The sequence below is a fragment of the Enhydra lutris genome, unplaced genomic scaffold, assembly GCF_002288905.1.
Source record: "Enhydra lutris kenyoni isolate GAN:26980312 unplaced genomic scaffold, ASM228890v2 scaffoldscaffold3, whole genome shotgun sequence".
Taxonomy (NCBI): Eukaryota; Metazoa; Chordata; class Mammalia; order Carnivora; family Mustelidae; genus Enhydra; species Enhydra lutris.
Window position 1 is genome coordinate 77,754,386 of NW_019154087.1, and position 69,556 is coordinate 77,823,941.

At 36.6% G+C, this 69,556-nt stretch overlaps 1 protein-coding gene across 3 annotated transcripts; it reads left to right on the forward strand.

Moving 5' to 3' along the window:
• The first annotated feature begins 36,472 nt into the window (after window positions 1–36,472).
• On the forward strand, window positions 36,473–60,671 carry LOC111154512 (stimulator of chondrogenesis 1). Of its 3 annotated transcripts, none has more exons than XM_022514176.1 (3): window positions 36,473–36,599; window positions 57,957–58,212; window positions 60,344–60,671. In XM_022514176.1, exons 2-3 carry the CDS (start codon window positions 57,971–57,973, stop codon window positions 60,396–60,398), a joined length of 297 nt encoding a protein of 98 aa, XP_022369884.1. In that variant the 5' UTR covers window positions 36,473–36,599; window positions 57,957–57,970; the 3' UTR covers window positions 60,399–60,671. The 3 variants fall into 3 exon arrangements, with proteins under 3 accessions (XP_022369884.1, XP_022369875.1, XP_022369866.1); XM_022514167.1 differs by lacking the exon at window positions 36,473–36,599 and adding an exon at window positions 55,897–55,960; XM_022514158.1 differs by lacking the exon at window positions 36,473–36,599 and adding an exon at window positions 56,667–56,925.
• Window positions 60,672–69,556: the final 8,885 nt, after the last annotated feature.

The following is a 69,556-nucleotide window of genomic DNA, read 5'->3' on the forward strand; positions in this document are numbered from 1 at the left end:
TGAATATTGCCACAAACCGCAGTCCCCTTTGAAGGTGACATACAAAGGGTTGTTCCTATCTCCCATTTATATTCTCTTGCCTTAAAGAACACCACAACCTTCACCTCCTAAATTCACTGGTTTTCTCTTGCTTCTCTTTTATTTGGTTCTCACTCTTTCCACCCTTTTGGAATTAGTCTGCTTTCCAAACCTGACTTCAGCTGGAATACAAATTTGAACTTCCCTTTGCTCACTGGCCTGGAGTTGAAGGCTAGCAGCTGTGCCCCTTCCCAGTGAGCCTTGCTCATGGAGACCCAGCACACGTAAGAAGGAATATTTTGGAAAATAACATGGAGTCCCCTCTTACCCATAAGCAGAACTCTGGTCTGGGTTATTTCATAAGTAAAATATCCTGCAAAAGAACACACAAATTAACCCCTTGATAGGCCAGAAAAAATTACCCTTAGTAAATATCTTAGTAGTGTTTGTTTCTTCTCCTTAATAGTTTTAAATTTTTGTAATCTATTTCTGAAGTTTTTAGGGTCTAAGAAATTGATTATGATTACTGTTAATGATTCTGGATTGCTTCTTCATGTTCCTTGTAATTTAGAACTGTGAGTTCGTGTTTGGTGGCACTTTATCTAGAGGAATCCTGAGCAGTGTTGGAAATATGTCTTTTTAGAGAAGACTTTTAGTTATTTTTATTGAGAGCATGGGCATTGTTATTAGCCTGAGGTTGTTTTTATTTGTTAGAGAATGTAGGCCTTTCAGAAGGTGTAAATTCAAACCTCAAATTTGAGTGAGGGGAGCCTAAGGTTTTCAGATTTTTCTTCATAGTCTCAGGATTTTCCTTCCTTTCCCCCTTCCCCATTAGATCAGGCTAACCAAAAGAATTTGCTTTAAACCTCCCTTTGGGAGAAGCTAAACATTTTCAGTTCTCTTTCACAGATAAGTCTCGTCATTCAAGTGTTCTTTACAGTCTTTGATCCAAATTTCTGCCCTTCATAGACCCAAAAATGTGTCTCCTGTACTTTCATAGCCATTAAAACTCAAACACATTATTAACAAGACTGGTAAAGGGGCACCTGGGTGGCTCAGTGGGTTAAAGCCTCTGCCTTCAGCTTGGTTATGGTCTCGGGGTCCTAGGATAGAGTCCTGCTTCCCCTTCTGTCTGTGCCTGCCTCTCTGCCTGCTTGTGATCTCTCTCTCTCAAAATAAATAAATGGAATCCTAAAAAAAAAAAAAGAAAAAAAAGAGAGACTGGTAAAAAAATAAATCCAGAACAGTCAAGAAGAAGTCATTTCTGAAAACGGATTTGCTTAGTAACCACTTTTGAACCCTTGTAGACTTATATCTTCTTAGGCAAAATGAAAAGATTTGTGCAGTTATCTGCTAGCCTCTATCAACAGAAACAATCAATATGGAGAGTGCAGCACCCCTTTCTGAACACCTCTCACAAATATTGTTCCTAAGTTTTCTGGTACTCTCCAAAACAAAACAGATATAATGAATGCTTCCTTATGAGAAAGGTTCTTTGGAATCAGCTTTGAGAAAGAAGAAAGAAAGACAGAAAGGGAAGGAAGGAAGGAAGGAAGGAAGGAAGGGAGATTCTTTTCCTTTTTTTAAAAGATTTTATTCATTTATTTGACAGAGAGAGATCACAAGTAGACAGAGAAACAGGCAGAGAGAGAGAGAGGAAATCAGGCACCCCGATGAGCAGAGAGCCTGATGCAGGACTTGATCCCAGGACCCTGGGATCATGACCTGAGCTGAAGGCAGTGGCTTAACCCACTGAGCCACCCAGGTGCCCAGGAGGGGAGATTCTTATCCGCAAAGAAATCTATGCTCTTCCTGGGAAAATCAGGATTTAGACCTTAAATCTAAGATTTAAAACTCTCTCCATTTTCAATTTTTCTTTGGCTTGACTTAAATGGAAATATTTGAGTGGGAAAATTATAAGACCATGTCTTTATAACTCTAAAATTAACTTCCAAATTGATCAATTTAATCAAACTCAACCATCCATTAAATATATATATATACATATACACACACACACACACACACACACATACACACACTGAGTAAGATTATTTAGAAAAGAATTATTTTGAAAAATTGCCTAGGGTAATGCAAATCTCATATGCTGGATAAAATATCCATAAGCCCTTATGAATTTGAAAACTATTAACAATTCAATTGCTGTCATAATTTTACAGATCTTCTTAGGAATGGTATTACTTAGCCTTTCTTGGGCATCTATTTTACTGATTACCAATACAGAGAGTATTTGGATCTAGCCTAAATTCTTCCTTCTGCAAATCAAACATATTTCCTCTTGTTCTACTCTTAATGGAGACCAGATTCTTACATAATAACCCTTCATCTTCTTGAAGACTCACCCTCTCAGCCATGCATTCCACTGCATTGTCTTAGTTACCCAGCCGCCATGGAGGATATCCTGAAGGGAAAAGTTCAAGATCAAACGAGATGACTCTCCTCATGAAAGAGCAAATACAATTTTTTCCTTTCTAGTTTTATTAACAGTGAAAATTTCTCTTCAAATAACACTCTAAAACCAAACGTGCACAGAAAATATATCACCTTTAAATCCCACAGAGGCTGGAAAATGTTACTATAGTAAACATTTTCCAACTACCGCTGTTTGTAGAAAAATTATAGTCTGTGTTTTTCTGTCATCAGAATGTGGCAGATTCTCTAATGACTCTGTTTGCTCTACAAACACAATAATTCAGACTGTTTCTGGCACAAATTATATTGTTCAAGGGTAAACTTTCATTCTGTATCTCCCTTTAACTCTGTTTTCAAAGTGAGGTAGAACCCAGCGTTAATCAATTCAAAATCAATCAATCTGGGTAATTAAATTCTATGCCCTTCATTCACCATCTACCTATATCCCTGCTCTTTCCCAGCTCCACCCCCAATACATGCATAAATATAAAGCCTTTTACTCTCAATAATTGGTTCTTATGTCTGACATATACTGTATATTCATACATTTTCCCCATATAGACCCTCTCTTTATAGGTCTATTAATCCCAGAGAGTAACTGTGTATTTATAAGATGATTACAAAGAACAAAAGGTAAAACCATCAATAGTAAGTATACAATTGCTACTTAAGTACTTCTCACAACCAAAGATTTCCATTAGGTACTTTAAATAAGTTACCATATTTCATTCCTTTAGGAACCTGTTATGAGTTGAATTGGATTCCTTCCAAAAAGATACATTAGAATCTTAACTCCTAGGACCTCAAAGTGTGATCTTACTTGAACATAGGATCTTTACAGGGATAAGAGGGTTAAAGTGAGGTCATTAGGATGGGTCCTAACCCATTAGGACGAGTATGATTATAGAAGGGGGGAAATTTGGACACAAAGACATACATATGGGGAGAACACCACGTGAATATAAAGACAGACATCCACAGTCTGAGGAGCAAGTCCTGGGACACATCCTTCCTTCAGAGCCCTCAGAAGAATTCAACCTTGCCAATACCTCAATTTCAAACTTGCAAACTCCAGAACTGTGAGAGAATAAATTTCTGCCATTTAAGACACCCAGTTTGTGGTACTATTTTACAGCAGCCCTGGAAAACTGAAGCACAACCCTACAATTTAAGTCTTAGGCTCTTTTTGTAAATAAGGAGACTGAGGACTAGGAAGATTAAAGACCTTCCCCAGAGTCACACTGGCAGTAAGAGCTGGGCTGTCACTTAACAAAGATCTGCTTTGCTCGAAAGCCTGGGTCCTTTCCTCTATATCACACTGTCTCCAAATTTAAGTTGTTAGCTACTTTTTTTCATCTATGTATCTAAGAAAGCACCCACAAACACACACATTGTATATGGACTTACAGACTATACCTAAAATGGTATAGTCAAGGTATTTCTATATTGTTTTTCCTGAGGAGAACTTGCTGAAGACCATTTCACCATGTTTCAGGAGTTACTACAGAAAGCTTAAGATGTAGAAGAATCATTGACCTGGTCTGGGAAAGGCAAGATTATTCACTGGTGCTAAGGGCATCAGTCACCTTGCTCTGGACATTAATTGGCAATTGAAAAGTCATGAGTGGGAGGGTATTAGGATGGTGGGAGACTTTGTCCTTCCCTGACTAATTGAGGTTGGATATGGGGAATACAAGGAAATCTTTGATTAATTTTCCTGGGACAGAGCCCCAATTCAAGTTGGGAGGGACGCGCAGTAAGATACCCAGAGAGCAAGTGGTTAAAAAACAAAGATCTGAGAGGAAAGAAGAATTTCCCAACTTGTAACATCTCCTCCAGCCAAACTCTGGACCAATGGCCAGCTATGCCAAGAAAGGAGCTATTGCCTATGGAGGAGTGGATTGTCCACTCCATGAAGGTGTCTGGCCAAGGTGGCAAATGGGGACTGAATTTCAGGCTGCATTCCCCCTACCAAGCTGTCTGCCATGGAGTTGTTCTGTGCCTTGTTAGCAAAAGGAGCATCCTTTCCTAATCCACACAAAGGCATTGTAAATGTTACCTGTGGCCCAAGAAATCATTACCTCAACATCAGAGCATTTATATCAGACCCTCAGATCACTCCTCTGTTCTGGGGAATAGAGCAGAGCTTGTTGGTTATTGTAGAATCAGAAAGTAGTAGTATATAAACATAATAGTTTTATGCTTTTGAGACTTTATTTCTTTTAAAGTTTTTGGTGTTGTTGTTGCTATTATGGCAGAGTTTCCATTTTTCAGCTAAAGAACTAAAGAAATACAGGGGCACCTGGGTGGCTCAGAGGGTTAAGCCTCTGCCTTCGGCTCAGGTCATGATCTCAGGGTCTTGGGATCGAGCCCCACATCGGGCTCTCTGCTCAGCAGGGAGCCTGCTTCCTCCTCTCTCTCTCTGCCTACCTGTGATCTCTGTCAAATAAATAAATAAAATCTTAAAAAAAAAAAAAGAACTAAAGAAATACAATTCTTACTTTTCCTTTTTTCAGATTAAATTTTGAAGTGCTGGGGCTCACCAGTTGGTTAGATCTTCATATGAGGCCCAGCTCTGCTGTGCAAATTGGGCCAATTTGCAATTTCCTCACTGGAAAAATGCAAGTTTGTTCATTCACCCAACATATACTTTTTAGGTGGTTACTATGTGCCTGGTATTGTTTTAATATTCCCAGGGCAAGGTCCATATTCTCATGGAGATTAAATTCTAGATTCGGGGGGGCACCTGGGTGGCTCAGTGGGTTAAGCCTCTGCCTTCGGCTCATGTCATGATCTCAGGGTCCTGGGATTGAGCCCCACATCGGGCTCTCTGCTCAGCAGGGAACCTGCTTCCCCCTCTCTCTCTGTCTGCCTCTCTGCCTACTTGTGATCTCTGTCAAATAAATAAATAAAATCTTTTTAAAAATTCTAGATTGGGGTGGGAGGAAAGGGAAAAGACAGACAAGAAGCTAAAATATATGTATAATTTAATAGACAAAATTTCTCCCCTCACAAATACAACAGTATGAACTTCTCTTTTGCATTCCTTGGTATCCTCTCAGAGCCATTTATCTATCAAGTAGTGGGGGAGGAAATACAGTAATGGAGCTGGAATACAAAATGATTTAAAGAGTATTTAGTTGCTAACATCCAAATAGGACCTCTAAATCCGCAGCCGGATAGTAATCTGTGAAACCCAGGTGTTTTTTAGCAAACCCAATCAAGAAGACTGACTGACGAGATTATAGAGTTTTACATATACCTGGAGTAATGAGGAGGAGGATATGAGGTGGAGGAAGTTGAAAGTCCCAGTGAGAAAGGGGAGGAGAAGAGGAAGTCATACAGCAGTGTTTTTGTTCTCTGTGCTCATTTCCTTGGGCAGAACCTCAAACACCTGCATGGGTGTGGAGAAGCTGGAGGACATCCGGGTTTGTAGCTCACTCCCACAGATGCAGCACAGGAAGGTTCCCAGATAGGGTTGCCAGATAAACTACAGAAAGTCCAGTCAAATTGGAATTTCAAATAAACAATAAATAATTTTAATGTAAGTACCCTCCACCCCAGGAATATTTGGAATATACTTCCACTGTTTTGTTTTGTTTTGTTTTTTCCCCCCACAGTTTATCTGAAATTCAAATTTAGCTGGGCTTTCTGTATTTTTATTTGTGAACTCTGGCAGCCCTACCTCAGGAGAACTTTTAGCTTGGGGTCCCTGCCCCCACTGGCATGGAAGTGATGGCTCAGGAGTGTTGATAGCTAGACCTAAGGAAGTATTCTTTAAAAAAATATAATAATAATATTTTACTTATTTGAGAGAGAGAATGCTAAGGAGAGCAAGAGAGAGCACAAGTTGGGGGTATGGAGAGGGAGAAGCAGATTCCCACTGAGGAGAGACCCTGCCGAGGGGCTCAGTCCCAGGACCCAGAGATCATGACCTGAGCAGAAGACACATGCTTAACTGACTGAGCCACCCAGGCACCCCCAAGGGAAGAATTCCTGTTCCACATGTAAAGCTCTTGGATTGACCTTGAACATAGTAGTCTCTCAATAAATCCTTAATTAATTAATTAGTTAATTAATTAAAACCCAATCAATTTTGCCTTCTGGTTATTACCATATCTAACCAGAAGTTGATTATAACTTAATACTATATGAAACTACCAGTGAGCATAAATCATATTTTAAAAAAATTAATGTGAGAATTAATACCCACTCTAAATGCACATGTGCTTTATTATTCCAGTCTCACAAAGCATATGAAAACCACAGCTGTTGATAATGTTTTTGATTTGCCAGATCCTGTAACAGTCCACTTACTTTGCCTTGAACATGGCATTTGTACCACATTAAAATTTGGCAAGCTTAATCTTTGCTAACCACTGGCAAATGTGAACATGCTATAAAACATAAAAATATATTTCAGCCAAAGCCATTATCAGGTATATATTTGTTTGGATTTGACTAAGAACCTCTAATTTGTTCATGTGTACTTGGCATCTTTACATTCTTTGTGGTGATTATGCTTGCAATGAATATATTAAATGCTTAACAGTCAACTAGAGCTCTCAGTGCAATGGAGGAGGAAGGGAGAGAGAAGAGGAAGAAAGTTCTATTTCACTTCTGTTGGAGTGAGAATGAACCTCCATAAACTCTTAGAGAAAACTCTTCCAGTGGCCACTCTTGCCCATCCGCCCATCCGACCTGCCCCCCACTAAAAATATTTTTGAGTAGTTTGTGTATTCTCTTTCATATGACTATCTTAAGAGAATCTACCTTTGTATGTATCTGGCCAACAAGCCTCAGAAAAAAATTATGTTTTCTGGCTATTGACCAACACAAAACTCAAGAAAACCTTCATCTCTAATATTCAAACCCAATGGAGTTCTTCAGTCTGGAAATCCACACCACCCCTAAAGGCAGAAGAGGTGTAGGTGGGATATGATCTTGAGATTACTGTTCTGATTTGCTCATCCACTCATTTAGACAAAGACAGCTAGAGCATCATCATAGTCCCTCCCCAAAGGACATCATAGAAAAATTTTCATCAGGCCCCCATCTATGCACGTTCCCAAAATTTTAATCACCTCAAAACCTTTCATATATGGCATCTCGTATTTATCTCAGGACATGTTGTAAAGTAGGAAAGGTGGGAATTATGTAATTATTATTTTCATTGTGCAGAATCTATGGGAAAGGAAATGTTTCATGGCAGGACCAGAATTAACATCCATTTAATTTAGCTTTCTATCCATGCCTGCCTTTCAGTATCTTAGTGAACCACACTGTATGCATATTTTCCAGTGCCCTGAAATGGACACATGTAACGAAAGAGGAACACGGAAGATAAATGTACCCACATCCCGGGTTTAAGTTGGATTTAGTTCTATCAAGGAAACACAACAAATCCACCCTCCCAGACAAACTAAAGCAAAACAGAGAAAGAGCTCCTTTGCCTAAAAGTGATTACTCATTCATATATTCAGTACCGAGCTTCTACTAAATTCTAGGTGCTATCTTTGACATTGTTTACTTCACAGAGTGAGTGAGCTAACAAGAAGAACTACTTATCACAAGGCCTGACATGTGGGAGGTAACCAATAACAGCAAATTTCCTTCCTCCTCAAATTCTTATCCTTGAATTAATCAATCAAAACCAATATGCAAACTGTAGAAAACGATTTGCTTCCAATCCAGTATCAGGGTTTAAACCCTCCCTCTATGCAGATGCATACTGTGACGTTTGGGCCTGAGCTATTAAGCCAGGGAGACTAAAATACACTCTGACAGCATCATGATTTGTGAATCTTGGCTTGCCATTTTGTGTTGTAAAAGAGGAGAGGAAAAGTCAGTCAAGTGTTCTAGTATTAATGGGCTGTATCCATAAACACACACACACATACACACTTCTGGAAAGCTGTGTTCTTAATCTAGGCAATAGATTTGTAATTGAAAATAAGCATTTACTATCTTCTCTGGCTGTTTGACCAAATGTAACTTTTATGTACAAGCAATTTATATAAAGAAACATAACCTTGAAACCAACACTTTCTGCTCCATCTTGCATCCTTTTTACCTCTCTCTCTTTTTAAGATTTAGTTAGAGAGAGAATGAGAGAGTGCACATATGTGGGGGGAGGGTCAGAGGGAGAGAATCTTCAAGCAGACTCCCCACTGCCAACTGGGGACCCCATCTCAGGGCTTGATGCCACAGACCCATGAGATCATGACCTAAGCCCAAACCGAGAATCCAGCACCCAACCAACTGAGTCACCCAGAAGCTCCTTGCATCCTATTTTCTATTTCTATTTGCTCCCACCTGCCCCCCCTCCCCCCACTTGGCTCCCAAGACTGGGTCATATATGGGGGAGAAACCAATCTGAGGCATTATCAGCTTTTACCTTTCAGTGGCTTTCATGATATATGCCAATTGCCACCACTCTATTGATTATGTAGCAATCTACACTAATTCCTGAGACATCCAGGGTGAACAGATCCTTGTATAAACACAGATATAAAACTGGTTGCTGGTCTAACAAGGTATTTAAAGGACTCATCTCTGACCTCTACTGGTCATCTTCTTAAAATACAATATCTACCATTCTTTCAGAAGTACTTTCACATCTTCATGCACTCATTTAACAAATGAGTACCAGGCACTGTCTAAGGAAGGACAGTAAACAAAAGAGATTAAAAACAAAAAAACAAAAAACAAAAACAAAAACAAAAACCTTCCCTCTTAAAATTCAACAGGGGAGACATCTAACCTACATTCATAAATAAATTGTAGAGTATTTTGGAAGGTAAATAAAAGCACTGTTATGAGTGCTTTTAAAAGGAGAAAAGATAAATCAGGTAAAGGGAATCAAAAGCACTGCAAAGGCAGAGCCAGAGAAGCAATTTGCAAAATTAAATCAGACGCCCGGACTAAGTGTCAGAGAGCAGAATGAAGCAGACTTGAAGGAGGTGAGAACCTCAGCAGCTTAAGACCTAACACATAGGTTCTCAAATAAGTTAAATTAAACATCACCCCAGGAGCAGGGTTCTTTTTTACATAGTTTCCAGAGAGATTTTCAAGTCAGCCCGATTTGTGTTCAAACCTGGTATTGGTCAGCTTTTGCTGCAGTAACCAAATTCTCAGTGGGCTTACAAAACAAGTATTTATTTTTTGCTCACGTTTTATGAGGACTGCAGGCTGTGGGTCAGCCTTAACTCTGACGAGTCAGCTCATCTGGCTTCAGCTCAGCTCCATGTGTCTTCTCATTCCAGAAGCCACAACTGAAGCAACAGACACTCTCTAAGCTATGTTGCTCTCACGGAGGAAGCAAGGCTGAAATACACCTAGTCAGACCACAAAACTTAAAGCTTCTGCTCACATGTGGCAGATATCAAGTCCATTCATATTCTGTTGACCTAAGAAAGTTGAATTGGCCAGGCCCCAAGTCAATATGGACAGGAGAGTATCTCTCTGGCTTGTACATAAAAGTATGGCAAGGGCAAAGAAGGAATGAATAATTGTGAACAAATAATATAATATAACTTTAATGAGTTCCTCAACATCTCTGAATCGTAGCTTGTCCATCTGTGAAACAGAAATAAGAACAGACTATCTGTAAAGAATAAATGAGATATTTCTAAATGTATTTATTATAATAACAGGATTATGGTAAGGGATCAATTATTATGTTTTTGTCTTCTTCCAAAGGTGGCATCATCACTCTGGCCCAATTCTGTTGGAGGTTGAAAAGGTTATGAGACTGTGTTAGAAAATTAAGAAGCATGGAATTCAAGAAATCTGGATTCAGTTCTTCCTCCAAATCCTGAATGAATTACTAATCTATAAAACGAGGCAGTGGTCTAAATAATCTCTAAATTTCCTTTCTGCTAAAGATCTGCAATATGAAATGTGTACAGCAGGTGGTTTGTCTCTAGAGCCACTGTTTAGTTCTAACACAAGGTGGCGCTAGACAACAACTTAATGAAAGCAGACAAAGGCTTTTTTGTGGTGAAGACTGGAGAGTTCTAAACTATTATTTTCTTCTTATAGATTGTTATAAAACAGAACTCTTGTTATAAAACAGCCTCAGAAAGCATCATTTTGAGGAAATGACATCCCAAACGAAAATAAACATTCTAGTCCTAGGACCTTATACTTTGGGAGAGGACCACAGAAACCTAGCGACTGCCCCAGGCAATTTCTAGGGTTTGACTTGGGAATTTGTCAGCTTCTTTTTTTCTTAGCAGAAGGATGAGATACTCCGAGCTGTGATTTAGGATGATACATCCAGTAGCCATGTTACGGGAGCAAGGAGTGTCTATCAAGGGGGAGAATTATTTAGGAGACTCATAACAGACCAGAATCCACATACAAGGATCTGAAATAGAGTAGTAGGAGTGAGCATAGACATGGTAAGATGCTACAGTGAAAGAATCTTAAGAACTTGGCAACTATTTAAATAAAGAATTCTTGGGGTGCTTGGGTGGCTCAGTCAGTTTAGCATCTGCCTTCAGCTCAGGTCATGATCCCAGGGTCCTGGGATGGAGCCCCATATTGCATCAGGTTCCCTGCTCAGTGGGGAGCCTGCTTCTCCCTCTCCCTGGCTCTAGCTCATGCTCTATCTCTCTCTTTCTCTCAAATAAATAAATAAAATCTTTTACAAAAAATAAAAAAAAAGAAAGAAGATTTAAGTAGGAAAAGTCATTTTGAAAGATGACTATTAGAAAACTAGGTAAATGGTAGAGTCACTGACTCTTAGTTGTCAGTATTATGTTAGTGGCAGAATGACTCTTAGTTGTCAGTATTGTTGTTATTCCTGTACTTCTCATAAACAGAGAAGAAACCATGAGTGTTTCTGCCTATTAGGTACTGAGGCCACCCCCTGGTATGCAAACGCTGGTCCTAAAAGGGCCAGACTTGCCTGCTGTGGAGAGCATTGAAAGGCTCCCACATGACAATTGGCGTTTCCTTAAGAGATGGTTTTTTACCCATTTTATTGGTGGTTATTTAAAATCTTGAGGCATTTCTCTATTGATAATGAAGAAAGCTGGGCATGTAAGGCAGGGGGTATATGGAAAATCTGTCTTTTGCTCAATTTTGCTGTGAACTTAAAAAATGCTCTAAAAAATTAAATCTATTTTTTAAAATCCTAGAGGATTCTGGAAAGATGGTAGAGTAGGAAGCACTGAGCATCTGTCCCCTCTACTAGGCACTGGTGAAATTAGTCTTATGTAACTATTTTGGAACTCCGGACAGTATACTGAAAGCTTTTAATGTCTGGGGGAAGACTTGGACAGTTAATTTGGTCTCAGTTGTGGGCCTTAGCACAGTAGCAGCTACTCATTCCCCACCCCCAGCCATGAGGCAGGCAGCTGTTCACATGCTCCTTAAGCAGCTTGCATACAGCTTGCAGGAGCTATGATAGGCAAAAAGGGACCTATCCTCCAAATATCAGGGATCTGTGCTCTGATCACTGATTGCTGCTTCTGATCACAGAGGTGCAGACAAAGAGGCAGGCAGCCATTGTTGTTGCACCTCCCCCCATTAAGCAAATCTCTCCCCATCTGGGTGAAATGACATCCAGGAGACTTAAAGGGTTAGCACTCTTTCTATACCCCTTTCATTTTCCTTTCCCCCTCATAGTAGTCAGACAGTGAAGACCAGAACATTAAAAAACAACTGTATATATAGGGAAACTCAGAAAGTAACCAGGCACCCAGAGAAAGGCTTAGAAAAGATCTAAGAAGACCTTAAATTTATATCTTGGCCCAGAGACTGCCTACAGAATCAAAAACAAAAACAATAAACAAATACAATAAAAACAACAACAGCAACAACAAAAACAGTAAACCCTGGAAAAGGAGGAGAATCTGATTTTCAGAGTTACCACATTATTAGAGTCAAATGTTCAATTTTCAACAACAAAACAAAACACAAGGCATACAAAGAAACAAGCAAGATCAAAAGAAAAAAATATATCTTTAGAAATTGACCCTAAATGATGCCTAGGTGGCTCAGTCGGTTAAGCCACTGCCTTCAGCTCGGGTCATGATCCCAGGATCCTGGGATGGAGTGTCGCATGGAGCTCCTTGCTCAGTGGGGAGCCTGCTTTTCTCTCTGCCTCTTCATGCCACTCTGCCTGCTTGTGTTCTCTCTCTCTCTCTCTGACAAATAAATAAAATCTTTAAAAAAAAAAGAAAGAAAGAAACTGACCCTAAAAAAGACCAGATAACAGAAATACTAGACAAAAACTTTAAAATAGCTATCTTAAAGATGCTCAAAGAATTAAAGGAAGATGTGAGAAAGTTGAGAAAACAATGTATGAACAAACTGGAAATAGCAAAAAGAAATACAAAACCTAAAAAAAAAAAAAAAAGAAGAGAAAAGAAATGAAATTCTAGAGCTGAAAATTTCAACAAATGAAATAAAAAATTCTCTAGAGGAATTCAAAGGTAGATTTAAACAGGAAGAAGAAAGAATCAGTGAATTGGAAGAATGTACAATGGAAATGATTGAATCTGAGGAACAGAAAGAAAAAAGACTGAAGAGAAATGAACAGAACTTAAGGGACCTGTGGGACATTATCAAGTAGACCAACATACACATTGTGGGAGTCCAAGAAGGAGAAGAGAGAGAAAGGGGCAGAAAGAATATTTAAGGAAAATAATGGCTGAAAATTTCCCAAACTTGATGAAAGACATGAATATAAACATCAAAGAGTCTCAATGAACTCCAAGATGAACTCAAAGAGACTCACACCAAGACATATTATATTCAAACTTTCAAATGCCAAAACCAAAAAGATAATCTAGTAAACAGCAAGAGAGAAGCAAATAATCACATAAAAGTGACCGTCAATAAGATTATAAGCAGATTCTTTATCAGAAACTTTGGAGGCCAAAAGGCATTGGGCTGATAGAGTCAGAGTACTAAAAAAAAAAAACAAAAACCTGTCAACCAAGAATCCTATATCCAAAAAATTCTATACCCTTCAAAAGTGAAGGAGAAATTAAGACATTCTAAGATAAACAAAAGCTAAAGGAATTTGTTACTACTGCACCTGCCCTGAAAGAAATGTTTAAGGGAGTCCTGCAAGGTAAAATGGAAAGACACTTGAAGCCATAACAATAACTCAAAGCTGTACTGAGAAATAAAGATAACTGCATGAATAATTATAAAAGCTAATATTATTATAACAATGATTTGTAATTGTACTTTTTGTTTTCTACATGAAGAAACTTATATAATTAAAGAAGAAAAATTCTAAGGCTAAAAGCTAGTATTATTGTAACTTTGGTTTGTAACTCCAAATCTTGCTTTTTATATTTTTTAAGAAACTGATGCATTTAAAAAATTATCAGTTTATGTTTTGGGGCACACAATGTATAAAGATGTGATTTTTAAGACATTAATAGCTGAAAGAGGTGGGATGGAGCTATAGAGGAGCAGAGGTTTTGTATATTAAAGTTAGGCTGGTATAGGGATGCATGGGTAGCTCAGTTGAGTGTCTGACTCTTGGTTTCAGTCACGTCATGATCTCAGGCTTGTGGGACTGAGCCCCCCAAAGGGCTCTGTACTGGAGCCTGCTTAATATTCTCTCTCTCTCCCCTGCCCCTCCCCCCACTCACGAGTATACACACACGTTTTCTCTCTCTCTCTAAAATAAATAAATATAATCTTTTTAAAAATAAATTCAAATTATAGTGTTATAACTTTAGGATATTAACCATGTCCTTTGTTGCCACAGAGAAAATAGCTAAAGTACCTTAAGAAAAGGAAATGAGGAAAGAATGTAAATACTTTACTATAAAAATTGAACTAAACACAAAAGAGGATGGTAATGTTGAAAATGAGGGATAAAAAAGTCTATAAGGCATTTAGAAAACAAGTAGCAAAATAATAGAAGTAAACCTCCTAATTAGTAATTCCCTTAAATGTAAATGGATTAAACTCTCCAATCAAAACACAGAGATTGGCAGAACCCAATCTAGGGATCCAACTATATGTTGTCTACAAAACACTCACTTTAGATCTAAAGACACAAATAGATTAAAAGTGAAAGGACAGAAAAAGATATTCCTTGCAAATAGAAGCCAAATTGAGCACAGGTGGATATACTATTAGACAACATAGAATTTAAATTGAAAAAGTTTATAAGAAGTCAAAGAAGTACATTATATATTAATAAAAGCTTCAATATAGCAAGAAGATATAATGATTATAAACCTTTGTGTACTTAATGACAGACCATCAAAATATATATAGTAAAAACTAACAGAATTGAATGGAAAAATATAACAGTTCTATAACAATAACTGGAGATTTTAATATCCATTATCATAAATAGAAAACTAGACAGAACATAAGTAAGGAAATAAACACTTAGTACAATAGACCAACTCAATCTAACAACCCTACAGAACACTTATCCCCAACAACAGCATACCACAATCTTCTGAAGTTCGCATGGGATATTTCACAGGATTGATCACATAATAGGTCACAAATGAAGTCTCAATAGATTTTTTAAAGGTAGGTATGATACAAAATATCCTCTCTAACCACAATGGGTAAAAGTTAGAAATCAGTAACAGAAGGAAAACTGGAAAATTCACAAAATTGTGAAAATTAAACAATACACTTTCAAACAATGAGTCAAAGAAGAAATTACAAGGAAAATTTAAAAATCCTTAGAGACTAATGAAAATAAAGCCACTACATGCCAAAAATTATGAGGTGCAGAGAAAGTGGTGCTAATGGGGTAATTTGTATCTGTAAGTACTTACATTAAAAACAAAGAAGACCTCAGATCAACAACCTAACTTTATAACTTAAGGAACTAGAAAAAGAAGAACAAACTAAATCAGAAGCTAGCAGAAGGAAGGAAATAATAAAGATTAGAGCAGGGATAAATGAAACAGATGATAGTAAAACAATAGAGAAAATTTAAAAAAAAAACAAAAGCTGTTTCTTCAAAAAGATCAACAAAATTGATGAACAAAAAAAAGGTGGGGGGGGCTAAAAAAAAGAAAGAGAAGAATCAAATGACTGAAATCAGAAGTGAAAATGGAGACATTACTACTGATTCTACAGCCATAAAAAGGGTATGAGAAAGTACTATGAACGATTGTATGCCAACATATTGGATAACCTAGATGAAATGAACAAATTCCTGGAAATGCAAAACCAACCAAGACTAAGTCACAAGGAAATAGAAAATCTGAATAAATCTATAACTAGTAAAGAGATTGAATTAACAATAAAAACCTCTTGACAAAAAGAAGCCCTGGACTCAATTGCTCTACTGGTGAATTCTACCAAACATTTAAAGAGCTAATACCAATCCTTTTTCAACTTTTCCCAAAAAAAAGAAGAGAAGCAAACACTTCTTATTTTTTTTTTTTAAGATTTTATTTATTTATTTGACAGACAGAGATCACAAGTAGGCAGAGAGGCAGGCAGAGAGAGAGAGAGAGAAGGAAGCAGGCTCCCTGCTAAGCAGAGAGCCGGACATGGGGCTTGATCCCAGGACTCTGGGATCATGACCTGAGCTGAAGGCAGAGGCTTTAACCCACTGAGCCACCCAGGCACCCCAGGAAACACTTTTTAATTCATTCTATGAAGCCAGAATTATCCACATACCAAAATCAGACAAAGGCACTAAAAGAAAACTAAAGACTAATATCCCTTGTGAACATTGATTCAAAGGGCCTCAGCAAAACACTAGCAAATCAAATTCAAGAGTATATTAACAGGATTATGCACCATAACCAAAAGGGATTTATTCCTGGAATGCAAGGATAGCTCAACATACAAAAAAAAAAAACAAAAAACAAAAAACAAAAAACCAGTCAGTGTAATACATCACATTAACAGAATAAAGGGTTGGTGGGGGGATATGATCATCTCAACTGATGCCCCCAAAAAAGAACCTAACAAAAATTTAACACCATTTCATGGTAAAAAAAACAAAAACAAAAACAAAACAAAACCTAACCCTCCAAAGACCTAGAAGTAGAAAGAAACTACCTCAACACAATAAAAAGCACATATGAGAAACACACAGTAAACATCATACTCAATGTGAAAGATTAAAAGCTGTTCCTCTACAATCAGGAAAAAAGGCTAGAATACCTACTATCACTACCTCTACTATGCATACTACTGAAAGTTCTAGTCAGAGCAATTAGGCAAGAAAAATAAGTAAATGGCATCTAAGTTGGAAAAGAAGAAAAATGTCTCTGTAGATTACATGATCTGATATGTAGAAAACCCTAAAGATTATACACACCTTAAAAAAAAAAGATAATAGAATGAATAAACTCAGCAAAATAGCAGGATGCAAAGTCAACACACAAAAATTAGTTGCATTGTGGGGTACCTGGGTGGCTCAGTCATTAAGCATCTGCCTTCAGCTCAGGTCCTGATTCCAAGGTCCTAGATCAAGCCCCACATCGGGGCTCCCTGCTTGGCAGGAAGCCTGCTTCTCCCTCTCCCAATCCCCCTGCTTGTGTTCCCTCTCTCATTGTCTCTTTCTCTGTCAAACAAATAAATAAAATCTTTTTTAAAAAATTAGTTGTTTCTATATAGTAGCAATGAACAAACTAAACAGAATATTACAAAAACAATTCCATTTATAATAGCATGAAAATGAATAAAAAAAAAACTTTGGAATTAAGCTAACCAAGGAAGGAAAAGACTTGTACAATGAAAAATATAAAACTCTCTTGAAATTAAAGAAGACAAATGGAAACACATCCCATGTTCATGGATTGGAAGACTTAATATTGTTAAGATATCAATACTAGTCAAAGCAATCTACAGATTAAATGTGATTGCTCTCAAAAAATCCCAATGACATTTTTTTGGGCAGAAATAGAAAAACCCATTCTAAAATTTATACAGAATCTCAAAAGACCTTGAATAGCCAAAACAATCTTGAAAAAGAAGAACAAACTGGAGGACTCACACTTCCTGATTTCAAAATTTACTACAAAGCTACAATAATCAAAAGAGTGTGGTACTATCAGAAAGACAGATATATATGCCAACGGAATAGATTAGAGTCCAGAAATAAACCCTTGAATATATAGTCAACTGGGTTTTGATAAGGGTGCCAAGACCATTTCAATGCAGAAAGCACAGACTTTCCAAATAGTGCTGGGGAAACAGAATATCCACATGCAAAAGAATGGAGTTGGATTCTTACTTAATATTAATATATAAAAATTAACTCAAAATGAATTAAAGACCTAAATGTAAGACGTAAAACAATAAAACTCTGTGGAGAAAATAATCAAAAACTTCGCAACATTGGATTTGGCAATGATTTTTTAAATGTGATACCATATTGGATTTCATGAAAACTAAACAACTTTGTATATCAAAAGACACCATCAACAGAGTAAAAAGGCAAACCACAGAATGGAAGGAAATATTTGCAAATAATTTATCTGATTAATAACTTAATTAATATCTAGAACTCAACTCCTAAAACTCAACAACACAAAAAAAAAAATCCCATCAAAAATTGGCAAAGCACTTGAATAGACATTTCTCCAAAGATGTACAAAAGTCCAGTAAGTACATGAAAAGATGTTCAACATCACTAATCATTAGGGAAATGCAAATCAAAATCACAATGAGATACCACCTCATACCCATTAAGGTGGCTACAATGAACCAACCAACCAAACAAACAAACAACTACTGGCAAGGATGTAGAGAAATTGGAACCTTTGTGCTCTGTTGGTGGGAATATGAGATGGGACAGCTACTACAGAAAACAGTATAAAGTTTCCTCAAAAATTAAAAATAGATTTATCATATGATCCAACACGTCTACCTCCAGATATATACCTAACAGAATTGAAAGCAGGGTCTCAAAGAAATATTTTTATACCTATGTTCCCTGCAGCATTATTCACAATAGATAAAATCCAAGAGTCCATCAACAAGTGAATGGATAAGCAAAATGTGGGATGTATATACATGGAATATTATTCAGCTTTAAAAATGAAGGAAATTCTACAATATACTACAAAATGTGTGAACTTTGAAGACACTATGCCAAAATAAGGCAGTCACAAAAAGACAGTTACTGGATGATTCCACTTATGTGAGGTTTTTGGATTAGTCAAATTCATAGAAACAGAAAGTACAATCATGGTTACCAAGGAGGGGGGAGGGGGGCAGGAATGGGCTGTTATTGTTCAATGGAAATAAAGCTTCAGTTTTATAAGATGAAAAAAGTTATGGAGATGGATGGTGGTGATGGTTGCACATTATGACTATATTTAATACCGTTGAACTGTACCCTTAAAAAGGTTAAGGGTAAGGTAGTAAATTGTATGTTATGTGTATTTTACCACAAAAAAAAATTGGAAAAAAAAACAGTAAAATTCAAAAAAGAACAAATGAATTTTGTGGCCATTCTCTAGCTTCTTGTATGTTAATTGTGGCAACATGGTACCATGAAAAGAGCAGTGGTTTAGGGGTGAGAGAGACTGGATTTAAACCTTAATGTCCAGCTCTACAGTATAATCACTGTACTTCTGTATAAAATTGGCCAGAAATCATCTTCTACATTACTCTATTGTCTTCAATAAATTGCTGAAGCTCTCTGAGTCTCAATCCCATTTGTATTATAAGAGAAAGAGCATCAATCTCTGAGATTTATCAATAAATCTACAGAGTGTGGCTACAGAGTAAGTAATCAGTAAATGTCCATTCTCTCTCCCTTTAAAGAAAAAAACTGTTAGGACGTTCTTATGTGAACTCTGTCAGATAAATTCAGTATCAGCACAGCCTTGATTACCTGTAGCTACTTTTTAGAAAAAATGCTGAGTTCTCAGGATCCAAGATACTCAAAAATTAAATCTATGAAGCTGGCCTATAGCTTCAGACTTAAGATCTTCACTGATCCACAGTAAATAAAGAGGAAGAAGGAGTTACACAATGCATCTGTGTTCTAATTGCTCAATCTCTACCCAACTGAAACTTTGCTTCATAAGAGATTAGCCATAGCCCCCAAGAGCAATAAACATCCTGAATTGCAAACCCCATTTTGTCACCTCACAGAACCCTTAAAAATCTCAGTTCCAGTGGCTGTATCTCTTATGTTATTTATGAAATGAATATTTTGAGAGAAGTTTCACAATAGTTGTCATCCTTAGTCCTTCAGCCAACTCTCCAGTATAGGAGAAGAAATCAATGTGCAACACTATTATTTCTATTTTGCATTTAAAGGGGAGTAGTTTGCTCTTTTCAAGGAACACAGGGCAATTTCTGGGATGTAAGACTAATAGATGATTTCCAGAGTTGGGTCATCGCTGCTTTCATCTCATTTTGGAGATGGGCAAAAATAATTTATCACCAAAAGACAACGGACAAATGCCCGACAGCAAACAAGTATACAGTATCCACCAAGGGGTGCACAGTGCCAACTGTTTACTCCCTAGGAGGGAGGCAACTAAGCAAGAGTACATGAAGTGTTGGTGTTCCACTTTTATAAGAGTTGGGGATGAGAATGCCAGGACAAGTCATAGAAGCACACATTCTCTCTGATGGAGAGAAATGGGCAAAGTGCCGCACTCTCCCACAGCTCCAGTGAGCACCACTGACAGAAAGTAAACTTTGGCTTTTACTCTTTTGTATGAGAACACTCCCTGTTTTCTTCATTTAACCCAATTATGTTCCCTTTCCAATTACATGTCCCTTTTATTTGATCACATGAGGGGGTCTGCATAGGAACTGTGTTTGGTAGTGTAACATTTCCTTTCTCCCCGCTGGTTGAAGGACATTGGGTACATCATCATGTGGCCTCACTCTGGCCCACCCTCTCAAGATGAAGAGGACAGCAAGGACCACAAGAAGCTAGAAGTTTGCTACTTGGTAAAATTCTATGGTTACAGTGTACTCAGTGAAACTACATGGTCACATATAATACGAATTGTTTCCTGAGGTTCAGGGCTATGAGACTCTAGAATGCATTACAGAGAACATAATTTAGAATTATCTTCTGCTGATTTTAAAGAAACAAGTAAGGAGATGACTTTTGGGGATAGTTTGTGTTGAATTTAAAGAGAAGCACAGATATTACAGAAGGTGGCCCAGGGCTGGTTGGGTACAGTTTACAGGATGGAAATATGGGGGCAGTGATCCTGGTGTTGTGGGGTCTGATATTCAGCTGTGTAGGTCCAAAGAGTGGATTTTGTTCATATTGTTAGGAAATTAGGTTGCAGAACTAACTTATGCTAACCAAACCCTCAAAAGATTGACACAAATGTATTTATTTCTAACAGCTTGCATAATAAATCTCTCCAGTGACCTCCAAACTTGTTCCCTCAATCCTGCCCATTATTAGGGTAACTGAGAAACCAAATTCATAATCAGAATGTTCCTTGTTGAATGAACATCTAGAACAAAAGAGTTGGATAAACTTAAGGAGTGTTTCATCTTGGTAGTAGAAAAGTCTTCTGAAGGGAATGTGCTTTCTGAGTGATCTGAACACTGGTAACCTCCAGGAAAGGGGTCCCTCTCCTCTGGAAAATGTGAGATGGTCAGCAACAAATTCTCACTGCGTGGTTGCCCCTGTTCTAAACAAATGCAGATGACCTATACTGCTTTGTTTTATATCCAGTCATTTTCCTGAACCAGTTTCTGGTTCATCTTGACTATCCTCAGTCTTCTCAGTCCCTCATTACCAGCTCTCAGAGAAGGTTAATGATGGGTTGTCTCTTCAATTATGTTTTGGTTCTTATTACTTCCTCTGACAGAATGATTTTCAAGAGCTGGGGGCACTTTAATAATCATATGACAAGCTCCTACAGCCTGCCTAGGGGCAGGAAGATGCCTCCCATAGGCTTGTTCAGCGCCATTTATTCTGTTCATCTGTGGAATGTGTTTGTAATGTGTTTTGTTTATTTTGCCTCCACACATACTTGCTTTCCTAGAGGAAGAGATGAATAAACCACCCTGCCTTCCCCCCAAGAAAGTAATTTTTTCACCTTAGGTGGGCCATCTGTTTCTCCTAACACAGCTCTGCTTTGAGTAGAATTGAATACATCTTGTCCCAGGCATTTTGCCAGCTGTAGGCTCCAGGAAATGGAACAACTAAAAGTGGTTTCCTTGTGATGTCAGGGCTTTTTTTTTTTTTTTTTAATGTAACTTATGGAATTGCCGTAAAGGAAATTGTGCATCACTGTTCATAGGAGTGGCTCACAGAGTGGCAGGAATCCCAAAGTAACCAAACTGTTTATGAATTTCCTAAGAATTAATCCTGTTGAGGCATGAGGGTACATCTGGCAGTGGGCCTAATGAATGGAGGGGAAAAGTGAGTACTTGCTTTGGAGCCAAAACAGACCCCTTAAGCTAAGGGTTTCCAACCCTGGATGCAGAGCCAACTGACCTATGGAATTTTCAGTCTTCATGCCTTGGTCCCACACAACTAACTGCTTCTGAGGCCCAGCCATGTTGAGAACAATTCTCCTAAACCACTGGGGATCAAAGATCTCTACCTAACTTCTCAAGCTATTGGGGAGAAATTATCTAGGACAAAATGAGTGTCAACATCTACAGACTGCACAACAAAAGAAATGATTAATAACCTATAGAAAGGGGAAAATATTTGTAATCATATAGTTGATAAGGGGCTAATATCTAAAATATATAAAGAACTCATGCAACTCATAAAGAACTCATGCAACAGCAAAATACAATAACAAAAGCAAATTATCCAATTAAAAAATGGGCAAGCTTCTACTTTTCATTCCATAAAAATAGGACTACCCTGTGATCCAGCAATTCCACTTCAGGGAATATATGGGAAGGAAAGGAAAACAGTATGGTAAAGAGATATCGCACCCCCATATTCATACCAGTAGTATTTACAATAGCCAAGACACAGAAACAACATGTCTATAGGCAGATGAAGGGATAAAGAAGCTGTGGTATATGTATATATACAATTGAATATTCATCCATTAAAAAAAGGAAAGAAATCCTGCCACATGTGACTACATAGATGGAACTTGAAGGCATTATGCTAAGTGAAATAGGTTGGACAGATAAAGGCAAATACTGTATGATTTCACTTACATGTGGAATCTTAAAAAAGAAATAAAACACCAAACTCATAGAAAAAGAGATCAGACTTGTGGTTACCAGAGATGGGGGCTATGGGGGGAAAGAACTGGATAAAGGTGGTCAAAAGGGACAAACTTTCAATTACAAGATAAATAAGTACTGGGAATGTAAGGTACATGATTACTATATGCTGCTGTGTGATATATTTGAAGGTTGTTAAGAGAGTAGACCCTAAGAGTTCTCATCACAATGAAAATGTTTTTTTCTTTTTTTTAATCTATATGAAGTAATGCACATAAACCTTTTATTGTAGTAAACCTTTTACAATAAATATAAGTCATTATCCTATACATCTTAAACTTATACAGTGATGTACGTCAGTTATATCTCAATAAAACAGAAAAGAAATGTACAAGCTTAATCTAAAAAATGGCGAGCTATGGGAGGCAAAGCAAACTGAGGGTGGTATGAGGCTCAGGTTGTTTTCTGATATAGTTATCCAGAGACTCTGAGTTGTAATAGGAGTAAATCACCAAGAGAGTGAGGCAGCCTTAGTTTGGTAACCTTGGGCAACTCAGGCAATGAAGGGGATTTTTTCCAGCATTAGCTCAGAGATAGAGCATTGGCAAGAACAACATATTTGGGAGAAGACTGAGATTTTCTGAACTACTAGGAAGAAACTGGGTCATGGCTGATAATTCAACTAATACACACTGGCATAGCATTCTTACAGGTTAAAATATAGAAATACTGACCTAATGGTTGGTAAGTAGCTTAAATTAGACTGTATATTACTGAATGACATCATCCGATGGCCGCTAAGTAGGGGGTAAAGGGATTAGTGCATCTAGACAGTGGGGCATGAGTTTTGAGCAGACCAAGATGGTAGCTGGGAGGAATCTAGCCCCTGCCTGCTGCCCAGGAGGGACCAAGGTTTGGCAGGAGTGTGGGACAGGCCTGCTAGGAGCAGTTTTGTAGGCGGGGGCAGAAGCAAAGGCCCCCCGGTATAGGCTCTAGAACATAATGGACAGCCCACCTAGTCACCCTCACACTGCAGCAAGTGCCTGGTGCCAGAACCAACCACCATCAATTTCATGAGGAAGTCAATGAAAGAGTTTGGTGCAGTTTCCTCTGTAAAACCGTAGCTTAGAGACAGGCAACATTTAGTTTCGTGATTGCTTATTAAACATAAGACTACACAAGTAATTTCTAAAAAATAATGACTTAAGAAATCATTAGAATGATTTGATGACCATTTTGACTTATACCACATGGTAAGTAGTTTAATGATAATTTAGAGAGCAGAAAGGAAATATTTTTAATGTTTTACCTATATACCGATTTATTGAATTCACTTTATTTATACAACTTACAATTGTTAAATATGTTACACTTGTCCTTAGATTGGGCACAGAGTGGAGCTGGGGAATAGTGATTCAGCTGGTGGAGTTTGAAATGGTTGGTTCGACTTGGGCAAATGTGGGTTTCAATTGATTTTTAAATGAAATGTTATTTTCCATTTGTTTCAGAGAATTGAGCCTACCAAACCTAGCCAAGATTTCCCAGTTATTACTCTTCTCATACTCCTGAATTTTCAGAAGGATCTGCTCTGCAGCTGCAAGGTATAAACTACACACACACACACACACACACACACACACACACACACACACACACAAGAAAGACAAAAAAAGAAAGAAAAGAAAAAAGAAAAAAAGGCCATGTTAAGTTTTTTTGTTTTTGTTTTTTAGTTTAGTTTTTTTTTTAAGATTTTATTTATTTATCTGTCAGAGAGAGAGAGAGAGAGCACAAGCAGGGGGAGCAACAGGGAGAGGGAAAAGCAGGCTCCCCACTGAGCAGGGAGCCCGATGTGGGACTAGATCCCAGGACCCTGGAATCATGATCTGAGGCAAAGGTAGATGCTTAACTGACTGAGCCACCTAGGTGTCCCAGCCATGTTAAGTTTTTAATAACTTCGCCAGTGCAGTGAAGGCCAGAAGTTCCTTCATTCAACAGATAGCTATTAAACACTTACATGGTGCCAAGCAGAGCTCTAGGCTCTGAGGATACTTAACACAATAAAACAAAAATCCTTACTCATGGAGCCAACAAGAGATTGCCGGCGACGGTCATTATACAAAGGCAAAGGGCAGATGGAATCAAGGAGAAAGCTATGATCTCTTTTCGGCACCCTCTCCCTGTGCACTCTGCCCTCCTTGAATTAGAGTTACTAGAATACTGTCATTAGCATCACAGAACTGTGGAACTCAGTCTGTCACAGTTAACAATCATTTGAGTGGGTGCCAGGAAGAGGTCCTTGTCCCAGGTGTGTTGCTCCTTTTAGTATCTAAAATTCTACCATTTGAGATGCATTTTCCAAGTGTTCCTTGGGATCTAGTCCCTCAAGTTGCTTACTTTAGAGAAAAAAATATTTGGTGGGTAAATAAATTTGACAAACACTTAATCTCTTGGAAATTCACAATAAACTAACATTACATATAATCTGCATGACCTCCCCCAGTTTGGATTGCAAAACGGGGCATCTTCTTTATTTTTCTAATTACTTGCTTAAACCTCCATTCCTCCTTATTGTACGTGATTCCGTATCTCCCTCTCTCAAGGACTCACTGTTCCTCAAACTGTCCAGGAACCCTGGGAAGTTACCTAGTCCAAAAGGAGCTGTATTATTTCAAAGTTCCACGTGGAAAGAACTAATCAGTCCATTTAAAGTTCTGATTTTCATCACTTCTACACTGTGTCATTATTAAAAACTTGCTTATAAGGATGTCCTTTCAGCTGTAGAACCCTGCGCAGGCAGCAGAGTGGCACTGAGGACACGGACTCCCAAAATGACAGCTTACTGGTTTTACACTCACAGAATCAGCCACTGTTCCCCAAACATGACAGCTTTGCCAAAGTGGCCAGGCATAATTGGGTTTCTAACCACAGCTACACTCTGTATCTAGAACACGCTGTCCCCACAAACCTCTGGAGCCTGGTGTTAAGCCTAACTAAGTCACTATGCCAGATTCCTTATTTCTTCTTGGGGGAACTTCAAGGGGTCTTGCTACCAGGGGATCTCTGTCAGGGTTTTTTCAGCCCTTCAGAAAGTTCTAATCTCCAAAGGACAGGGAATAGGTTCTTAATCCATTTCTTCCTGGAGGATCTTTGGCTTTAGTTAAGTTTAATTTAGCATATCAGGGGGATACTGGGAAGAATAATCTCTGTATTTTCCTTTCCTCTGAGACATATATATCGATTTACCTCATATTGGCATAATTAAGAGTATTCAGGGAACTATTAAAGAAGATCCAGGGAATAAAAGTCTTATTCTGTCTTGCTGCTTTTCCACCTAAACAAACAAAGGAACAAAGTTTCAAATCACTGTGAATGTTTCTGGGAAGTTGGAACACTTAAAAACTATTGGTTGTAAATAGTTTGGCCCTATTTGAGAGGTAGCTAAAATATGGGAGTATATGAGCCTGTCACTTATAAATTTTAATGGGAACAAAGGGTAGAAAGAGATTCTAGGAAGTTGAAGGTAATTAGGCATCTGAAGGGCCCCGTTACATGGGGAAGAGAAAATGAAAGAGATTTTTCCCTGTTTTAGTTTTTGTACATTAAAGGGTGCATGTTAATCTACAGAAGCTCCCATGTGATACATCATAAGGTATGTTCTGCTTCAGAGAGAATCAGACTCCCATGAATTCTCTCTTAAATTCCTTCCACTAAACTAAAGCCCTCAAATCCTCCAGGCTTCTTGGTAAATCAGTCCTCAACTCTCAGTGAGTCAAGCTCCTAACAGAGAAATCCCAGAACCTTTTAGGTCAGGGAATGCCAGCATTTGCCAACATGGCTTTAGAATCATCAATTTTCTGATACTAAAAAAGTCATGTATTGAACGAGTATATATATTTTTAAGATTTTATTTATTTATTTGACAGAGAGAGAGAGAGAGATCACAAGTAGGCAGAGAGAGAGGGGGGGAGCAGGCTCCCTGCTGAGCAGAGAGCCCAATACGGGCTCGATCCCAGGACCCTGAGATCATGACCTGAGCTGAAGGCAGAGGCTCAACCCACTGAGCCACCCAGTGAACTAGTATATTCGTAAGCCCCTCATTCTCACTGGTACTTGGTCTTCTCCAGTTTTTCAAATATTTTATGTCGGGTAACTAAATACACAAAAGCTTCCTGTTAAAGCTTCCTTGATGCCAGGATATTTAATACTCGAGCTTGACTGGACCAATCAGCATAAGCCACTTGGATACTGTGGGAAAATACAGTGAAAATTCTGTAAGGTGGTAACAATGTGGGGGCAATTTTTGTTAATGCATCCACAAAGAAGGAACAACCTTTGAATACTAGTATTAAAGGCAAAGACTAACTTGCAATTTCATAGAAGACAGTGTTACAGAAGACTTCTTTTCCTTTTCCTTTGGTAGAACTGCTACCATGTTTTAAACTTCTAGTGAACATACTTGTTTCCCACTCTAATGTATACCCATATCCTATAGAACCACAGTTATGTTTTAATAGGAATATGCTGTATGTAAAACATATCATGTGTTAAAAATGAAATGTCCAGGGAAAATATTTCCATTGCTTACTATTTCTTGGTACTTCATGTATCCTATCTGACATGCACACACAAAAAGGAAGCTGGGTTTACTTATCTAATATGGTGTTGTATTTATTACTTCAAGTTGCAAAGGCCTGTATTTGGATTTCCAAACATGTAATTCTCAACATGTTTTGTTAGTGAGGGAGCAATAAAAGGAACATTTTGCAGCTAATTCAACACCTATAAATTTCCTGTTTGTAATATGAAAGAAATGGCTTTGGTAGACCACAGGTCTGCTCATATTCTAAAAAGCATTAAATGTAATATTTCTAAATTGCCCTATATTTAAAGTTCTCTTATTCCATAAAATATTTATGGGTTCATTATTTATATTTTTATAAAAGATGGTACCTGATTCTGAACAGATTTTTTATGTGCAACTGTTCATTATTTTTTAAATAACTATATTTGAGAGGCATCTAGGTGGCTCAGTTGGTTAAGTGACTGCTTTCAGCTCAGGTCATAATCCCGGGGTCCTGAGATCAAGTCCCGCATTGGGCTCCGTGCTCAGTGGGGAACCTGTTTCTCCTTCTTCCACTCCCTGTGCTTATGCTCTTTCTCTCTCCCTCTGTCGAATAAATAAATAAAATCTTATTAAGTAAATAAATAAACAAATAAATAACTATATTTGAGAAGCCATATAAAAGCTAGATGATTACAAACCAACAAACTGAAAAAAAAAATCAAAAAGATATTGATCAACTTATTTCAAAATTCATGTCCAAACAAAAACTGCTCATAAATATGTATAGCACCTTTATTCACAATTGCAAAAGCTATAAGTAACTAAGACATTCTTTTTTTTTTAGAGTTTATTTGTTTATTTGACATGGATCACAAGTAGGCAGAGAGGCAGGCAGAGAGAGAGAGGAGGAAGCAGGCTCCCCGCAGAGCAGAGAGCCCAACGTGGGGCTCGATTCCAGGACCCTGGGATCATGACCCGAGCCGAAGGCAGAGGCTTTAACCCACTGAGCCACCCAAGTGCCCCACTAAGATGTTCTTTAACAGACAAAAGGATAAGCAAACTGTGGCATATCTATATAATGGAATATGATTCAGTGTTAAAAAGAAATCAACTATCAAACCATAAATATATGAGGATAGCTCTTCAATACATATTGCTAAGTGAAAGAAACCAGTCTCTACAGTCTACATACTATATGACTCCAATTATGTAAGAGTCTGGAAAAGGTAAAACTAGAAATGGTAAAAAGATCAATGGTTGGCTGGAGTTCCGAGCAAGGGAAAGGCCAAGTAGATGAGGCACAGGAGATAATTTGGGGCAGTGAGACTATTCTGTATTGTAATGTAATAATGATGGATACATGATGCCATGGATATAGCATCATAGGCCTTTATAGCACAGCATGCAAATAAAAATATTAAGAGGCTGGGGTCCCCAGGATGGAATGCAGAATGTGAAAACACAATCTAACTATATTTAACATGTAAAAAAAAACAAAAAAACACCCTCACTGAAGGGTGTGGTGGAGGGAAAGGTGCTGACCTAAGTAACTTTGGAAGTAGAATCTATAAGACTGAAGACAAAAAGACACTACACAGCGACCCCTCCGTGGCTGTCGGTTAAGCGTCTGCCTTCGGCTCAGGTCATGATCCCAGTCTCCTGGGATCAAGTCCCATGTTGAGCTCCTTGCTCAGCAGGGAGCCTGCTTCTCCCTCTACCTGCTGTTCCCCACCTTCTTATTCTCTCTCTCTCTGACAAATAAATAAAATCTTGAAAAAGAAAGATACTATACACAAGTACTGTACTCTACTTGATAAAATTATTTATCACAGGATACAGATTGATAATTCTGATACTGCTATACATGCATACTGTAATTTAACAACTGAATAAATGGCAGATGGTAAAGGACAGGCTTCTCACTGTCTGGGTAGGAGGAGGTTACAGATAATCAAAGGGAGGAGGTTAGAACATTTCATGCAGTAATGGATTCAAGTTGGAGACATCAGTATAAACTCATGTTTAGCTTGATACAGATAAAATAGTTATATAGAGAAATTTGTATAGATATGTGTACATATATAGATTAGTATACACAAGGAAAAAGTATATATATTTCCTTGCTCTGTGAGCTGGCAGGGTCTAGAAGTTATGACAAACCAGTAGCATTGAGCCTACCTAGTAACTAGACTTGGTTTCTAATCCATTCTCTCTTAAAAGAAACCAGGGCTTTTTGGAGAAATAGTTGATTCTGAGACTAGGACAGGAAATATACAAGATCAGCCTAGAGCACCTTGGAGTAGCAGAACATAAATGTTGGGGCAAAAAAAAGAAAAAAACAATAAAACCCAAACACCTGACAAGGGTATATATCAAAAGGACACAGGATATAGTTGAAAGAGCTCCCAGTGGCCAAAGCTGGAACAATTAGAGCAACAAAACACTTTCTAAAAGTAATACTGGATTATAATCAAAAGTATAAAATAAATATCCATGAGTCCATACTGGGATAAATAAACAAATAAATGAATAAATAAATAAATGAGGGAGAATAGAGAAATCTCATGTACAGAGGAATTTCAAAAAATCTACGTAGATACTCTGTCCTCAGGGAGATGGAACATAACTCCCCACTCCTTAAGTGTAGGCTGCATGCACATATGACTTTCTTCCAAAGAGTGCAGTATGGAGAGGGGGAGGACAAGAATAACTTTACAGTAGAGGAACCCAGCAAACACTACCCCAGCCAGATGACCAAAGCTACTATCAACAGTGATAAGTCACATTCACAGTATGTACCCTTCATATGATGTGATGAAAATGGCACTTTAACTTTGTGGTCTTCTTCCCAAAAATGTATAACCCAAATTTAATCATATAATAAATACTAGACAAATCTCGTTTGAGGAATATTCTGTAAAACACCTAACCAGTACTCCTCAAAACTTGTCAAGATCAGGGGTGTGTGGCTGGCTGTCAATAGAGCTTGTAACTCTTAATCTCTGGGTCGTGAACTCAAGCCCCACGTAGGATATAGAGATTACTCGGAAAAAAAAAAAAAACTTGTCAAGATAATCAAAAAACAAGAAGAGATTAAGAAACCATCACAGCCAGAAGCCTAAGTAGACAGGACAAGTAAATATTATGTGGTGTCCTGGAGGGGATCCTAGAATAGGATATTAGGTAAAACTAAGAAAAAAAATGAATAAAGTATGGATTTTAATTAATAATAATGTATTAATATTGACTAATTGTAACAAACACACCACACTAATGCAAAATGTTAAATAATAGAGACTGTGGGGTATAGCGTATATGGGAAATTTCTATATATTAGCATTTTTTTCAGTACATCTAAAACTATTCTAAAATTTAGAACTTTATTAAAATAATATTGAGAATCATACAACGATAGAAAGTGGAAAGTGGAAGGGACCATAAAAAATCACCAGTTAAACCCTCTGTTTTATAAGGGAGAAAACAGGGTGCATAGCAGAACTTAATAGCCTGCACTTTGGAAAAGGCCTTAAATAAACATTGGTGGCTAGCTGCTGAACTTTGCCCTCAGTGACACTATAATATTAGTCATAGCACATAATAGACACTCAATAAATAATTACTGAATGGTGAATAATTTCCAAAAACCTACCCTCTACCCAAGTATTTTGTCCGTTCAGTTTATTTATTAACTCATTCATTCAACAAATTTGCGGAGTGTCTGGTACCATAATTTTACTCCTGGAACTATAATTTCTTAGAAACTCTACCAAAGGAATGTCATTTTGGCAATTTTCCATATCTGACTTTGTAGGAAACTCTACTTAGCTGATTCAAGTTTATAAGTGTCCAAGGAAGAATTGTTTCAAGCCACGTATTAACAGGAAATAGATTGAGGAGGCATGAAAAGAGAAGGATGGCTCTTAGGAATCACAAAGAATATGTGTGGCTCATTCACACTCAAGTTATGGGCTACAGCATTTTTGAATAGTACTAGGATCTCCAATCTCTCATTCTATTCCTTTTACTACTTACTGAGGCAATAAGCGAAGAGTATAGTTTTGTCTTGCTTTCCAGTTTCAGCTGTGTGATCTTGGCCAAGTTACCTAATCTTTTTGAGGTTCAGTTCCCCCATCTGAAAAATTACCTCATAAAAGAATGTTGCTTAGTTTCAATAAATCAACATTTCTAAAGTGTTTAGCACAGTTGGCAATGACATTATTACTACTAGTATTATTAGTATCATTGTTATCTTTACCAACCAACCAGATGCTTGTACCTCTGAAATAATTTAGGGCAATAACTCAGGAACTACAAAGAACACATGTTGGCACACTTAATCTTTTGATTTTTCTAGGTTTAATAAGTGGGTTGTTTCCAACAAACCACAGAATTATTGTTGGGATCTGGGCTATGACTTTATTTACTGTCAGTCCAGTGCCTCTTTTAGACTGCTAGAAAACTAAAGGGGTTATTTTCAAGTTCCTTTCCTTCTTGGCCTCTTTCCCTGCCCAAGTTTGTTTTCATGTTAACATTATCATTCATTCTAAATATTCCATGGGCTCCCTAAAAGTGGGTAAGTTTTTCTTGATAAATTTCTCTCCTGATGTTTATCTTTTTTACTTTATTTCTATCATACTTAAAGATCACATTACTCGGGGTGTTTACCACCTCTATGTATAAATGCTGAGAAAAAGTCCAGCCCTCCCAGAGGGTGCCTCCCTCTCCGTGCCCACGTAAAAGAGGGCTTGTGTTTGCTATTCTGACTGAAAGTGTCTGAGCAAGAACTCTCCCTCTCCAATCCCCATTAGAGCCCCGACTGCCTGTGTGGGAATCCCAGCAGTTCCTGAAGACATCAGCCCTCTGAGACTGCCTCTTGGAAACAGTGCTTTCTGCCTGTCGTGGTGGCACCAGCTCAGCTCCTCCCACAACAGCTCCTTGGTACTTCTGCTGCCTCCTCCAGGGCCTCCCTTGAGGTTGCTCAGTAAAGTCTGCTTTCATAAGTTCTACTTCAGTGGCAGAAAGCTAAGTTTGAGTAATAGAGGTTATTTTGTTCAACCCAGTTGCAAAAACCATTCTAAGCACAAATGTTCCAACTTCAGAGGAAATCTTAAAGGAAACTTTAAATAGTTTTAATCAAAAAGAATACTATTTTACAGGGTTCAAAAATAATTAAGTTAACACAACAGGTTAATTGTTTCTTTTTAACTGATTTTAAAGGGATTTTCAAAGATCGTTTTATCTGTGGCTCATTATCATTGCAACAAGCAGACTGAGGATTCATTTTCCACTAGCATAATTATTTTGAAACTCCTTTTGTCAAGAATAGTCACAAAAAACAGGTCCTACTTCTCTCTTAGGAGGAACGTGTGAAGGTTGAAACCAGCTGCTGCTTCTCCCCACACTGCCAATCTTAGTGACTCCAGAAGGATTTGGGCCCGAGGGAGATAAGAGAAAGGGGTCAATTACGGAACAGAGGAGCAGTAGATTCTAAATCAGGGCATATGCATGAGCTCCCAACTAGAAACCAGAGGAAGAACTTATGTGTGTTCCCATTTTCTTCATAAGCTTAGGATGTCCAACATCTAAAATTATTTGTATTTAAGACATCTCCTGAGACTTCAACTGATTGGAAGGATTTTGTTGTTATTGTTTGTTTGTTTATAAAATACTAATCAGCTTGCTTTTCAAATTTAAAAACAATACTTTTAACATAATAATTGCTTAAGTTCTATATCAAATGTTTCTCTACTCATGAATTGACTCTATCATTAATTTGCAGGATTTTCTATTTGTAACAAACCTGATTGGACATAAGGGTGATAACATAACCTATATAAATCACACACACATGTAGTAAATATCACATGAAAATCTAGCAGAACATATTTTCTAGAAATGTGGACAATATATTTAAATGTCCTAACCTATCACACTTAAGAGGTTTACTTTGGGAGGCCCCAGAGACTGTCTCAAAAAGAGAGATGGTCTCCAGAACAACATAAATCAGGGTTTGACAAGGTCTTAGTAACTGATAGGAGAGAAAACAAAAACAAACAAAATGCCGTATATAAGAAGATAAATAGTGGCTTCAGATTTGAACCCCAAATTAAAAGTCACAAGGGCAACCTCTCCAATTGCAGGCTTTGGTTTGCAATTCCATTGCTTTTCAAATGGGAAAATCTGTGTGAAGGACATCAGGATAAATAATAGAAGATGTTTTTAAATTTAACAACATTCAATAATTCTCCCTAGAAATGGTGGGGTGTCTAGAAAGTAATAAGTAAATGTTTGAGACACAACAAGGGACTAGGAAGCCAAGATCAAAATGCGTTGTTTAGGGGAAATCTTTCCTAAGTGTCTAGGAACATGATCCAGAGGCATTAGGTAGTCATTTCATTGTCTAGAGCTACTGGCACCACTTGAAGCAGGCATATAAGAAATATGGCGGCAGGCATATTAGGATTTGAATATTGTTGAATATAAAAATGAGTCAACAATTCTCACTAGCTGTGGAATAAATGCAAGGAAACAAAATGAGCAGTGCAATAAGGGAAATAAAAAAGAATCAGACACACAGGGAAAGAACAGTAAAACAGAGAAAAAGAGAGAACCTGTTTATAGTAAAAGCAATTTGGGTTTGCACTACACTTCTAGTCTAGATTAACTGACATGGGGGAAACAAGATGAACAGCTCTTAAGATGGAGTGAAGGCTGAATAGCTTCTATTAGTTTCTATTTTCCTCTTACACTTATAAAACTCCACACCCACAACCCACATAGTCCAATTTTAAAATGGGCAGAAGACCTGAACAGACATTTCTCCAAGAAGACATTTAGCTGGCCAGCAAACACATGAAAAGATGCTCAATAGGGAGGCCTGGGTAGCTCAGTTGGTTGGGCATCTGCCTTTGGCTCAGGTCATGGTCCCAAGGTACTGGGATCAAGTCACGCTTCAGGCTCCCTGCTCAGCAGGGAGTCTGACTCTCCCTCTGCCTGCTGCTCCCCCCGCTTATGCTATCTTTCTCTCTCAAATAAACAAAATATTTTTTAAAAAGATGCTCAATATTACTCATCATCAAGAAAATGCAAATCAAAACTACAATGAGATATCTTCTTAAACCTGTCAGAATGGCTAAAATCCAAAACAGAGGAAACAATGAGTGTTGGCAAAGATGTGGAGAAAAAGGAACCCTCTTGCACTGTTGGTGGAATGGCAAACTGGTACAGTCCCTGTGGAAAACAGTAAGGAGTTTCCACATAAAGTTAAAAATAGGGTTGCCTGGGTGGCTCAGTTGGTTAACATCTGCCTTAAGCTCAGTTCATGATCCCCGGGTCCTGGGATAGAGTCCTGCATTGGGCTCCCTGCTTCATGGGAAGCCTGCTTCTCCCTCTGCCTCCCTCTCTCTTTCTTTGTCCCGATGAACAAATAAATAAAGTCTCAAAGAAAAAGTTAAAAATAGAACTGCCTTATGATCCAGTAATTGCACTACTGGGTTCTTACCTCCAAAATACAAAAATGCTAATTCAAAGAGATATACGCATCCCTATTTTTACAGCAGCATTATTTACAATAGCCAAGATATGGAAGCAGCCCAAGTGTCCATCATCTGATGAATGGATAAAGAAGATGTGGCATATATATACACAATGGAATATTATTCGGCCATAAAAAGAATGAAATCTTGCCATTTGCAACAACATGGTTGGAGCTAGAGAGTATATAATGCTAAGTGAAATAAGTTCGTCAGAGAAAAACAAACACCATACAATTTCACTCATATGTGGAATTTAAGAAACAAAACAAATAACCAAAGGAAAAAAGAGAGAGAGAGAGACAAACCAAGAAACAAACTCTTAACTATAGAGAACAAAGTGATGGTTCCCAGAGAGGAGATAGGTGGGGGGATGGAGGGTAATAGGAGATGGGTATTACAGGGTGCACTTGTCATAAGAAAAACCAGGAGATGTATGGAGTTGTTGAATCACTATATTGTACAACTGAAATACCTATAATGTTGTATGCTAACTATACTGGAATTAAAATAAAAAATAAGAACACTTGAAACTCAATAAAAAATAAACTCACTCATTTCTATTTTCCCCTCCTGCTCCACCAAAACTGTTTTTCCTTTTGTATTCTTTTCCCTAGATGAATAACGCATTATCCATTCAAGGCTCCTACAAGTTAATAAAGTCTCCTTCCCTTCTTTCAACTACCTCTACCCTAAACATAAAAACCTAATTGATTGCCAAATATTTTTAGCTTTGCTTCTTATCTTCCCTTCTGGGTTACCACAAGGGCCCCTCTTCTGTCCCTAGCTTCATTCTTCCTACATCATCCTTCTTTCACACTGCAGTTAGGGCTTTCGTCCTTTTTAATACTTTTCTCATCTTTCCATTTGCTTTCAGAGTAAAATCCAAAATTTTCAATGTAGCATATGGGGTACTTCATCAACTTGCTTCTTTCTAGTTCTCTAACTTTTTCCTCTGCCGTCCCTAGATCCAGCTACATTAAACTACTTGGATCACCCCAGAGTTGTTCCCCTCTCCTTCACCTTCCTGCCTTTTTTAATAAAACCTAGAATGCTCTTCCCTCCATTCTCTGTCTAGATAATCCAGATTCTAATTTTTCCAACTCCTTCCATGTTACTCCAAATTGAATTTTTAAAAATTAACCAACAATTAAAGGATAGTTAGCAGATGCTATGATTCCAGTGCAGTTGCTCAAAACAGAGTGAAATTCCTTTTATGCCTTTATTTGAGACACAGATTTCTTTTTTCAGTCATTTTATTTTCTATTTTCCTTTGACTGGTAATTACTCACTGGGTGAGGACTTGGAGAGTTTGAACATATATTCAGCCAAAATATTATAATAAGAGATCTAGATGGTGAGGAAAACTGAGTGAAAAATCACAAAGAAACTGTGAAAGAGGAAAAAGTGCTCAGCTATTTGCCTAAAATCACATTAGCCATTTCTCCTCCTTCTCTCCTTCGCCTCTTTTTCTCTCCCTGTTCTCTCTGTTCCCATCTGTCTCTGTGTCTCTCTCTGTCTCTGTCTGTCTGTCTGTCTGTCTCTCTCTCTCACACACACTTCTCCTAAGGTTAAAACTACTCTGTGTTCTTTTTAAATCCCTCAGGTTTTACATTTTATTGCTCCAAGAGTCTGCCTCCCTGAAGTTCTTGTATAGACTAGTTATTTCCCTCTGTAAAGAAGCTGTTCAGTTCTGCCTTGCCTGGCTTGGAAGAATCCAAGGGAGGCAGTTCTTTCAGGCCCGTCTCTTTTCCACTCCCCTCCTCCCCAGTCCTGGCTGGATCAGTGAGTCTGTCAATCCCAGGCAAGAGACAAGGCAGACAAAGGTTTATTTGTAAAGAACCTCCTTCTAGCACCTCCTTTTTTCTCCTTTTGCCCAAACTCACCCAGTGAATTGGAGCATTTAAGAAGATTCCTCTGCCAAGAAGACCAAAAGGAACAGAGAAGAAAGGGTATGTATTTTTTCTTAAATATCATTTTGTATCATTTATTCTATTACAAATTATTGCCATAGACTAGACAGAAATGTATTTATGTGTTGAATCAGAAGAGAAAGGGATTCTCTAAGGAGATGGATATACTTTGAAAAAGATAATGCTTCCTAGGATAAAAGAAAATAGTCAGATTAAAAGGGACTAGAAAATGTACATTCCTTAACTGGGAGAGTCACTTAATCATAGGTTTAAAAAGAGACAGCTCCCTCACTGTGATTCCTGATTACAGCCTATGGCCACTCTGAATCTAATCCCATGTAATAAGACCTTATTATTCCAACTCTCAGAATCATACGTGAATAATGAAGTATATAAAGTTAGTCTTTTAATGCAGTAGATATATCTCTATATTACCTATTCTATGTGAAGTTAACTGCAATGTCTAAGAAAGGAAATTTTTTTTTGCTCTTAAAATCCCGATTCCTAAAAAGGAACTGGTATAAATGTGTGATACAAAGAGGGAATTCACTGAATTCATCCTTGGTGTCCCCACCATAGAACACACTACAGTGTCTGTGCTGCTAAGATAAAGGGAATACTTTTTCCCTTTCAGGCTTTTACAAATTCCTCTTTAAGATTCCTTAACTTAGTTATGCAAGCTATGAAAATCTCCCCAAATCCTTGTCCTTTTCTCCAATGCTGATGATCTATTGTAGCCAGAAAAATAAGTAGAATGATGCAAGACTGAATATTAATATCATCTTACAGCATTCTCTGAATGCATTCTCTGAAGGAAGATTACTTTCAGGAAAGATGTGAACTTCATGTTTCCACTGATGAACGTCTCTTGGGTACTCGAGTGGATCGTGCCTGGTTTAATGATGTTTGAAAGACTTATCCACTTTCTCGTACCACTTCTTCTGTAATACACACTTTAAGAAGTTCTACTTCACGGTGCTTTCTACCACAAACCTCTTCTAACACAGTTAGTAAGAAAGAGAAATTTTTTGAAATGACTTTTTTTTTTCATCACCCAAGAAAGATGAATGGGAAACATCACAGGCTAGATGGCAATTTTAATCTCTTCCAACTATAATTTTTGATATTTTACATGTCAAGTTCTGGGTTGGAAATTTCATTTGTTTTTGCAGCCTTTGCTTCTCTCTTGCTGTGTTTTGAAAGAAATCTGAAAATGAACTGCCCTTTCCGTCTAATTCATCAACTCTGTTTCACTCCACTGCTCTTAATACCAGTTCCCAGAATTGACATCAGTTGCCTGTATGAGCATTGCACCATAAATCTCTGAACACTTAAACCGTATAGCCCTGTTAGTTTTGGCCATTAAATGGGATAATTTTTCTTGTTAAGTCTTCATTTAACTCAATGATTCAAAAGCCTTCTGATGGCAAATACCCTCACATAATCAAAATTTGCAATTCTATATTTTATGATGGTGACCATGATTTGTTGCAAGGTGTTGGAAATACCTTGCCCATGATTCTATATCCTCTGCATTGATCCTTTGAAAATTATGCCACTATTCGAATATGAATGGAACCATACAGTTTTAGGAACAATATTAATTATATAAATTTGAATCCAAAAACCAATAGATAACTATCTAAGGATCTCTTGCTTATTCCTTTCGATATTCAGATTTTAGCTTTGTTTTCTTTTGTAATTTGGAGGTACTCCAAGAGGAATTTTAAGTGCATGTACTTCAACTGAAATAGAAAAGAAAATAGAGCAATTTGCTTCAGATTTGCCAAAGTCATCTCACTCTTACTGGCACTTGAAAATATATGGTCTTGATGGATTGCCAAGGATTAAGTTTGGTGTCTTCTAATGAAAAAAATAATCAATGTATCACATTAGAACATACTGGTCGAAGATATTTTTCCATTTGCCCCACTCAAGTAAAAGAAGAAGAGAAAACTTCAGTTCAAACATGTAATTTATTAAGTGTTAAAAAAAAATACTACCAGTAAGTTCTTGCCAGGTGTGGAATTTTCCATCCTAGTATGTGACTGAGACTGTGACAGAAACACTATTTTGTGCTCTGGCATGGACATATTCAGAAGAGGTGCATGGTATGGCAACATACCCACTTTTCCAGCAATTTATTTGTTCATTCCTTCAGTGAATGTTTTTGGAACATTTACTGTGAGTACAGCATTAAAGCAGGCGCTCTGAGAGATGCAAAAGAAGTTATAGTCCTTGCCTTAATGATGCTGGCATCTCCTTTTCCAATCCTCTGAATATTGGCTTGCCCCAGGTCTCAGTCTTTTGTCGCTTCTCTTCTTAATCTATTCTCACTACCCTGCTAGTCCCATAGCTATAAATATGATCAATAAACATCCTGATAGCTCTCAAATTTTTATTCCTAGCCCTAACCTTCAGACACATAGTGCCTACTCAATATCTTTCACTTGGATGTCTAGTAGGCACCTCAAACTTAATTTGTCTCAAATTTAACTCTTAAATTTTCCCCAAATTGACCCCATCTAATTCTTCCTCAACTCAAAAAAATGTCAGTATCACTTATGTCAAAAACCTAAGAGTCATCCTTGCTTCTTATCTTCCATCAACTTTCACCAATAGCCTTTTTCTTCTTCCAATGTTGTCCCACCACAACACATCTTTGTAAAGCAGTCAGGGATTATTTTTTAAGTCATTCATCAGATCATGTTTCTATTCTATCAAAAATCTTACAATGGTTTCCTAATATATTAAATAAAATCCAAGTTCTTAATCATGTTCTATAAGACCCTTTAAGACATTTCCATATCTTCCTTCCTGATTCTAGGTAAATATTCAGAACGACAGATTTACTCAATGGCCAAATGCCTTTTGGTGAATTTCCGATTCCCAACTGTAGCCATATTCTCTATCCTTAAATTGTTTATGAAAAATATTGACAATTACAAGGCATTATTCAGTCAAATTCACAGTTCTTAAAGAATGGATTACTCAGGGCAACTGAGTGGCTCATTTGTTAAGAGTCTGCCTTCGGCTCAGGTCATGATCTTGGGCTCCTGGGACTGAGCCGCACATCGGGCTCCCTGCTCAGCAGGAAGCCTGCTTCTCCCTCTCCCACGCCTCCTGCTTATGCTCCCTCTCTCTCTGTGTCTCTCCCTGTCAAATAAATAAATAAAATCTTTTAAAAAAAAAAAGATTACACATGAGTGCTATAGGCACATAGAACAAGGGAGCTATTAAGAACAGCAGGTTGGATCTGGCTTCTTAGAAGAGATGAGTTTGAGGTTTGTCCTCAATAGATGGTTTGGTCAGAAATTAACATAAAGGGAAGAGGTGAGAGGGAACAATAAGGCAAAGACACATGTGTAGGATTGAAGAGATGACTGAAGAGATGACTACTAGCTGAGCAATAGTGAATGATAGATGTGGAGGAGAAGTGGAAGGAAGGCCTTAGGATTAGCCTTAGGAAGTTAACCATCTTTTAGATACCATGAAACCACTGCAGGAACTTCCTCAGGATTTAAAAAAAAAAAAGTGTTTTCAGAGAATCATTCATGTAATACCACATACAGGGGCCATGCATTGTATTAGCCACTGGGTATGTGGTAGTGAACAAAATAGACTGCTTTTATGAAGCTTTCTGTCTTAAGGGAATGATAGACATCAAATGAGTAAACTCATAAATATATAATTTAAAATGTGATAAATATCATTAGAAAAATGAAGGCACTATGAAAGAATCAAGTTGAAACTACTTTAGATTGGATGGTCAGAGAAAGCATTTGAAAATTGACATTTAAATTGAGAACTGAAAGCTAAGAATAAGCCAGGCAAGTAAAGCACATTCCTTCTAGCATATATAAAAATCTTAATGGAGGAAGAAAGATTTCTATTTAATTACAAGGAAATACTCTATGTATCTTTATTGCAATATATTTTTTTAAATGGGTCAGATGAGCTATCTTCTTTTATTTTTTAATAGATTTTTAAAAAAAATTTTTTAAATGATTTTATTTATTTATTTGAGAGAAAGAGAGAGAGAGAGAGAGAGAGCATGAGAGGAGAGAGATCAGTGGGAGAAGCAGACTCCCCGCCGAGCAGGGAGTCTGATGTGGGACTCGATCCCAGGACTCCAGGATCGTGACCTCAGCTGAAGGCAGTTGCTTAACCAACTGAGCCACCCAGGCGCCCCCAGATGAGCTATCTTCTAACAAAAAACAAATTATCAAAAATAACTCAAGAGATAGAAACTATGTAATATTTAGGACATATTTATATTATAAATTATTTATTATTTATCTGAAATTTAAATTTAACTGAGTATCCTATATTTTATCAATTATATTTTAACAATATTAAGTATCATCTGAGTTTCAATATCATGTATGTAATCAGGGACACAGGACTGTAAAAGAGGTCAGGGAGTGGTGATATATGGATTTTGAACTTACCTGCTTTTACGTAGCAGGGTGTAGTGGAGACACTCTAAGGAATATACCTCAGTTAATACAAATCTTTGGGATGAGTTTGTCCTCAGCTTTTCACCCATTTATCCTTTTCCCCCTTTCTCATTATCTTATAACCCTGTACTTCCTTCTTAATAACTTTCGCTGGTACAACCTCTTTCTCTGACTTTTCTTTTGCCCAGTCTACAAATGTTAGTTTCCCAATGTTCTGTCCCTGGCCATCTCAAGTTTTCCTTAACACCCTCGCCTTACGCATACCAAAAAGAGATATACCAAAATGCTAACAACCCTAATCTCTACATGGAAACTCTAGCTGTATTTTATTTATCTATTCTTTTCTGTATTATCCATGTTTTAGATTGAGTATTACTACTTTTTAAAAAAGTATTTTTAAAAAATCCAATCAGGCTTCTGGCTATAATTAGAACCATCTAATGGAAAGAAAGCTTAAGCAGGTAAGAGTCATGAAATGAGTTCAAAACGACACTTATATACAGGAAACATATAAAAAGTAATAAGAGTCCAAGCTTAGTAAATGCATGACTTTTTCCAAAAGCCACAAGAATTAAGACAAAATTAAGCTAATTACTAAAAATAAGAACAACATGATTGCATAGTGAAAACAAACAAAAAAACAAACAAATCTAGGGAGACCCAAACTGTAAAATATATGAAAAATGCTAATGACTAATATAATACAAAAATTGTTCAAACACAATTGGTAAAAAGGTTACAAAGAATTTACAACTCTCTCTCCACCCCTCTCCCTATACTCAAATTTTTGATAGAGAGTAATCTGGTAAGGGAGGTTAGAGAAAAGGGGAGGGGTCTTTGTTGTTGTTGAATCTTCTGATAAAAGTACACACACACACACACACACACACACACATATATTTTAAGATTTATTTATTTTAGAGAGAGAGAGCAAGAGAGAGAATCTCAAGCAGACTTCCCAGTGACTGCGGAGCCCTACCCAGGGCCCAGTCTCATGATCCTGAAATCATGACCTGAGTTGCAATCAAATCAATGCTTAACCAACTGAGGCAACCGGGTTCCCCTATAACTATATATTTTTAATTCAGGTAAGAGCTGACTAGAATAAATGACAGTTTTGATTAAAAAGGGAAACAAACCAGAAACTGGGAAGCACATCTTAAAGTCAGACTATTTAGAAAAAAATGCAATACAATACAATTTAATCAAAACAATAGTACTCGATGATATCCAAATTTAAGAATTTGACAGCTCACTAACATCTTCCCATACTAAATCATTCCCTGCAACTTGATATTGAGTTTAGAAATCTGAGAAATTCCTCCTTCTCTGGCTATATATAAGCATCTAGAGATTAGGATATATTATTTATTCTTTTGCGAATATGCCAGGCATTGTTTGAGGTGCTTGGAATACACATCAGACAAAACCCTGTCTTCCTGAAGCTTACATTCAAGCTCTGGGAGACATAATAAGAATATTTTTTTTTAAAGATTTTATTTATTTATTTGACAGAGAGAGATCACAAGTAGGCAGAGAGGCAGGCAGAGACAGTGAGAGGGAAGCAGGATCCCTGCTAAGCAGAGAGCCCGATGCGGGACTCGATCCCAGGACCCTGAGATCATGACCTGAGCCAAAGGCAGCGGCTTAACCCACTGAGCCACCCAGGCGCCCCCATAATAAGAATATTTTTAACAATTTAGAGGTTCATAAATGCCATGGAAAAGTAGAGCGACTAAGGCAGATTGAGAGTATGTGAGGGGAGATACAATTTTAAACAGAATAGACCTTACTGAGGAGCAAAGTGAACAAAAACTTGAAGAGGCTGAGGGAAGCAGACACGCAGTTAATCTGCTGGAAGAGCTTTCCAAGCAGAGGAACTAACCAGAGCAAAGGCCCTAAGGCAAGAATGTGACTAGTATTTTTGAGGATTAGCTAGAAGAGAAAGAACAAGGGAAAGAGTAGATCATTTCAGAGAGAGAGATAGCAGGAAGCCAGATTGCATATGGAGGCCACCACAATCACTTTAGCTTTAATTGAAGTTATTGGAGTGATTGGGAGAGGATAGATGTAGTTATTAATATTTTTCTTAATTCCTTTGCACTGCTGGTACGTAGGACAGTGCCTGGTATAAAGGAAATACTAAAAAATGTCTGTTACACTGAACCGAATTAAACCACCTTGCTCCTGTTTTTCTCTGTCACACATACTTACTTAATCACTTTATCAGTGAGTCCTACATCAGTGCTATTCTTTGACTCCCTCACTTTCCCAATATTGGCTGCTCTTCTCCTGAATACTCTTGCCAGCTTGGTCTTGGTATGGGCGGAGGAATTCTAAGTCACCTGAAGCAGTATATGAAGATTTGGGCCCAAAGATAAAAGAATGATTTCAGGCTGTTTTTCAGCAGGCTATATCAACTAGAACAAAATACACAAGCATCATTCCAGAAATCAGAAGGGCACACTGAATGACTCCTTGTGCAAACCATAATGGGTCTTATTTGTTGTGTTTTGGAACACTATAACTCTTACCCTATCCAAGAGATGGGAGTCAGAACAACCATAATCCAATTTAGGAAAGGTTGTGGAAAGGAAAAACATAGTTCTGAGACTTTGGCTTAAATATTAAAATTACCAGAGTACCATGCAGCTCATTTTTAGAATCCGTAGTTTGGGTATCTGTCCTTCATATTCCTCCAAAAATAGGTGCAAATGGTAATAGTAATATAGAAAGCTTTGCTTCCACCCAAGATGGAGTAGAAAGAATCAAATTTACTCACTCCTCTGAAATAACAACAACAACAACAAAAACCCAGACAAAACATTTGAAACAACCTCTGTCAAAACACTGGATTTCAAGCAAGGAAGAACGTCGTCCTGTGAGAGATGGGAAACAAATGAGGTATAATTTCTAAGGAGAGGGAACAGAGAATCCTGCAGATTGCCTGAATTGAGAAAATGGAGCTGAATGTTAGAGAATAAAACAGCCACAATTCATAGAACAGAGTGTTGGAGAGAAGAAAGATACGTAGAAAATGCTGGATGTCTGCAGAGGGCCCCACTGAAATATTCAGAGAACTGGTTCATGCATGCAAATGAGAAAACTATCTATGGCCAGGGAGAAAAATCTGAGAGGATTAGAGAACAGAGTGTCTGGCACTCACAAAAAGTCAGGCTTACTCACAAAAACAAATTGAAAAGAGCTTGTAATTCATTGGGCATTGGGTAGAATACTCAGAAAGAAATGGCCTCAGTAGTGAGGAATAATTAGCCCTCGGCTGAGTTAGAATCATCTAACAAATCCTAAAACCAAGTCCTGAAGAAATCAAACTGTTTCCAAGTAACTTAGTTACATCTCAGCACAAGAATATTTATAAGAATACAAAAATATCCAGCACCCAACAATGCAAAATTTAAACTGTCTGTAATCTAATCAAAGACTACCAGGATGCAAAAAAGCAGGAAAACATAATTCATAACTAGAATAATCTATCAATTGAAGCCAACCCAGAATTGATACATTTGTTAGTATTAGTAGCAAAAGATAATAAAATAGATACATTTTTAAGGTGCTGAAAAAAATCCAAACTATCAATCTACCATACCATAACCAGCAGAAATTTTTTTTCAAAAAAGGAAAATAAAGACAGTTTCAGACATGCAAAAATTTAAAGAATTCCTCACCAGAAAACCTACAGTATTAGAATGTTAAAGGACATCATTCGGGCATAAGGAAAATGATATCAGATGGAAATGTGGATCTACACAGAAAAATGAAGAGCACTGGAAATAGAAACTACATGGATAAACACATAAGATTTTTTCTCATTATTTAATGCCCTAAAATACAACTGTTTAAGCAATAATAATAATATATTTTGAGTTTTTAGCATATACATCAGTAAAATACATAAGAGTGATAGCATAAAAGATGGGAGAAGAAAAATGGAAGTATACTATTGTAAAGTTTTTATACTATATGTAAAGTATAATATCATTTGAAGGGAAATGGTAAGTTAAAGTATATACACTATAAATCTTAAGGGAACCACTAATATAACAAAATGAAGAATTATAGCTATGAGCCAACAAAGGAAGTAAAATGAAATCACACACACAAAAATGTTCACTTAATCCAAAAGAACACATACAAAGAGGAAAAAAGGAACAAAGAGCAAGTAGACCAAATAGAAAATAAAATCCAAGTTGATATATTTAAACCTAATGATGTCGGGGCACCTGGGTGGCTCAGTGGATTAAATCTAATGATGTCAATAATCACATTAAATGTAAATGACCTAAATGTTCCACTTAAAAGTCAGAGATTGTCAGTTTGGATTAAAAAAAAAACAAGACCAGGGCACCTGGATGGCTCAGTGGGTTAAAGCCTCTGCCTTTGGCTCAGGTCATGATCCCATGGTCCTGGGATTGAGCCCCATATCGGGCTCTCTGCTCAGCAGGGAGCCTGCTTCCCCCTCTTTCTCTCTACCTGCCTCTCTGCCTACTTGTGATCTGTCTGTCAAATAAATAAATAAAATCTTTAAAAAAAAAAAAAGACCAAATGATAGACTACCTCTAAGAAACATATTTGAAATCTAAAATGAGTAAAAATAAAAGTATAGAAAGATATATTCAGGGTCAGAAAATCCAATATTATTAGAATGCCATTATTCTCCAAATTTATCTATAGGTTTAATGCAATCTTAATCAAAATTTCAGAAGGCTTTTTCGGTAGAAATTGAGAAGCTGATAATACAACTTATACAGAAATGCAAAAGACCTATAATGCCAAAACAACTTTGTGAAAGAAGAAAATTTCAGGGATAATTCCACCTGATTCTAAGAATTATTATGAAGTGACAGTAATCAAAACTATAGTATTCACATAAAGATAAAGAAATAAATTGATGAAAAAGACTAGAGCCCAGAAACAGGCTCACAGCTAAATTGAAAACTGATATTTGACAAAGATGCAAAGGCAATTCAGTGGAGAAACAACAATAATTTCAAATATGGTACTAAAATTACTGGACAACTATATGAAAAAAATGCAGAAAGAAATTCAACCACACCACTCACTAAATAAAAAATTAACTATAATAGATCACATAAATGGGAAATCTAAAATTATAAAACTGGAAGAAAACATAAGAGAAAAACTTTGTGGCCTTGGATAAGGCAATGTTTTCTTATATATGACAATGAAAGCATTTTTTAAAGAGAAAAAGAACATTGATAAATCAGACTTCATCAGTTTTAAAAACTTTTGCTCTTTGAAGCCCACTGTTAAGAAAGTGATAAGGAAAGTCATAGATAAAGAGTAAATGTTTAGGAAGTACATATCTGATAAAGAACTTGTATCCAAAATTTGTAAAGGACTCTTAAAATTCAGGAAAACCACCCCAATTTTTAAAAGAGAGCAAGAGATTTGAACAGGTTGTTCACCAAAGATGAACAAATAAGTAGATGAAAAGGGGCTCAACACCATTAATTATTAGGGAAATGCAATATAAGACCACAATAAGACACTAGAATGGCCAAAAATGAAAAAGACTGACCATACCAAGCCTTGGAGAGAATGTGGAGAAATTGGAACTTTCTCATACACTGTTGGTGGGAATGTAAAATGGTACAACCACTTTGGAAAAACAATTTGGCAATTTCTTATGAAGTAAAACATAGTCCTATCATTCAATGCAACTATTCTACTTTTAGGTATTCAAGAGTAATGAAAGCTCTGACCTTACAAAGACTCATACACAAGTGTTCAAAACAGCTTTATTTGCAACAGGCCAAAACATAAAACAACTCAAATGTCCCTCAACAGGTACATGGATAAACAATCTGAAGCTTATATAATGTAACACTAATACTTCTCAGCAATAAAAAGAAATCAGCTATTGATACCTGCAATGACATATATAAATCTCAAAATAAGTAGGCTGAGTGAAAGAAGTCAGAAAAAAAGAGTACATATTTTATGGTTCTATTTATATGAAACTCTAGAAAATGCAAATTTATCTCTGGAGATAGCAAATAAGTTATTATCTGTATAAGAGTGGAGGGAAGGGAGGAGGTAAGAGTGATGAACTACAAAAGGGCAAGAGGAAACGTAGGGATAAGTTTGATTATGGTAATGGTTTCATGGGAATATACATATGGCAAAGCTTATCAAAATTTATACTCTAAATATTTGGTGTTTATTATATGTCAATTTTACCTCAATAAAACTGTTTAAAAACTATATTAGAATTTTGTTTTATATCTTAATATATTGTTTAAAGCTTAATAGTTGTGGTGATTCCTGCCACAGTAAATATTCAGTGAATAGAGGGTATAATTAACTTTCTTTGAAGATTAACCTGAAAAAAAAAATGTCAAGAAATGTGGCTCTTTAAAAAATATCACCTATCTAATGGGTATAAAGTAGGCCCTAAACTGAAGTAATTGAGAACTAGAGCACCTCAGAGAATTATATTTTTTAAAATATAAAATTTAAACTATGATCTGTAAAAAGTTTATTGGAAGGCATTATTATCTGTCTATATAGTAGATTGTGATGAAATACAACACTGTCTTGCTCTATCAAATCGGAAAAAATATAAAGTGAAATAGATCTCATGTTTGTCTTTTTTTCCACTCATGTTTGGAATTGGAATTAAATTAAATATTTAAAATTCTAAAAAAAATAAGAAAAGTCCAAAATAACTAATTCAAATTAGATTATGAAACAAAGAAAATATTAAGCTCCTTTGGAGTAAAAAGAAATATTTTTAGTTTTTAAGCTTAGAAAAAAGCAGTGAATATGTTTATTCAAAAATTTTTATCAGACTTCTGGTTTCCAGTTCCACATGTCAGGTGATTGGAAATCATTATTCTGTTCTAACCATAAGTAGAAAGCTGAACGGACTGAAAAATCAACAACTTTTCTTAGATTCATAAGAGAGGGGAGGACACAGGGGAAACCATGCCCCCAAGATTAGGAAGACAGGCAGATGAACATAAGGATTAAAGTATTCCCAGAGCCAAGACTCATTAGTAGAAACTGTCATGGAACAAGTGCCAGGGTAAAAAACAAAACAAACAAACAAAAAACCCACCACCAGACAAAAAACCTGAACCTGACTGATGAATTGGTGAAGGCTCACTATGGACAACTCTGAGAGTTAACAGCTCCACAAGGACCCAGTCATGGGGATCCCCCACAATATTGTGAGATTTACCTGTAGGAGTGAACCAAGTACACACAGGGAATAACAGAGAAAAATCCTCCCAGGGTTTCATCAGTGGGAAGAAAAAGGAACCATTTTGAAATATGCCAGAGTGCTCTGTTCTTAATTAGGCATGCTCTCAGGAGAAACTAGTTAACCAAAACCTAACCTGCTGAGGTATTATCAGAGCCTAACTGACCTAGTGAAAGAGAAACATCCAACTGCAGCTGGGTCTAGGCTTGCTGTCCCACCAAAGAGAGTAGGAAAAAACCCCAAGAAATCCTTATGAAAGTCACAGTTCAGAAGCATGGACTTGCTAAAAGACTGAGACCTAGTTATAGGCCTATAAAATGCTTCCTCTCCCTCACATCTCACCACATTACTAAAGGCCTATTTTCAGCAGCTCATTTTACTTGGTACATCGTATGTGGCTATCAAGAAAACATTATAAGGCATACTAAAAACAGATAAAATGAGTATCAGAACCAGATATGGCAGAGATGTTAGAATTAACAGGCCAGGAATTTAAAAAACTATGATTAATATACTAAGGACTTCAATGGATAAAGTATACAGAATGCAAAAACAGATGGGCAAAGGAAGCGGAGAGATGGAAATTCTAAGAAAGAACCAATAAGGAAGCTAGAGATGAAAAACACTTCAAAAGAAATAAAGTTTGCCTTTTATGGGCTCATTACCAGACTGGACATAGCTGAGGAGAGAATCACTGAGGTAGAAGATATAATAAATGAAGCCTCCAAAAGCACAGAATAAAGACGTGGGTGGGGAGGAACAGAATATCCATGGACTGTGGGACAACTACAAAAGGTATAACATACTCCTAATGGGAATACTAGAAGGAAAAGAAAGAGAGAAAGGAACACAAGAAATACTTGAAACAATAATGACTGAGAATCTACCCAAATTAATGTCAGAAACCAAACCACAAATTCAGGAAGCTCAGAGACCACCAAACAGGATATACATCTGAAACACTACACACAGATGTATAATTTTCAAACTACAGAAAATCAAAGGTTAAAAAAAAAAACTTTAAAGAAACCAGAGGTAAAAAACACCTTACTTAAATAGAACATAGGTAAGTATTATATCCAACTTCTCTTCAGAAACCATGCAAGGGAGAAGAGAATGGAGTATATGAGAAGTAGTGCAGAGGATCATAGGGGAAGGGAGGGAAAACTGAATGGGAACAAATCAGAGAGGGAGACAAATCTTGAGAGACTCTTGACTCTGGGAAACAAACTGAAGGTTGTAGAAAGGGAAGTGGGTGGGGGAATGCAGAAATTGGGCATTAAGGAGGGCACATGATGTGATGAACACTGGGTGTTATACACAATTGACAAATCATTGAACACTACATCAGAAACTAATGATGTACTACATGTTGGTTAATTAAATTTAAATTTTTAAAAAAGAAGAGAATGGATGAAATATTTAAACTGTTGAAAGAAAAAAATTTCAACCCAGAATTCTGTACTCTGCAACCTTATTTTTCAAACATAAAAAAGAAAGATTTTCTCAAATAAAAATTAAGGAAATTTGTTGCTAGTAAACCTGCTTTACAAGAAATGTTAAAATAAGTTCTTTTGAGAGAAAGAAAGTAATATAGGTAAGAAACTCAGACCTACATAAAGAAAGGAAGAGCATGGAAGGAGAAATAAGTAAAAGCAAAAGAAAAATTTATTTTTGTTATTCTTAACTGATCTAACAGATAACAGTTTGTTCAAGATAATAGCAATAATAAAAAATAATAACAATGTATTCAATTATGCATATTTATGTATAGATCACATATGCATGCATATGTATGTTTATATACAAGTGAAACAAATGACAGTTATGATACAAGGAATGAAAGGAAGGAATTAAGATAATTTGTTGTTACAGGATACTCAAACTGCCATGAAGTGGTATAGTATGTGTGTGTGTGTGTGTGTGTGTGTGTGGCATTTTATTTATTTATTTATTGTGGCACCTGGTGACTCTGACTCTTTTAAGCATCTGACTCTTGATTTTGGCTCAGGGCATGATCTTGGGGTTGTGGGATCGAGCCCCAAGTTGGGTTCCGTTCTCAACAGGGAGTCTGCTTCTCTCCCTCTCCCGCTACCCACCCCCCCGGCTCAATAAAGATGTATTTATCTGAAAGAGACAGAGTGGGGGGAAGGGTAGAGAGAGGGAGAGAGAAAAATCTCAGGCAGACTCCCCACTGAGACAGGAGCCTGACATGGGGCTCAATCTTACAACTAAGATCATGACCTGAGCTCAAATCAAGAGTCGGACATTCTACTGACTGAGCCACTCAAGCACCCCAAGCTATAGCATTTTTTGAAAGGGGATGTAGATTAGTTGAAAATGTATATTTCAAACTCTAGGGCAACCACTTTAAAAAAAAAAAAAGTGAAAAAAAAAGTGTAACCAATATGCTAAAAAAGGAGAGAAAATGGAATCATATAAAATGTTCAATTAAAACCACAAAATAAGGCAGAAAGAAAAGGTCAAAGAAAAATAGGAACAAAGAACAGGGCAACAAATAGAAAACAAAAACAAATATGGTAGCTATTAGTCCAAATATATCAATAATCACTTCAGATGTCAATGGTCCAAATGTCCCAATTAAAAGATAGATCATCAGAGTAGTTCAAAAAATATGACCCAATGTTAAACTATGTATATAGTGCTTTATAATTTACAAGTATTTTAAAATATTTTTTTCATCAGGATAAATGTACTCTTTAACCCCCATTTCCTATTTCACTCATTCCCCCACCTACCTCCCTTCTTAACCATATTTTGTTCACTGTAGTTGGAAATCTGTTTCTTGGTTTCTCATTCTCCCTTTTTTTCCTTTGCTCATTTGTTTTGTTTCTTAAATTCCACATATGAGTGAGATCATGTGATGTTTGTCTTTTTCTGATTGATTTATTTCACTTGGCAATATTTTTTCTAGCTCTAGTCATGTTGTGGCACATGGCAAGATTTCATTCTTTTTTATGGCTGAGTAATATTCAGTTGCCCCCCCCAAATTCCTATGTTGAACTTCTCACCCCTAATGTGACTGTATTTAGATATAGGGCCTTTAAGGAGAGAATTAAGGTTAAACAAGGTCATAAGCAGAAGATCCTAATCCAATAGGACTAAAGAAGAGGAAGAAACACCAGACACTTCTCTCTCTCTTTCACTCCCCATATGCACAGAAGAAAAGCAATATGAGGGCACAGTGAGAAAGGGGCCATCTGGTAGCTGATGACAGGCCAAATCTGCTGTGATCTTGGACTTCTAATGTCAAGAACTGTGACAAATACATTTCTGTTGTTTAAGCCACCCAATCTGTGGTATCTTGTTATGGCAGTTATTATAGGTGTTAGTGAAGAATTGAGAATGATACTATGAAGGACAACAAACAAACAAACAAAACATGACCCAACTATATGTTATCTACAAGAAACCTACTTCAAGTATAAAGACACATAATAGAGACACCTGGCTGGTTCAGTTGGAGGAGAGTGTGACTCTTGATCTTGGAGTTGTACATTAAAACCCCACATTGGGTGTAGAGATTACTTAAAAATAAAAACTTTTTAAAAAGATAAAAAGTAAGTGTATGGAGAAAAATACACCATACTAATACTAACCAAAGAAAGCAGGAGTAGCTATATGAATTTGAGACAGAGTAGACATCAAAAGAAAGTTATCAAGAATAAAGTAAAATATTCTATAATGATAAAGGGGTTAATTTTCCAATAAGACATAACAGTTGTTAACAAGTATGTGCTTAACAAAAGAGCATCAAACTGCATTAGGTAAAAACTGATAGAATTGTGAGAAAAAAACAGATGAATTCACTATCCATATATCATAGATTTCAACACCCCACAAAAATGGAACAAATCCAACAGGCAGAAAATTAGTAAGGACATAGTAGAATTCAACAACACCATAAATGAACCAGTTATAATTGAGATCTACAGACTACTTCACCCAATAATAGCAGAATACACATTCTTCTCAAACTTACATGGAACATACATCAAGATAGATTGCATTCTGGGCCATAAAACATGCTTTAACAAAGTGAAAAGAATAGAAATCATACAATTTCTTCCCTCAGACCATAATGGAATTAAACTAAAAATCAATAACAGAAAGATAACTGGTGGGGCGCCTGGGTGGCTCAGTGGGTTAAGCCGCTGCCTTCAGCTCAGGTCGTGGTCTCAGGGTCCTGGGATCGAGCCCGCATCGGGCTCTCTGCTCAGCAGGGAGCCTGCTTCCTCCTCTCTCTCTGCCTGCCTCTCTGACTGCTTGTGATCTCTCTCTGTCAAATAAATTAAAAAAAAAAAAAGAAAGATAACTGGAAAATCCCCAAATAGGTGGAGATTAACACAATTCTAAATAGCACGTTGGGACTAAAAGGAAATCTCAAGAGAACTTTTAGAATATTTTGAAATAATGAAAAGGAAAACAACTAATCAAAAGGTGTGGGATGTCGCAAAAGCAATGCTTGGAGGGAAATTTATGAATGCATTAAGTGCAAATATTAGAATAGAAGAAATATCTAAAATCAATTATCTCAGTTTTCACTTTGGGAAACTAGAACAAATTCAATTTGCTCCAAAGTAAGCAGGTGAAAAGGAGTAATAAGAATTAGAACAGTAAGTGAAATAAGTCAGAGAAAGACAAATGTCATATGATTTTACTTATATGTGGAATCTAAAAAACAAACAAAAACAATGAGAAACAATATTTATAAATATAGAAAATCAGTGGTTGCCAGAGGAAAGGGGATTGGGGAATAGGCAAAACAGGTAGAAGGGATTAGGAGGTACACATTTCTGGTTATCAAATAAATAAGTTACAAGGATGAAAAAGTACAGCATAGGGAATATAGTCAATAATATTGTAATAATTTTGTATAATGACAGATGGTAACTACATTTATCATGGAGAGCATTTCATAATGTACGTAACTGCTGAACCACTATGTTGTACACTTGAAACTAATATATGTCAACTATACTTCAATCAAAAAATAAGAGGAGAAAACTAGGAATTCAAACAATGACTGGCTTTTTGACGATATGAAGAAATTATTAAATTTTTTTAGCACTTTGTTCCATTGTCTTATGATTTAGCATTTTTTTTACATTTTTTTACATTACATTTTTTTATATTGTGTTATGATTTTTAAAAGTTCTTACCTTTAGTGAACTATACTGAAATGTTCGTGGATAAGATGAGATGACTAGAATTGGCTTCAAAGTAATCAATATTGAGGGAGAAAGAAAAGTGGAGGTACAGGTGAAATAAGGGAAGCTATGGGGTGATAAAAATTGAAGCTAACAGATGAGTACATTGAGGTTCATTAAACATTATATCTATTTTGTATGTATTTGAAGTTTTTTTTACAATTAAAAGAAAATAAAAATCAATACCTTAATAAAAATGATTAGAACAGAAATCAGTGAAATTAAAAACAGGAAATCAATAGAGAAAAATCAATGAATCCAAAAGCTGGTTCTTTAAAAAGATTTAAAAAATCAATAAGCTTCTAGCCAAGTAAACTAAGAAAAAGAGGACACAAATTACTAATATCAGAAATGAAAGAGGGAACATCCTACAGATCCCATGGAAATTGAAAGGATCATAAAGCAATACTTTGAACCATAAATCTGTGCCCATAAATCTGTTAAACTAAATGCCCATAAATCTGTTAAACTAAATGAGTGAATCAACTCCTTGCAAGACACAGTTTGCCAAAATTCACACAATCTGAATAGACCTATATCTATTAAAGAAATTGAATTAATAATTAATAACTTCCCAAACAGAAAGCACCAAGCTCAAATATGTTCCCCTCTAAATTTTATGAAATATTTGAGGAAGAAATTATACCAATTCTCTACAATCTCTTTCAGAGGATAGAAGCAGAGGGAATACTTCCTAACTCATTCTATGAGGCCAGCATTACTGTAATACCAAAACCAGACAATGACATTGCAGGAAAAGAAAGCTATAGACCAATATCTCTCGTGAATATCAATACAAAAATCCCTAATAAAATATTAGCAAATTGAATCCAAACAAGTATAAAAAGAATGATATACCACAGTCAAGTGTGATTAAGGTCTGCAAGGCTAGTTCAACATTTGAAAATTAATTAATGTAATCCATCACATCAATAGACTAAAAAATCCACATGATAGTATCAATAGATGCAGAAAAATCATTTGAGAAAACCTAACACAGATGCATGATAAAAACTCTCAGTAAACGAGAAATAGAAGGGAACTTTCTCAACTTGATAAAGAGTATCTACAGGGGTGCCTGAGTAGCTCAGTTGGTTAAGCGTCTGCCTTCAGCTCAGGTCATGATCCCAGGGTACTGGGATCAAGCCCTGCATCGAGCCCTGCATGGAACCCTGCATCGAGCTCTGCATCGGGCTCCCTGCTCTCCCTCTCTCTCTGCCCTTCCCTGACTTGTGCTCTCTCTCTCTCTTTCTCAAATAAATACATAAAATCTTAAAAAAAAAAAAAAAAAAGACTATCTACCCAAAAACCTACAGTTAACATCCTTAATGGCAACAGATTTAAATCTTTCCTACTAAGCTCAGGAACAAGGCAAGAATGTGCCATCTCACCACTCATTTTCAATTCATACTGAAAGTCCTTGCTAATATAATGACAAGAAAAGGAAACAGAAGGTACATAAAGTAGGAAAGAAGACATAATACTTTCTTTTCAGATGACACGACTGTCTATACAGAAAATCTAAAGGAATCAACAAAAAACCTTCTGCAACTAGTATGTGATTATAGCAAAGTTGCAGGATACAAGGTTAATATACAAGCATTAGTTGCTTTCCAACATACAAGCAATGAATAAGTGAAATTTGAAATTAAAAACACAAAACCATTTACATTAGCACCACCCCCCAAAATAAATTATTTAGGTATAAGTCTGGCAAAATATTTAGAAGATTTATATGAGAAAAACTATAAAACTCTGTTGAATAAAATCAACATTTGGATATGATTATGCCTGTTAAGATACAACACCAAAGATATAATCCATGAAAAAAATAATTGGTAAGTTAAACTTTATTACAGTTAAAATATCTCTGTGAAAGAAAATGTCAAGAGAATTAGAAGATAAGCCATAGGCTGGGAGAAAATACTTGCAAAAGACACAGCTAATACAGGACTGTTAGCTAAAATATACAAAATATACAAAAAACTCTTAAAAACTCAACAATAAGAAAACAACCAACCTGATTTTAAAAATAGGCCAAAGACCTCAACAGATTCTTCAGCAAAGAATATATACAGATGGCAAATATGTATATGAAAAGACACTCCACATCATATGTCATCGAGGAAATGCAAATTAAAACAACAATGAGATCACTACACACCTACTAGAATGGCCAATATCCAGAACACTGACAACAACAAATACTGGTGAGGATATGAAACAACAAGAACTCTCGTATGTTGCTGGTGGATATGTGAAATGGTACAGTCACTTTAGAATACAGTTTAGAAGTTTCTTACAAAACTAAACATAGTTTTACCATATAATTCAGCAATTGTGCTCATTGGTATTTATCCACAGGAGCTGAAAACTGATGACCACACAAAAACTGGTCCATGGATCTTTACAGCAGCTTTATTCATAATTGCCAAAAATTGGAAGCAGCCAAGATTTCCTTGAGTAGGTAAATGGATAGATAAATTGTGGTACATGCAGACAATAGAATATTATTTAGTACTAAAGGAAACGAGCTGTTCAGACATGAAAAGACATGGAGGAAACTTAAATGCATTTTACTAAGTGAAAGAAGCCAATCTGAAATGACTCATATTGTATGATTAAACTATATGACATTCTGAAAAAGGTAAAACTATAGAAACAATAAAAAACAACATTAGTTTACCAGAATTTAAGGAGGCAGAGAAGTATAGGCAGATCACAGAGGATTTTTACAGCAGTGAAAATATTTTGTATGATAGTGTAATGATGGACAAATGTCATTATACATTTGTCCAACCCACAGACTGTACAACACCACACATGAAATTATGGCCTTTGGGAGATTATGATATGCCATGCAGGTTCATCTTTGGAAAAAAAATTACCATTCTGATGAGTGATATTGATATTTAGGAGACTATGCATGTGTGAGGGTAGAGGGTATGTGGGAAATCTGTACCTCCCTTTCAATTTTATTGTAAACCAAAGACTGTTCTAAAAATAATTGTCTTTTTAAAAAATCCATAATATTACCTAAATTAATTCACCTTTGAGGTGTATCTAGTCACTGAAAACTTCACACAAAAATTTCCTTCCAACAACATTGTTTTCTTTCAAAGTACAATATACGTATGTGTCTTCTCCTCTTTTTAATATTCCGTGGTAGGAAAGATCTTTTGGCATCTGTCAACGAGATGAAATCTGAATGGCTGAGGGTTCTGATTCTGGTTCCTCCACTATTTTGCCAGTTTTCCTTTGCTAAAATAGCCCCCATTCTTTTCAAGTCTAACCTGAAAGCCAGAGAAGCCTGAACCTAAACAGATGATGAAAAAAAGGTGGGAAAAAGTAGATGATGAATATTCCACAGTTGTATGCAAATACTATATTTAAAGAATTCTCTCCTGGAAAAGAAAAACATTTGTTTGGTATGACCCCAAGAGCTCAAACTGGGACTGGTTGGTAGAAGCTACAGAAAAATGTTTTACAGTCAGGGAAATGTTAGAACTGCATCAGTAGAATATATTGATTTAGCCAATAATGATCTCCCTGGCATGGTAGGTGTTCAAAAACTGGCTAAATGTTTATTAGGGGAAATTGAAGCCTCTGTTTTCAATGAAGTTAAACTACATGAGACAAAAATTCACAATATTACTAAAAATTTGCAAGAAAAATGAGCCCCAAAATATTTCTGGTAGGTTTCAAATACTTAATTAAACTATAAGTATATGTATAGAATATTATTTCTCAATGTCATAATAGATAGGTTTTTTTGTTCCTGTTAGAGTGGAACCCAAGTTCTTTGACATTGCTTTTGTTAGGATATCCAAATCAAGAACCACTGAACTTGGGACACCTGAGTAGTTCAGTTGGTTAAGTGTATGCCTTTGGCTCAAGTCATGAACCCAGGGTCCTGGGACTGAGTCCCAATCAGGCTCTCTGCTCAGCGGGGAACCTGATTTTTCTTCTCCTTCTGCCTGCCACTCCCCATGCTTATGCATGCTTTTGCATTCTCTCTCTCTCCGACAAAAAAAAAAAAAAAAAAAAAAAAAAGAACCACTGAACTTGATGATGGTATTTGTTCTAGAAATTCACTGGAGTTTTACCACCTTAAAAAGCAGTTTTTCTCTACTGAATATACTAAAAATAAAAAATTACTTTGGGTACTTATAAATGCAGATTCTGGCTCTTACTATCACCTCTTCCTGATCCCCAGCATTTATTTAATATTTTGTTGTGGAACCCAGGCATTTGATTTTTAACAATTATTTTAAGAGATTTTTATTGTCAACAGTCACAAAATTACGCTTTGAGAAACACAAAGAAGAGAGTAGAAAAGATCAACTCCCAATCTTTCTTTCCAAATATTTATGAGAATGCTACAGAACTTTATGTTCAGATGAATTCCATCTTTTTAAAAAACAAACACTGACACATTTTGCTTTCTCTTCTATCTTAGGGCAAAAAGCCAAAATGAAATTTATAGTACTTGCTGTCACTGTTGGGCTAACTTTGCTGCTAGGAGTCCATGCCATGCCTGCCAATCGCCTCTCTTGCTACAGAAAGACACTAAAAGATCGCAACTGTCACAACCTTCCGGAGGGAGTAACTGACCTGACAAAGATCGATGTAAATGTCCAGGATCACTTCTGGGATGGGAAGGGATGTGAAATGATCTGTTACTGCAACTTCAGCGAATTGCTCTGCTGCCCAAAGTAAGGAAATGTAATTACAAAGTATATGGGTATGAAATGTATGCATAACAAGTCTTTTTTAAGATAACTTTATAATGTTTGCTGGGATTAATTTCCTGTTTTAGTAAAATCCTACTTAAATCTCAGCTATTTTCTAGGATCATCACCATTGTGTATGAAACTGAATGTTTTCACTTAAGAAACAGAGTTTGGCAGATTTTAATAAAACAAAATATAATTCAGAAAATTAGTAACACTCCAATATACTAAATTCTAAGTTCCCTATCTGACTTTTATCACACACACACACAAAATCTACCAGTGGGAAAGGTCAGCTTCAAGGTTGATATCTTAAATCAATTTGAAAACCAATAAAAGGCTTTAGATAAAAGATCCTAGTAAGCAGGGCAAAGTAATTGGACAGAGAAGTGGTCATGGTCAAAGAAAGAATTTCTAGCTCTATGTATGAGTTAACTGGAAATGAACTAAATAAAAATTATCTACTGACTTGGAAAATAGATGCATTTTAAGTATAATACAATGGCAGATAAATCAGTATTTTTGTTTGTTTCCTCTTTTTTAAAATCATCTTCTTCTGGTTACTGAAGAACTTCAAATACTATGATCTTGGCTCTTTCATACTGAAATTAGCTCTTTCAAATTACTTTCAACATATGTCATCATGTTTTCCTAGGTGAGATATGAGATAGGAAAGACAGAATCATCTTATCAAGGGAAGATGCAGAGAGGTAAAATGACCAGCATCATCCCACACAACTCGCTAATATCAGTACCGAAACTAAAATCCAGGTCTTCTGATATGAACCAAATATTTTTCCTACCAAAGCACTTGGTTCTTAACGTATGGTTCCCAGATCAGCGGCTTCAATATCACCTAGTTCTCTTTAAAAACGAATATCCATCCTCGAGCCCTAGACCAGACTTACTGAATTAGAAAGACTGGAGGTGAGGCATAGCAGCTATGGTTTAACAAATCCTGTAGGTGATTCTGATGCATGATAAAGTTTAAGAATCGCTTGTACTAAATGATATCAAGAACATGAGTGAAATAATTCCATTAAAATGCCTTAATTTTTCCCAGACTACATAAATGAAATGCTATTTAATATTAAAATACCATGTTTGCTCTTTTGTAATTGTAAGACCTGAAGCCAATTTATTGAGAAGTACTTGTATTTAATTTATGATATAATTTTTTGACCATCTGTGTTAATGGGTAGTAGAAGTCTGGATACACAAAAGTAATTTCTATCTGATTTTAGTTACCCTTTCCCCAGTACCAACAGATTTATCTTACTAAGTATATTTCCTTTTTTACCCCTATAAACAAAAATTCTAATTTGCCATCCTATATTCTTCTCATTTGTATTGAGATATAATCGACATAGAGCACTGTTTATATTTAAGGTTTACAGCATAATAACTTGACAGACATATATTACAAAATGATTACCATAATAAATTTAGTTAACATCCATTACTTCATTAGTTACCCCAAATTTTTTATCCTTGTGATGAGAACTTTTAGAATTTACTCTCTTAGCAACTTTCAAATATATGACACAGCCAGATAAATGATACTTACATTACAGTTTACATACTAAGTATATTTCTAATGAGCCATAATCATGATACAATTTTATATTATTTTCATGCATTTTTATACTTTACCTAATGTGATCTTTTCAATAACAGTAGAGTTGAATAGCTTAACATTTGTCCTTTTCCTATAAAATGTAGAAATTTATTTATTGACTTTCTAAGAATTTTTTAACCTTCTGTTTCTTATCTATGGATTTAAACTTCATGGCCCATCCCCACTCATATCAGAGAAATAATACTTTTGGTATGATCATAAGGTTTTGAAATCATTTAATTTTTCCTTTTCCTAATAGATAAATGATAGCATAATATCAATGGCAAAGGGGAGGAAAGTAGGAAACTTGATCACCTTCTTGGTCTTTGTTGCTCCTGTGGCAAATCCTCCCACGCATTCTCTTTGTACTTTATTTCCTAAAAAAGAATAGTTACGTCTGAAATCCTGGAAATCATTGTCCATTTTTAACCCAGTAAAGACTAATAGATATCTTAGTTTTCAGCAGAATTTAACTGATGTCCTGTTTTCTTTCAGAGATATCTTCTTTGGACCAAAGATCTCTTTTGTGATTCCTTGCAACAATCATTGAGAATCTTCATATATTCCAGAGAACATCATCTCTCATTTCCCACAAATTGCAATATGTCGACATAACTATATTTCAAGTTTCTGTCCAGTGCAATAAAGCAGATTCCATAAATTCCTACTTGTCTAAGACAGTAAACTTGTGTTAAGTATAAGTAGTAATAAAAATTAATTCAATTTAAATTCTCTGTGGACATTGTTGGCACTGGTTAAAAATTTTGGGTAAAAAATTTTCATCTCTATGAGTTGTTCAGTAGGCGCAGGATTTTTTAATAGTTGATTAGCCATAATCCTTGCTCAAGGGTTGAGAACTTTTACTTCTTAGTTGACAGTTATTGACCATGTATACTTAATGAGAAGAATCAGATATAAATTGAGGTTCTTATAAGGGAATCTAGAAGATTTCTAGTAAGAGGGTAAAAGGGCTGGGGCACTTGGCTGGCTCAGTTGGTAGAGCATGAAACTCAATCTCAGGTCCTGACTTCCAGCCCCATGTTGGGCATAGAGTTTACTTAAAAAAAAAAAAAAAAAAGATAAAGGGAGCCCATATTTAAGTACTTATTATGCATGCCAAGTATTTTAAGTGCATTTTTACTTTGCTCTCTCAAAAAACAATAAAAACCTTCATGGTAAGTATTCTTTTTTTTTTTTTAATTATTTATTTATTTGACAGAGAGAGAGAGATCACAAGTAGGCAGAGAGGCAGGCAGAGAGAGAAGGGGGAAGCAGGCTCCCTGCTGAGTGGGGAGCCCAATGTGGGGCTTGATCCCAGGACCCTGGGACCATGACCCAAGCCGAAGGCAGAGGCTCGACCCACTGAACCACCCAGGTGCCCCCATGGTAAGTATTCTTAAACCCATTTTTTAGATACTAACTTAAGATATTTGCTAAAAATCAAATGTAGCCCATACACTACATTCATACACAGCTGTATCCTTAAAATTGTTTATCCATGATGTATCAGTTCTTCTTTAGAATAACATACATTAAAAGAAACATGTAATGGATCTGGGTTAAAGTCACATGAGTGTTAAAAGTAAATAATACAGATGTCTTGAAAGGTATTTTCTTTTTTTTGTTTGTTTGTTTGTTTTAAAGATTTATTTATTTATTTATTTGATAGAGAGAGAGAGAGAGAGAGAGAGCCAGGGAACACAAGTAGGGGGAGTCGGAGAGGGAAGAAGCAGGCTTCCCGCTGAACGAGGAGCCCAACACAGGGCTCAATCCGAGGACCCTGGGATCATGACCTGAGCCGAAAGCAGACGCTTAACCGACTGAGCCACCCAGGCACCCCTTGAAAGATATTTTCTGATAGAGGCAGCTTTGGACTATGCCCCATATCTTAGGAGGTATGCATTGACTACTGGCCATCAGAGGTGATTTCAGAAAGTCCTTCATGCTATAAAAACGTATTAAATGCTTGCTAAGCGCCAACTATGATTTAGATTTGGGGATGCAGTAATAAGATGGACTTGTCCTCTTGGAACAGGTATTCTAACAAAAGTGCAGTAATTACAAACACTTATTTATAAATGTGAACCCTGCTTGAAAGGGGGCATGTAGAGGGTTATACAAAGTATTATTAAGGGGGAAAGTTTGAGAAGTACCATACCCTGTAGCAAACCAAGAGATATCATTTTGTCAATAAAGGTGACATTATTTAGGGGCACCTGAGTGGCTCAGTGGGTTAAGATTCCAACTCTTGATTTCAGCTCAGGTCATGATCTTAGGGTTGTGAGATTGAGCCCCAGGATGGGCCCGTGATGGGCAGGGAGCCTGCTTGTGATTCTCTCTCCCCTGTCCCTCCCCAGTCACACTCTCTCTCTTTAAAAAAGAAAAAAAAAGTGACAATATTTAATTGAAATACATACTTGGAGGTCCCTGTTGTCTATTCAGTATCCAATAAGTGTTGATGGGCTAGACCAAACAATTCTGAAGTACTCAGTATTTAGTCCCTCTTAAAATCTACACAAAAATAAGTTAGAATATGTCTTTCAAATAGTATGACTTCCTACAAAAATACATGAAGAAGAATTGTTTAAAAAAAACTAATTTATTATTTCATCAACATAATATGATTTGATTGGGCTTTTTTCTTCAGTGAATTAATTGGTATTAAAATCAGATGAAATAATTTAAGTCTTATATCCTTTCTAAAACAGTGCATAGAACAGATAAATAAGAAAATCATCAGTAAACCTGCTTCATTTTTTACTTGGTATAGACTGCTTTTGAGGGAGGAAAAAGTGTTAAGGATTCAGTATCCCTATTTTTAAATGACACATCAGTGTGAGAGCCTCTGTGAGGCAACAGTGCCTTTTGAAGGAAATGTTCCCTTATTACTGCAAATAAAAACTGATGAGAAAAATAGTATTTGAAAAAAAGCTGAATATTTAATGGAATTTTATAGATTATGATGATTATTCTTCATTGTATACTCCCCTTTCTGGAAATAACTTTTGTAATATGAGATTAAGTTACATTGTATTAGAAATGAATGTATAACAGAAGCACACATTCTTCTTTATATTATCAAATAGGTATAAAAATATGAATGTTCACATAACTTACCTTATGTAACTTTTCCCAAGTACATCAATATATTTTTTTTTTTTAAAGATTTTATTTATTTACTTGACAGACCGAGATCACAAATAGGCAGAGAAGCCGGCAGAGAGAGAGGAGGAAGCAGGCTTCCTGCTGAGCAGAGAGCCCAATGTGGGGCTCGATCCCAGGACCCTGGGATCATGACCTGAGCCAAAGGCAGAGGCTTTAACCCACTGAGCCACCCAGGCGCCCCACATCAATATATTTTTAAAAGCAAACACTTTATTCAGTTATATTAATAACTATATCCTTTGTTTTTTCCATAGCTTTTAGCTACAAGAAAAGATAATTAAGCTTTTATTAAAAATTTACTATTTTTCTTAACACTGCCTTACAACTGAGTGTGGTAGGGACTGTCATGATCCCTATTCTATTGCCAAAGCACCAAGGTTTAGAAAGATTAAGGAGCGTAAGGTTACATTATCAGAGCACTAGCGCCAGGTTTTGAATAGGGCCAGTCTTACTCTAGCATCTAGAATTTATAGAACCACTATATTATTTAGTAACATCATCTATTTCCTTTTTAGGAAAACAAACCTTTACTGATATGGGACACATGATTGTACACTTCAGCTAGCTCATATAAGCTAAATGCTTACTGAATTAACAATTTCTGATTTTTATCTTAGATGTTTTATATCCTTTTCCATATTATGAATCTGAGCACAGAGTTGAGAATAATACTAACAGCTCATCTCTTCTTGATAAAATTTCTTTTCCTCATCAAATCTGTCAGAATGCCTTGAATATTTTTGTTTGCTGGGGTTAAGTACTAATCATAAAAGATTATTAGAGAATTGGAGAACCCAAATAACAAGCAACAACTACTGGAGGTAGGGAAGGACAGACAGATAAGAACATTCACAGATCTTGAAACTTTAACTTTCTTATAGTTGTCAACAGGTATACATGAGTTCTTTCCAAAATAAATCATTTTTGCAAAATATTATGACAAGTGCTTTTGAAACTTAAATAATTCCATCAATAGAGCATTACAGGTTTTAAAATAATTTTCCCAAAAAGAAAAAATAACCAAAGTCATGTATTTCTGAGTCATTTTGCATTAACAGCCTAAGCCTAAACTTTTCTCTCAAAGATTTGAAGAGAAATTGATATTAGGAAATTATAGTAAATTGGGGTGCCTGGGTGGCTCGATCTGTTAAGTGTCTGACTCTTAGTTTCAGCTCAGGTCATGATCCCAGGGTCTTGAGACCAAGCCCTGCATTGGACTCCACATTCAGTGTGTAGTCTGCTTGAGATTCTTTCTCCCTATATCTCCCTCCACCTCTGTTTTTCCTCTACTTCCACTCTCTCTTTAAAATAAACAAAATATTAAAAAAAGGAAAATCATAATAAATTGACACTGATTTAATTTTCCCCTTTTACTTCTATAGAGTTCTTATCACCATAATGGGCTCATCTTTACAGAGTGGTATACCTGGAGAGAAATATGTGGCATATATGTAGCCCTTACCGTCTAAGAATTTTACAAATAAAAACCTCTATCAGCATTATCCTGATACCAAAGTCAGGCATGGACAGTACAAGAAAACTCCAGACCAATATACCTTATGAATATAGATGTAAAAATCTTAAAAAATTATTAATATACCAAATCCAACAGCACATTAAAAATCTCAGAATATACATAAATACCACTAGAGGTAATAAAAAAATTCAGCAAAGTTGTAAGGAATCAACATACAAAAATCAGTTGTGTTTCTGTACAGCAGTAATGAACAATCCAAAAAAGAAATCAAGAAAACAATTTTATTTGCAGTAGCACCAAGAAGAATTAAGAATCAGAAATAAATTTTATCAAGGTGGTGAAAGACTTACATACTGGAAACTATAAAATATTGCTGAAAGGAATTTTTAAAAACCAAAATAAATGGAAAAACATCCCATATTCACAGATTAGAGTACTTAATATTGTTAATATGGCAATCTTAAAGTGATCAACAGATTCAATAAAACCTTCATTCTAATGGTTGGACGAGGGGAGAATTCGAGAGATAAGTGACACCATAAGACGAAACAACATTAGAATAATTGGGATTCCAGAAGAAGAGGAAACAGAGAGGGGAGCAGAAGGTATATTGGAGAGAATTATTGGAGAGAATTTCCCCAATATGGCAAAGGGAACAAGCATCAAAATCCAGGAGGTTCAGAGAACCCCCCTCAAAATCAATAAGAATAGGTCCACACCCCGTCACCTAATAGTAAAATTTACAAGTCTTAGTGACAAAGAGAAGATCCTGAAAGCAGCCCGGCAAAAGAAGTCTGTAACGTACAATGGTAAAAATATTAGATTGGCAGCAGACTTATCCACAGAGACCTGGCAGGCCAGAAAGAGCTGGCATGATATATTCAGAGTACTAAACGAGAAAAACATGTAGCCAAGAATACTATATCCAGCTAGGCTATCATTAAAAATAGAAGGAGAGATTAAAAGCTTCCAGGACAAACAAAAACTGAAAGAATTTGCAAATACCAAACCAGCTCTACAGGAAATATTGAAAGGGGTCCTCTAAGCAAAGAGAGACCCTAAAAGTAGTAGATCAGAAAGAAACAGAGACAATATACAATAACAGTCACCTTACAGGCAACACAATGGCACTAAATTCATATCGCTCAATACTTACCCTGAATGTTAATGGGCTAAATGCCCCAATCAAAAGACACAGGGTATCAGAATGGATAAAAAAAACAAAACCCATCTATATGTTGCCTACAAGAAACTCATCTTAAACCCGAAGACACCTCCAGATTTAAAGTGAGGGGGTGGAAAAGAATTTACCATGCTAATGGACATCAGAAGAAAGCAGGAGTGGCAATCCTTATATCAGATCAATTAGATTTTAAGCCAAAGACTATAATAAGAGAGGAGGAAGGACACTATATCATACTCAAAGGAACTGTCCAACAAGAAGATCTAACAATTTTAAATATCTATGCCCCTAACGTGGGAGCAGCCAACTATATAAACCAATTAATAACAAAATCAAAGAAACACATCGACAATAATACAATAATAGTAGGGGACTTTAACACCCCCCTCACTGAAATGGACAGATCATCCAAGCAAAAGATCAAGGAAATAAAGGCCTTAAATGACACACTGGACCAGATGGACATCACAGATATATTCAGAACATTTCATCCCAAAGCAACAGAATACACATTCTTCTCTAGTGCACATGGAACATTCTCCAGAATAGATCACATTCTTGGTCCTAAATCAGGTCTCAACCGGTATCAGAAGATTGGGATCATTCCCTGCATATTTTCAGACCACAATGCTCTGAAGCTAGAACTCAATCACAAGAGGAAATTTGGAAAGAACCCAAATACATGGAGACTAAACAGCATCCTTCTAAAGAATGAATGGGTCAACCAGGAAATTAAAGAAGAATTGAAAAAATTCATGGAAACAAATGATAATGAAAACACAACGGTTCAGAATCCGTGGGACACAACAAAGGCAGTCCTGAGAGGAAAATATATAGCGGTACAAGCCTTTCTCAAGAAACAAGAAAGGTCTCAGGTACACAACCTAACCCTACACCTAAAGGAGCTGGAGAAAGAACAAGAAAGAAACCCTAAACCCAGCAGGAGAAGAGAAATCATAAAGATCAGAGCAGAAATCAATGAAATAGAAACCAAAAAAACAATAGAACAAATCAACGAAACTAGGAGCTGGTTCTTTGAAAGAATTAATAAGATTGATAAACCCCTGGCCAGACTTATCAAAAAGAAAAGAGAAAGGACCCAAATAAATAAAATCATGAATGAAAGAGGAGAGATCACAACCAACACCAAAGAAATACAGACAATTATAAGAACATACTATGAGCAACTCTACGCCAACAAATTTGACAATCTGGAAGAAATGGATGCATTCCTAGATACATATAAACTACCACAACTGAACCAGGAAGAAATAGAAAGCCTGAACAGACCCATAACCAGTAAGGAGATTGAAACAGTCATCAAAAATCTCCAAACAAACAAAAGCCCAGGGCCAGATGGCTTCCCGGGGGAATTCTACCAAACATTTAAAGAAGAACTAATTCCTATTCTCCTGAAACTGTTCCAAAAAATAGAAATGGAAGGAAAACTTCCAAACTCATTTTATGAGGCCAGCATCACCTTGATCCCAAAACCAGACAAGGATCCCATCAAAAAAGAGAACTACAGACCAATATCCTTGATGAACACAGATGCAAAAATTCTCACCAAAATACTAGCCAATAGGATTCAACAGTACATTAAAAGGATTATTCACCACGACCAAGTGGGATTTATTCCAGGGCTGCAAGGTTGGTTCAACATCCGCAAATCAATCAATGTGATACAACACATTAATAAAAGAAAGAACAAGAACCATATGATACTCTCCATAGATGCTGAAAAAGCATTTGACAAAGTACAGCATCCCTTCCTGATCAAAACTCTTCAAAGTGTAGGGATAGAGGGCACATACCTCAATATTATCAAAGCCATCTATGAAAAACCCACCGCAAATATCATTCTCAATGGAGAAAAACTGAGAGCTTTTCCGCTAAGGTCAGGAACACGGCAGGGATGTCCGTTATCACCACTGCTATTCAACATAGTACTAGAAGTCCTAGCCTCAGCAATCAGACAATAAAAGAAAATTAAAGGCATCCAAATTGGCAAAGAAGAAGTCAAACTATCACTCTTTGCAGATGATATGATACTATATGTGGAAAACCCTAAAGACTCCACTCCAAAGCTGCTAGAACTTGTACAGGAATTCAGTAAAGTGTCAGGATATAAAATCAATGCACAGAAATCAGTCGCATTTCTCTACACCAACAACAAGACAGAAGAAAGAGAAATTAAGGAGTCAATCCCATTTACAATTGCACCCAAAACTATAAGATACCTAGGAATAAATCTAACCAAAGAGACTAAGAATCTATACACAGAAAACTATAAAGTACTCATGAAAGAAATTGAGGAAGACACAAAGAAATGGAAAAATGTTCCATGCTCCTGGATTGGAAGAATAAATATTCTGAAAATGTCTATGCTACCTAAAGCAATCTACACATTTAATGCAATTCCTATCAAAGTACCATCCATTTTTTTCAAAGAAATGGAACAAATAATCCTAAAATTTATATGGAACCAGAAAAGACCTTGAATAGCCAAAGCAATATTGAAAAAGAAAGCCAAAGTTGGTGGCATCACAATTCCGGACTTCAAGCTCTATTACAAAGCTGTCATCATCAAGACAGCATGGTACTGGCACAAAAACAGACACATAGATCAATGGAACAGAATAGAGAGCCCAGAAATAGACCCTCAACTCTATGGTCAACTCATCTTCGACAAAGCCGGAAAGAATGTCCAATGGAAAAAAGACAGCCTCTTCAAGAAATGGTGTTGGGAAAATTGGACAGCCACATGCAGAAAAATGAAATTGGATCATTTCCTTACACCACACACGAAAATAGACTCAAAATGGATGAAGGATCTCAATGTGAGAAAGGAATCCATCAAAATCCTTGAGGAGAACACAGGCAACAACCTCTTCGACCTCAGCCACAGCAACATCTTCCTAGGAACATCGCCAAAGGCAAGGGAAGCAAGGGCAAAAATGAACTATTGGGATTTTAGCAAGATCAAAAGCTTTTGCACAGCAAAGGAAACAGTTAACAAAACCAAAAGACAACTGACAGAATGGGAGAAGATATTTGCAAATGACATATCAGATAAAGGGCTAGTGTCCAAAATCTATAAAGAACTTAGCAAACTCAACACCCAAAGAACAAATAATCCAGTCAAGAAATGGGCAGAGGACATGAACAGACATTTCTGCAAAGAAGACATCCAGATGGCCAACAGACACATGAAAAAGTGCTCCATATCACTCGGCATCAGGGAAATACAAATCAAAACCACAAAGAGATATCACCTCACACCAGTCAGAATGGCTAAAATTAACAAGTCAGGAAATGACAGATGCTGGCGAGGATGCGGAGAAAGGGGAACCCTCCTACACTGTTGGTGGGAATGCAAGCTGGTGCAACCACTCTGGAAAACAGCATGGAGGTTCCTCAAAATGTTGAAAATAGAACTATCCTATGACCCAGCAATTGCACTGCTGTGTATTTACCCTAAAGATACAAACGTAGTGATCCGAAGGGGCACGTGCACCCAAATGTTTATAGCAGCAATGTCTACAATAGCCAAACTATGGAAAGAACCTAGATGTCCCTCAACAGACGAATGGATAAAGAAGTTGTGGTATATATACACAATGGAATACTATGCAGCCATCAAAAGAAATGAAATCTTGCCATTTGCGACGACGTGGATGGAACTAGAGGGTATCATGCTTAGCGAAATAAGTCAATCGGAGAAAGACAACTATCATATGATCTCCCTGATATGAGGGAGAGGAGATGCAACATGGGGGGTTAAGGGGGTAGGAGAAGAGTAAATGAAACAAGATGGAATTGGGAGGGAGACAAATCATAAGTGCCTCTTAATCTCACAAAACAAACTGAGGGTTGATGGGGG

Coding starts and splice junctions, on each gene's coding strand:
- LOC111154512 (XM_022514158.1), top strand. CDS start 56,850: ATGATGAATATTCCACAGTTGTATGCAAATACTATATTTAAAGAATTC. Junction 56,926..57,956: donor AAAAGAAAAACATTTGTTTG/GTATGACCCCAA, acceptor CTTCTATCTTAG/GGCAAAAAGCCAAAATGAAA. Junction 58,213..60,343: donor GAATTGCTCTGCTGCCCAAA/GTAAGGAAATGT, acceptor GTTTTCTTTCAG/AGATATCTTCTTTGGACCAA.